The following is a 72,089-nucleotide window of genomic DNA, read 5'->3' as shown; positions in this document are numbered from 1 at the left end:
CTGGCCCAATGTCACTCTCTCATCCTGCTGCCTGTTGAACCAGATATAGAACTCTCAATTACCTGTCCAGCACCAAATCTGCTTACTTCCACCATGTTTCCTGTCATGATGATAATGGACTAAACCTCTGAACTGTAAGCTAGACCTGATTAAATGTTTTCCTTTATAAGAGTTGCAGTGGTCATTTCTTCACAGCAATAAAACCCTAATTAAGTTGGTACCAGGGTCTGGAATATTGCAGAGATAGACCAGACCCATGCCTTTGTTTGGAGAAATGTAGACTTTAGATTAGAAAATCAGCTTAATGTTTGAAGTGATTTTAATGGACCATACTAGTAGGGACATGGAAGACCATGGTGCTGAGGGTGATTGACCAGTGAGAGCCCAGCTCAAGAGGTTTCAGAGGGAGATGCTATTAGTATGTGGCCTAGAGACTGGGTCTGTAGTTTTTTGGTAAAGAATGTGGTTGCTTTCTGCCCTTGTTCAAAAAATCTGCCTGAGGCTAAAGTGAAGTTATGGAGTAAGAGCTTTGGCAGAGGAGATTTCCAGGCAGCCTGGTATTGACTGTGTTGCTTGGTTATTAGCAGCCATGCTTACACAGATCTGTAATGAAAAAGGGCAAGCTGAGCAAGGAGAATACAAAATGCACAGGAGGAAAGATGCATGGGAGAGTGTAAAGAGACTAAGTCCTGTGTTCAAGGAGATCAACAGATTAAAGGAAGCTCGATGCTAAATGGAATAAAGGGAGTTGTGACCTCAGGGCAAGATTCCATCCAGCTAAATTTCCAATTTGTAAGAAGGAATTAAAGAATATCTTAGGGTCAGGAGTGGTGTATATCTTTAATGCCAGCACTTCAGAAGCAGAGGCAGGTAGATCTCTTGAGTTTGATCCACAGAGCAAGTTCTAAGACTTCCAAATTTAGGTAGTGAAGGAAACCATTAAAAACAGAAAGTTAATGAAAATATATTTGAATGAGGGGGGTCATGTTCCAGCCCCAGCAAGCAGCAGAATTTGACAGCCTTGGACACATAGTTCTGGCTTTAGAGTGAAGGATACAAGAAAGGGGTTATTGAATCTCCCTCCACAACTAAGTGATGTGAGAGTAATTTCTTATTAATAAAGAAACTGCCTAGACCCATTTGATAGGCCAACCCTTAGGTAGGCGGAGAAAACAGAACAGAATGCTGGGAGAAAGAAGCTGGATCAGGGAGTCACCAAGGTCATTGGTTAAGTAATAAAGAAGCTGCTTGGCCTCATAGGTTAAAACATAGGTAGGCAGAGAAAACAGAACAGAATGCTGGGAGAAAGAAGCTGGATCAGGGAGTCGCCATGGTTCTCCCACTCCAGACAGATGCAGGTTAAGATCTTTCCTGGTAAGCACACCTCATGGTGCTACATAGATTATTAGAAATGGGTTAAGAGGCTGAAACTAATGGGTCAGGCAGTGTTTAAAAGAATACAGTTTCCGTGTAATTATTTAGGGGCATAAGCTAGCCATGTGGGTGGCCAGGGTGCCAGGGACACAGCCCCGCCGCTCCTAATACAACAACTAAGGACAGCCTCTGAGGCCAGGTATATGGTCCTGCATAGAGGTCTAGAGAAGACATTGCATAGAGCTGTGAAGGTAAAGCTTGGATTGTGTTAGAGAACCCAAGATGTTGGAGAGGCCAGAGTCGTGGGATAACTGCTGAGGAAATCTGCTAACAGGGAGTAGAAACAGCTCAAAAGAAAGCAATATGTTGCAGTCAACAAAGCTGAAAGGAGTTGGAAATCTGAAGAGTGCTTTGACATCAGACATGGAGTTTGTCCAGCTGGTTTTCCATCTTGCTTTGGTCTAATTTCCTCACTATGCTCTGCTTCCTCCTTTTCTGAATGGTATTGTATATTCATTGTCAATGTGTATTGGAAGTATGTGATCTACTTTTTCATTTTGATTTTACCAGTGGTTATAGTTAAGAAATTGCATGAGCTTCAGAAGAAACTTTGAACTTTGGACTTTTAAGTAGAGTTGAGATTGTGATAGACTATAGGGACTTTTGAAATTGGACTAAATGTCTTTCTGATTATGACTTGGGTATAAGCCTTTGCATGTCAGGGAGTAGAGTGTGGTGGTTTGAATAGGAATGGCCCTCAAAGTCTCATATATTTGAATGCTTGGTCATTAAGGAGTGACACTATTAAGAGGTGTGGCTTTGTTGGAGTACATGTGGCCTTTTTGGAGGAAGTGTGTCACTAGGGGTAAGTTTCGAGGCTTTCAGAAGCTCAAGCCAGGCCCAATGTAACTCTCTCTTTCCATTGCCTGCTGATTCAGATGTAGAATCTCAACTACCTCTCCAGCACCATGTCTGCCTGCATGCCACCAATATGCTTCCCATTATGAAGATAATAGACTAACCTTCTGAACTGTAAACTATTTCCAACTAAATGTTTTTATTTATAAGAGTTGCCATGGTCATGGTCTTTCTTCACAGAAATATAACCCTAACTAAGACAGTCACAATTCTCAAGGTTTCTAGTCAGCCTGGTGACCGTGGATCCTCTGCAGCACTAAGTGGTGATATCCCTTGGGTCAGGGTCCTAACCAATAATGATAACCATATGATAACCCATATCCATAGGTTGGTCAGGGTGGACCAACCCCTGCTGCAAGTCAGGAAGCACACCTATTCCTTTCCCTTGGGAACAAAGTGCTCAGAGTGGCCAGTCATGAGAACAGCTGTCAGAGAATAAGATGGCCAGACTTTGGATGGGCTAACGGAGAGAGAACAATGTGTTCTGTGTGCTAGAGAGTGACAGGAGGTAGGCTTTTCCACAGTAGGATAAGAGCAGACATCCCCACCTCCACTAGTCCAATTTCTCAAGTCAAAGTCTCACACTTTCTGGGAAAAGTAAATAGTTAAATTCCACTATGTTAACACTATTGCTAGCTCAAATCTTATAAAAGCCAAGAGCTGGCTCTTGTACATATTTTATTTTCTCATGAGAAATGAGAACCTTTTAGATTTAACTTTGTAATGCAAAACTTCGTTGACAGTGTACAATTAAGAAGTATGTAGTTGAATGAATTTTCAAATGAATGTACCTATATAAAATAAATCTTTTTTTTTTCCTTTCCTGAAGACAGGTTTCGGCATCAGTCACCAGAGAAGGTGGGACTACAAGTGTGTGTGTGTGTATGTGTGTGTGTGTGTGTGTGCGTGCATGTGCACATGTTTATGTGTGTGCGTGTATATGTGAGTGTGTGTGCATGCATGTACATGTGGTCATGTGAGCGTTTGTGTGTGTGTGTGTGTGCGTGTGTGTGTGAATGATGGGAATGAGTTGAGGGGGGCAAGGATAAAGTTATGGTGGTGGGATCTCTGAAAACACCAGAGCCAACAGAGGGTTGATCTGTGTGAGGCAAGAAAGAAATCCAATTCTATAAGACTCAACAGCTAGCTTCTAGATTCTGACCCAAGGCAGTTTATTGTAGCCATGTTAAAGCACAACACAACTTTGAGGGGAAAAGTTTTCTGATGATAACAAACTCAATCCTGTATGTATAACAAAGCTTAATATGTGTACATTGAAACTCTTTACAAAGTATGGAAGTACGACCCTTCCATAACAATGGGTTCTATTGACTGAGAAACTATGCTCAAGATAAAGATCTAGGGAGGAAAAGTCTGGGACAAACGTAATAGTCTGAAGATCTCCTGAGTAAATTAGGAGCATGGAGACCATAGGAGAGGACTGAAGAAGAGGGGAGAGGCAGGGATGGGAGCAGAGAAAAATGTAGAGCTCAATAAAATCAATAAAAAAATAATAAAATCAATTTAAAAACATAATAGTCTGGGAATTCAGGTATAGCTGGCCTACATATAGCATAGATCATCAGGCAATTAACTACCTCCATTCCCAGCCTTCTGGGTGGAAAAAAAGATATCCATCATGTCTGTGTCTTAACAACTCTTCACGTTTAACATTCCCATCTTCCCTGTGCTTATCTATGAGCCCAAGAACCTCCTGCCCTCTACAACAGGTAGACAGAAACCTGACTACAAAGAAAGATACTCAGGTCCACCAGCAGATGGGACATCTTTGTCGTGGATGAGAGCATGCAGCCGTACTGCTAAAGGCATTTTATAGATTATTATACATAACAAGTTCAATAATGGCCATGTTGTTGCTTACTCATGGTTCCTTGGACATCAAGTAGTCGCCAACTTAACTAACTCATTCCACACATGCATGTCAAGCCCATGATGTCTAAAACCTTTGCTTGTTCTGATGTGGGAGTGTCATATATCAATCTGTTGATTTCATTGGTTAAGCAATAAAGAAACTGCTTGGCCCTGATAGGTTAAAACATAGGTGGGTGGAGTAAACAGAACAGAATGCTGGGAGGAAGAGGAAGTGAGCTCAGACTTGACAGCTCTGTTTGTGTGTTGTTATTTCAGGCATAAGCTAGCAGGTGGCCGGGGTGCTGGGGACACAGCCCCGCCACTCCAATTACTACATTGTTCCTTGAGTCCTTTATTCCCTTAGTATGCCAAGTAACGCTGGCTTGTAACAAGTGTCTGTTAGTTTGCAGCACTGGGGGTTAAGTCCAGGGCCTTAGGCATGGTAGGTAGTGCTGAGCTACATTCTCAGCCATTGACAAGCCTTTAGATAAAGAGATATAATATGATCATGCTCTCACAAACCTCTGCTCATTACTAACGTAATACTTCTGGCTTTTTTTTTGAACATTCTACAAATGGAATCACACAAATGTATATATTGTTGCCCTGAGTGTCTCTCAGTCACCAACACATGTACAAGAGCCATTCAAACAGTTCCATGTGGTTGGGATTTGCTCGTTTTCACTATTGTTCCACCAGCAACAGACATCTATCGCTTTCAAATTTTGACAGGGAAAAATATTGCTATATCTACTCTTTTGGTGACCATGTGGGTGTCATTTTGCACCTATTCAGATTTATAAGAAATAGTTTTGAAAACTCTGGAACTTAAAAGAATTCCTCTTTTGAGTGTATAATATCCTCATGTAGTCTGTGCTTGTACAATATATCCTTTGCGTGTCTTAAGTACACATGTGCAAAATTCTATCTAACATAGATTCCTAGTAATAGAACTATCAATACATATTTATCGATAATGCAATGTTTTAATCATTAACTCAATTCTTTGAGACTTCTTAAGCACTTCATTTCTTTCTGAATCAATTTTATTGTCATGTACACATTGTCAAAAAATCATAATTTATCGTTGGTTAGAAACTTACCACAGTTGATGGTGCTGGAGATGACAGGGGAGGTTGTTTTATGATTCATTCCATTGCTATGAATATTTGCAATTTTTAAGCTGCTAGAGGTGAAACCCATGACTTGCACATATTTTATTCATGTATTTTCATCTAATTCACTTTTATCTTTAAAAATTCATAAGTGACAGCACCGTCACTAACATACGTGAACACATTTAATCGCTGGGGTACTTCCCACACCTGTGTCTAAAGGGAGATGTGCTTCAGCTTTATCTTTGAAGATGCTTCAAATGCTTCTTTAGAATATAGTGCCTGTGGAGAAAAATACTTCTGCTCATTGCTCAAACATGTAGCATTTTAAAAGCTTAAGAAGCCTCAGATTCTCTCACTTTCTTAAAATCTTTAAATTCCCTTCTTTAAACTCGGCCTGTTTCCAGCTGAGTGATACCCGCACTAACACTAATTTCATGTACTGTTTCCTGCCTCGCTCCCAATGCTCTACACCACTAGAATGCATGGCTCTCCCATCAGATGCTAGCCAAATGTCGGCACGTGATTTGCACTCAATAAATAGACGAGTTAGGTATTGTATTTTACCAGTTACTACTTCCCTCACTAGCTTTGGTGAGCTCAAAGAGATGAGAGACAAAGCCTTGTAAATTGTTTATCTACCTGTTGATCCTCTATCCCAGGAAATGAAGTTTTCTCATCTCTTTTCGAAGAAATGTGGGGGGTTTCTTTCTTTCTTCTTTGTTTGAGACAGTCTCATTATAAAGCCCAAGCTGACTTGAATTCATGGTCTTCCTGCCTTGTTTTTCCAAAGAAACCACAATAGCCAGCTCTGGAAAAAAAAAAGCCTTGTGAAGTAGTCTTTGTCCCCATGCACGGTCTGCTGTTCCTGCAGCTTACCTGAGGCAGGACTGTCCTGAGTAGAAGGAAGAGGTTGAAGCCAGGAGGCACAGAGAAAGTCATGGCTTGCTGCCACTCAGCCTCTTTCTTTGTAGAATATTCTCACTGAAACTCGGGCGCTGTGGTTAACTTGAGAGAAGGATGGTATGCCTGGCTAGTGAGGCGCACCACACTGGAGCTAGAGAACACAGATTACTCCCTGTGGCCCTCCTTAGCTAAGGCATCTTCTGAGCTAGCTCACACCCTCATTAAAGATCCTGCAAATTCCGCACTCCTGTCTCTCTCCACTCTTGACAGCATGAGAGGAATTCTAGAAGTCGCTTATTATTTTTGTAGTTTCCCTTTTTCCCTGGTATTGTGGTTTGCAAGTTAAACCTCCCCCACAGGCTCGTGTGTTTGTATACTTAGTCTCCAGTTGGTGGAGCTGTGTGAGAAGGTTATGATGGAACCTTTAAGGGGGGGGGCTAGCTCGAGGGCAGACCATGATGTTTTTATGGCTAGCTTCCCTCCTTGCTCTCTCTCAGATTTCTGACCACCAATTCAATGATGAACTGGCCTCACGTTCAGGCTGCCACTTCTTCCCTGCCATTGTGCCTTATCTGGAAGAAACCCTTTCTTCTCTAGGTTGCTTTGGTCTGGTACTGGGTAGCAGCAACATGTAACGAAGACACGTAGTAAGAAAAATATGAATATATGAAATAATTAAAGCAGTTATATTAGTAAGCATAAAGAATTGCAATTTGTAGGAGTATGGAAATACCTAAGTTAAACTTGGGATTGGTATTTAATGTCAATTCATCATGTAAGTTGATTCTCTGTGCAAGTTAAAGTTTTCAGAATGCATCTCAATAGAACTCATTAACTGCCAATACAGGTGGATTTCTAAACGTCACTTAGAAAAGATGGCCTACACACATTGGTTGGTTCAACGAATTTTTATAATCTGTCCCTTGCCTAATAGACTCTTGCCTTCCTACATGGTATAGATGAGCGGATTCTTCCGTTTCATACCCAGAACTAGCTGAGGAAGAATTTCACCCTTGACTCTCTCTGCAGCCCTGCGTTCACTCCCTACCCTACTGCAGTGAGTCCACTTCTCATGTTTTACTGTGAGACTCTGACCAAGTCTCTCCATCCTGCAGGACCACTAGGGTGCACATCAGTAATCCTTAGTGCAGAGGAGCCAATAACCAACTCACCCTGCAGCTCGGAATGGCACAACAGCTGCTGGAGAGGTCCTCCTTCCCCTCACTGCCAAAATCAATTTGCTGTCTGGATCAATGGTCTCAGTTCCTCAGGGCTCACACACCAGATCCGTGTCGTGCAATCCACCTCCCCACCAAGATGTTTCATAGGGAAAGTGTCAAGGGGCTGCTGACGTGTTTACAGGTTCCGTCTGTGTTCAATAGGGACTTAGTGCTTCGGGACTAATACTCTGCCATCTCTCCCCCACCATCTCTGCTTTTAGATGGCAGAGAATTGCCACAAACACAGCACCCAGTTGGTCTGCTTCTACTGCGCCTCTTGGGTGGAGAGGAAGGAGCCTTCCAGACCAAGACCAACTGGTGTGAGTCTCCTTTCTGACACGGGATGATTCCTTTGTAGTTTGGTCTCTCTGTCATCCAGTCTGGTCAGTGAACAGACAGCCACACAAGGAAAAATCCAAAAGTCCTAACATGGCATGTAAATGGGTATGTTGTATACTGTCGTGCATATGTGTTTAGATAATTTAGAGAAGCATACTGTCCTGGAAAGACTGGGCCAGGAGGTACCTGGGAGAGATGCCTCCTAATTCTGTTTCCTGTTGTGTTACACACTTATGCCATTCACATGCTTGTCAGTGAACGACAAAATTCAGAGACCGAGCATGCGAAGAACAGGCTAGAGCCGCCCTTCCTAGACGCAGGAACAGCTCGGGGTGGCTGTTTCATCAAAGGAAGCCTGGCTTCAGCAGAAAACTGCCTCTGCTGATGAATGAGCTGTATGAGCATGCCAGAAACAAAACAACAATCTGGGGATGATTTCTATAAAACTTGTTATTTCATCCAAATGTGATTAACAAAGCCAGGGATTTCTGCCCTTGCTCCTGTGAAATCCCGCGGAGCCACGGGCTGAGCTAATCAGGGCTAGTGCTTTGTTCGCCTTTGCAGGGCATTGTCGGTTGAGTTTCTTCCTTTCTGGATGTCAGTGTTCGAGAGAATCATAAATAAGCCTCTTGTTTTTCCAATCAGAAGATTTTTTTCTTTTTTTGAGATTCAGAATACATTGTCTGCCCTGGCAGACATTCATCTGGGGGTGCAGAGTTCTCAGGAGAGCTTCCAAAACTTTTGTGATGGAGGACAGATTAGATGGCTACTGGCCTTCGAGCTGCCGGGTGACAGACCGGGTGCAGTAAACACAAGCTTGTCTTTAAAGCTTGGGAACCGATGGAGAAGTGTGGCTGGACATGCATGGGGCATCAGAATGAGCCTGGTTCAGTGCTGTTCCTATGGCTTTATGTTCTGCTGGAGGCCACACCTAGTCACTAGGGATTGCCTATACCTCAAACTCCCAGCAAACAACCTCACAACACAAAGTCACTGCTCAACAATTGATGACCATTACTACTAGCTGCTTAACTCTGAAATGGAGACAATAATTATACATCACATGGTAATGAAGCCGATGCACCCAACTGGAAGAAGTGGTGAGAATTTATCTCACTTCAGTTAGTGCTAATTCAAAGTGTTAGTACCCTGACCAGTTCTCTTCGTAATTCACCCTGCCTTGTTCACGAACACTTAGATGGAAGACTTTTAAATATCACTTTATGGGCCGGTGAGTCGGTGTAGTGGGTAAAGGTCCTGGCCACACAGCCAGACAATCTGAATTTGACCCCAGGAACCACGTGGTGGAAGAACTCACTCTTGCAACTTGTCCTCTGGCCTAGACACATGTTGTGATGTATGCAAATACACACACACACACACACACACACACACACACACACACACGAGCGGCAGTGTTTTTATAAAATAATTAAAAAATAAAAGCACATATTGCATCTGAGACAGCTGGTGTACAGGAAGCTTTCTGAACACATGAGGATCCGGTGACAGTACTGTGAGTCAGAAGGTGGCAAACCACTCAGTGTTTGGGGACAGCGTATAATTTCTATTTTAGACTCCCTAGACACTCAGAACTCGGTTTCTTCACCAGCCAGGGTTTCAGATGCAAGGACCAGGCAAAGTAACGACTGTCCTCACCGACTCTATTAAGCGACGAAGCCAGTATGAAAGAAAGATGGATTGGGAAGGGACAGTGGAGCCATGAGAGGGGGAAGAGAGTCTTGGTGTGCATGGAAACGAACAAAGAACATTGTGCATATATGGAAACGTCATAATGAAAACCAGTATTGTGTACAACTAAAATGTTACCAAAATGGTGAATCATTTAGATATCAAAATACGTGCTTTTGACTACTACATTATGAATTGCTTCCCAGCTCAGAGGGAAAGGCGGGGCTGTTCTAGAAATTTCCAACTCACAATAAAAAAGAAGAAGCAGTCCAGTGCAGCATCTCAGGATGTGGGTGGTTTGAGCCCCTGAGCTGGAATCCCATGAGAGGAGTGCGACAAAACCCCAGGAATCAATCTCTCCGCACGATACAGATGGAAGCAGCAACTGCTCACAACCTCACAGGGAGATCAAGTGTCTTTCTAGCAGGTTCCTGCTGACAGTGCTGCCCAGGCTACCGGGAGCAGTGGCAACCGTTGCTTACTTTGATGGGAGGGAAAACATCCATGGTTTTGTTGTTTCGTCTTTAAATCTCTGGTTTGAGACGCATATATTTTGTAAATTTGGTCCTAACAGGCCTGAGTGTGCATCTTTTTATCTTTTTTTTTTAAGCTTTCTACTTCAAAGGGATTTCTAAAGATTAGAAGAGATATTTCTCAATCAAGACTATAAATTTTAAATTATTTATCTTTGGGAATAATGTATCTAAATCCACTAAGTTTTTTTTAATGGGCTCTAGAAGGAGTTTCATAAACAACTAAAATTGTAAGGTTTAAAGTATACTCTTGCCCAGGGAAATGGATTCTGGTCATGGATCTCAACTCAGTAACTAAGAGAAAAATTAAATATTGTCAAATTACCCTGGAAAATGACAGTTGTGTACCAAGTCCACTAAAACCATTTCTTCTCCCACTGGGATATCCTATCTTTTCTAGTGAATGCCCAATAAAGTCACTGGTTTATATTGGAGGACCTTAGTATAAAAAATAAACATGATATAAAGCCAGTACTTAAAAAAAAAAACACCAGTATTTCAGCTATTCCAACGATGGCCTCCTAATGGGCTCTCCTTCCTTTCTTAGCCATGCATGATGGGGGCAGAGCAAGGTCCTGTGCAACAGTTGATCTTGGTTCCCTTGGGTGCCAAGGCCCTTATTTTCCTGTCACATGTTTCCTCCACTTGGATTCGCTATGGCGTAGCATTGAGGAACCCAGGCTGCTCCTTACTCAAGGCTCCTCCATGTCTGTCAGAGGAAAGAGAATTTAGAGCACTTCAGCTCCATGTAGATGTGAAGACATTGGAGACAGGCTTCAGAGTGGGAAGATTTGGAGAGGAGAGGACATTATTGCCTCTGCTGGGGTTTAAAGACATAAATAAACAAGTGATGCTAAGAAGCCAGCCAAGAATCAGCCGTCCTTAAGGATGAAGCTGGGCGGGTGCCCTCCAGACACTTTCTATCTTACGATTCTAGGACTCCACCCTGCCATGAGTAATGTAGCAAAGTGAGAGGCCCACAGCACTCCACAGATTCTCAGAATGCCTTTGTAAGGGGAAACTTCATGACTGCCGACTCATAGAAGAGGAAAGGAAACCCAGAGAGACGATTTCACAAGAAGCGATTGCCGACGGGTAGGCATCTCCAGAGTACCAGCTTCCATATCAGTCTCCCATATACGACATCACTGAGAGAGGAGGGCACTTACTGTGTGGAAACACTCAGGTCTCCCCCTTGGACAGGAGGAGGGCAGCCACTTAGTGACTCCTGACTGGTGGGCAGGTGTGATCGGAGGGAAAGGCTGACCAGGGTGCTGATGGTTGGTGTCACCTACCTATGACAATCTAGTTAGCCCATCTTTCCATAGAGCAGCATCTGGTCCATGATAAAAGCAATTCTCCAAGTGGATTTAACAGAAACATTGTTTTTGTTAAAAAGCCTTTGGTTTAACTGCTTTTTAAGAATACATACAATTATAAAAGAGAAAATTTGAGATAAATATCATGTGTACTAAAATCATACATTTATTATATATTCTTTCTAAAATATATTTTTAAAGATTTTTGTGGGTTCTCTCTCTTTCTTTCTCTCTATCTCTTTGTGTGTGTGTGTGTGTGTGTGTGTGTGTGTGAGAGAGAGAGAGAGAGAGAGACAGAGAGAGAGAGAGAAAGAGTGCTTGCAGAGGTCAGAAGAGCGTGTCTGATCTCTCTGAGTTGAGTTACAGGCATATGTGAGGCCCCTCATGTGGGTGCTAGGAACTAAAGTCTTCTGCAAGAGCAGCAAGTGCTCTCATTTGCTAAGCCATCTCTCCGGCCCATATATAATTATATGCTTACAAAACTCACATGTGTGTGAACCATAGTAACGATGATGACAGTGATATAGCTTGTATCCTCGACACTGCTCAGGATTTAATGTCACTGAAAGCAGTCCCAGGGAGACAGTTGGTATCCCTCCTGACCCAATGCTGTACCTTTAAGGAGTCAGATGTTTTCTTCTCTTTTCTTTAAAAATACCTAAAGCACGGAACAACACTTAACACCTAGATTATCTTAGGTATAGCCTCAGGGCCAGTGCAAACATTAAACCCCGAGGAGAAATAGTAAAGACTAACTCTAGGGATCACCTCTAGCTTGTACTAATCTGAAATCCGATAATGAGGGTCACATCAGGCCCATGGTGGGATGGGCAGCACCATCACAGGACTAGTGAGAGCCACTTCTGGTCTACGGATTCACAGTGAGGACCTCCTGGGGCAGCTCTGTGTCATCAGTATGCTGGCTATTAAACATGATGCGGACACAAATGTTTTGCTGAGATTTTTGAAAGTATAATTTTTTATTGTTTTTATTGAGCTATATATTTTTCTCCACTTTCCTTCCTCCCTCTCCCCTCCCCTTTTACCCTCTCCCATGGTTCCCATGCTCCCAATTTACTCAGAAGATCTTGTATTTTTCTACTTCCCATGTACATTAGATCCATGTATGTCTCTCTTAGTTCCTCTTTGTTGTCTAGATTCTCGGGGATTATGAATTGTAGGCTCTTTTTTTTTGCTTTATGTCTAAAAGCCACTTATGGATGCGTGCATATGGCATTTGTCTTTCTGGGTCCAGTTTACCTCACTCAACATGATATTTTCTAGATCCATCCATATGCTCTCAAATTTCAAGGTGTTATTTTTTTCTCCATTGTGTAAATGTACCATATTTTTCTTATCCATTCTTCAGTTGAGGGGCATTTAGGTTGTTTCCAGGTTCTAGCTATGGCAAACAATGTTGCTATGAACATAGCTGTGCACATGTCCTTGTGGTACAATTGAGCATCCTTTGGGTATATACCCAAAAGTGGTATTGATGGATCTTGAGGGAGGTTGTTTCCTAATTTTCTGAGAAATTGCCATACTGAAATCCAAAGCAGCTGTACCAGTTTTCACTCCCACGAGCAATACAGGAGTGTTCGCTTTACCCCACATCCTCTCCAGCATAAGTTGTCATCAGTGTTTTTGATCTTGGCCATTCTTAACAGGTATAAATTAGAATCTCAGTTTTGTTTTGATTTGCATTTCTCTGATGGCTAAGGATGTTGAGCATTGCCTTAAGTGTCTTTCAGCCATTTAGATTCCTCTGTTGAGAATTTTCTGTTTAGGTGTGTATCCCACTTTTTAAAATTGGATTGTTTGTTCTTTCGATGACCAATTTCTTGAGTTCTTTGTATATTTTGGAGATCAGCCCTCTGTCCGATATGGGGTTAGTGAAGAGATTTTCTCATTATGTAGGCTGCTGTTTTGTCTTGTTGACAGTGTCCTTTGTTTTACAGGAGCTTCTCAGTTTCAAGAGGTCCCATTTATTAATTGTTTCTCTCAGTGTCTGTGCTACTGTGGTTATATTTAGGAAGTGGTCTCCTGTGCCAATGCATTCAAGTGTACTTCCCACTTTCTCTTCTATGAGGTTCAGAATGGTTGGTTTTATGTTGAGGTCTTTGATTCATTTGGACTTGAGTGTTGTGCATGGTGATAGATATGGATCTATTTTCATTCTTCTACATGTTGATATCCAGTTATGCCAGCACCATTTGTTGAATATAAAAAACATAATTTTTAAAAGGTCAACAGGTCTGAAAATAAGTTTCTTTTAACTGAAGTTTTTAATGGAATTTTGTTTAAAATGTGGTCTAGTATTGAACAATAATCGATAAAAGTTGTGAAACCCACATGGAGAATCCAAGTTTCCATTTTCATGATTACTCTTCATTTCATTGTTATGATTTTCACTTTTCCAAAAACTTTACATTTCTCTGCTATCACCAATTAACTTCTCATTAATTCTCCCCCTGAAACACAGAGATATTTTATGATTTAAAAGTCCTTCAAGGGCACTGAATTTAAAAATGTACTTTCTATCAGAAACACTAGCAAAAGATCTTATTAAAAGGATTGACTCTTATATGTTGGCATACTTTTTGTCTTTTCATTGTATCCCATTCTCAACTCACCTGTAAGACAGAAAATGAGATATAGGCAGATATTTCTGTCCCACTAGCTAGTTCCCAAATAACCACACAGAGACTTATCATTCATTATGAAAGCTCGGCCAATAGCTTAGGCTTGGTTCTAACTTGTTGGAGCCTGCTCCAGCAGAAATCAGCTGGGGGTTCCCTGGGAGAGGGTGCTGAAGCTGAGGAAAAGTTAGATTAAGAGAAACGAAGACAGAAACACAGGATAGACCAGGAGGACTGAAGGTCAATACCAAATAGCCCCCAAGTTTATTTCTCGGGCAGTATATATACTACAGGCAAAAGGCAGAACAAAGGGCAGTCCAGTCCGCTGACCACCTCCCTGCACTGTCCTTGGGAGGAAGCTCAAACAGGTGCATTATCTTCTTCAGCTAGGCAGCTTTTAATCTGTAACGAGAAGTGCCTCTGGCCTGCATACACCAGCCAAAATCTTAATGCAAAATGTGCTCTTTTAACTGGGCAAAAATGCTCTTTCCCGTGGGCTTAATCAGAACTCTCTCACAGCCCTCCAGGTTACTGGAAAGAGCAGAGCAGACAAGCTTGAACTCAAATGACTTCTTTAAGTCAGAAATGACTCCAGATGGAAACCGAGTCACACGTGGCCTCCCTCACTAACCAGCTCTTATAACGTAAATTAACCCATTTCTATTTACTTATGTGTACCAGGCTCATTTACCTCATTTATGTAATGTCCATGCTGCTTGTTCTGCATCCTGTTGTCTCCTTGCAATCCCACCTTTCTTCTTCCCAGTGTTCTCTCTGCCCCCCAAATCCTGCCAGGCTATTGGCCATTTAGCTTCTTTTTATTAAACCAATCAAAATGACACATAGTCACAGTGTACAAAAAGATTATCCCACAACAATGAGACACTTCCTATTCACTATTCCCCCGTGTAAGAATAGCTACATCATCACTTAGGAACCGGGTCTGAATGTTTGAGGTAGATGTCCAATAGACATGCTGATAGACAATGCTGGCCTGCTCGTTTCTTCAGGCTGTTTTCCTTGCGCTTGTGTTTTAGGGTGAGCTTCCCAACACTTGCTCGTAGCTTGCTGCTACCACAGCCCTGGCAGAGTGACACCGAGGGCTTGGGGATGGCGCGTTTGTGCTAGGACAGCACTGGGCTGAGGTGGTGCTCTGAGTGAAGGAATCACGACTTGAGCGGCATTAAGAGAAAAGACGCAGGCTCTCTACCATGAGCCAAGGCAAAAGATCCCCAAGTCTTCCCAGCTCCTGTAAACTGTGGAGCTGCCTCTCAGGGCCTCAGAGACGGACTGTAGCTGAGGTTTGGCTGTGCGACAGAGTGACACCTCTTCACAAATGCTGAATGACTAGGGTCTTTATAGTGAGCCTTTACACTTTTTCTAAGAACTTTTTTGATAGAAGATAAAGAAAATCTTGTTACATGGTAGTTATTTCTCTACTTTTTGTTTTCTGAAAGAATAATGACATAATATGACATAAGCATCAAGACTGTGTTCAAATTTCAGCTACTTTTGTAATCCTTTGCACAGAATGTGTTTTCTGGATGGTTATAACATCATATAAAAGGAGTTTAAGGGCTCGGTGGGATGATTCAGTGATTCATAATACTTGCTGTTGTAGAGGACCAGTGTTCTATTTCCAACACCCATATGGCAGCTCAGAACCAACTATACTTTTGGTTCCATGGATCCAATACCCTTCTCTGACCTCTGTACTCACTGGGCACACATGTAATTAATGCACATATATACACGCAAACAAACACTCATATAAATAAAATAAATAAATCTACAAAATTGAAATGCTTTAAATATGCACACACATACAACAAAACATTTTCACATCACAGCTTAAATGCACCATTTGACAAATGAACTTCTAAATAAATTTCTTTATGGTTATTCCTTATCTGAAACATATTTCATATTGACAATTGAAAGTTTCTCTGCTTTAATTTACTTTCCATTTAATTTTATATTTGCTCAGGTAGAGTAGAATCCTTTCACATTCAATTGTTCTCTGTATTCTCATAGACCAGTGATCATCTGCATCCATTTGCCCCACAAGGATATGGTCTAGCTCTATTTATATCAGTCCAGTGTATTTATCATTAAAAAAAAAACTATTATTCAGCTCTATACTGAATTTCTTGAACTTACATCTTCATTATCTCAACATTTATGTAAAAGGGGTGATTACATAATTTTGATATTAAAATGTAGGTATTTGTGCTTTAAAATTTCAAGTTCTTGCATAACTTGTATCTGTTTGTCTATTTGCATCAGGTAGTACAGGGCTATAAACATGGGATGAAGAATAAATGGACATTTTGGGCCTCCCTGGGATGCTCTAAAATCTGGGTTAATTTTTCAGCAAACATGTTAAGATGGATGTCAAAAGCAGTAAAATAGAAAGCCAATGATGGGCACATAAAATCCCCTAAAGCCCCGGATTCTTTACTCTTGTATACATTTTGAATGGCTCTATGATGCCCTAGCTAACTCCCAACACTGTGCGCTGTTAAAGGAAAAAGCGAAGGGCTACAGGAACCAGTGGACTTCTTCCACTGGGTGTGACTTCACGTGAGAGCTGGGCGTTCTCGGGCCTCTCAAAGGACAGAATCCGATGAAACAGTCCCAGAAAGCAGGGTGGGTGTCTGGTGAGATGGCCCCATGATTAACAGCACTGACTGCTCTTCCAATTCCCGCAGCCACATGGTGGCTCACAACCGCCTGTGGCTCTTATTCCCGAGGATCAAATGCCTTTCCTGACCCCTGCCTGCACCAGGAACAAACATGGTGCCCAGATGCACATACAGGCATAACATCCACAACAGAGCAAAGTGTTTTTAAAGGCAGTGGGAAACTAATGGAAAGAGTCAACCCAGCAACTGTAGGAACACAGCACAAAAGGACTTCAGAGAGCAGTAGGAATGACTCCGGGTTCCCAGTGGCTGCAGGAGACAGACAAGTGGACGGCTCTCCTGTACCGCAGTCCTGAGTTACCCTTGCCCCATGCAGCTCTCGGTAGTGTACTTGGCATTTACACAGGAAACAGTCAGCTTCTAAGACAAAATTTAAAAATTCAGGGAAAGGACAAAGGATAGCTGCCATGTGAACAAAAGTCCACCCTGAGGAATAAATTTGCCTGAATACAAGATTCATAAACTGAAAACTATGGAAAAATGCAATGTTCAAAAATGACTCAAAGGAGCAGGAAGACACCCATGTTCACATATTGGAAGACTCACCACTGTGAGGTGTGGTCCCTGGGTGGGCGGGTCTGGGCTGTGTAAAAAAGATCGCACAACAGGAGCCAGGCCGCAGTGTGTTCAGGATCTCTGCTTCATTTCCTGCCTTGGCCTCCCCCAGATGACAGATTATAACCTACAGCCGAAATAAACCCCTTACCCTCCCCCCAAAAGAAGATGACAATACTACTGAATCATAATCCCATCAAATTCCCAGCAGTCATTTTGCAGAGAGAAGAAATAACAGAGAAAAGACAAAAAGGTAAGACTCATAACTGTTGATTTCAAATCTTAAACAAAAGCACCAGTAATCAAACAGCATGGCACTAAATGTGTGTAAGGCTGAAAGTCCTGATTAGTCACCTGACCAAGAACTCAGGAAAACAGACTGTTCAAGCACAACACTCTGACTACTGGAAGTCTACCTTAAAAGAATTAAGGTGGCTTACTACCTCACAAAACTCACAAAGAACTGGACTGTTGCTTACTAGTAAGCATCTTCTGTTGTGTGCATGGCTCTGAGTTCAGTCCCTAGTGTCATCAAAAAGTTAAATTCACATCAACCAAAACCTAAATGTTAAGGTAGAAACCACAAACTTTGAAAATTCTTAAAAGAAGACATACGGGTAAATCTTCATTGCATTAGATTTTATAATAAATTTTTAGATACAACTCAAAAGAATAAAAGAAAAAAGCTTGGGAAAAACTAGGTAAATCAGATTTCAGTAAAATTTAAAACATTCATATATCTAACAGTACCATGAAGAAAATGAAAACACAACATGAAGAAAATATTTGAAAATAAAGGCAATCTGGTCCCAAATATGTAAATATATTCTCCCCACAAGACAGTGTTTCCCTGTGTACTAGAACTCACTCTGTAAAGCAGGCTGGCCTCAAACTCAGTGATCCACCTGCTTCTGCCTCCTAAGTGGTGGAATTAAAGGCGTGCACCACCAACTACTGGCATGAAAAGATATCTTACAAACCAACAATAACAAGCAACCAACTGAAAATCCAGCAAAGGACTTGAATAGCTGTTTCTGCAGAAGATATACACAGAATCCCCATTAGCATGTGAAAGGGTATAGTATAATGATTAATTAGAGATGCAGATCATAATATCACCCATTCACATCCCCTAAACAGCTTCCATGCTTTTAAAACAGACTACAATAAGTGAGGTCTGTATTAGAATTGGACACGTTAGGAGCCCGGGGAACTGCTGGTGGCGTGTGGAATGGTAAGCTGCTATGGAAACGAGGCTGTGGGTCCAGAACAGCCAAACAGATCTCCACTTGCTCAGGAGTTCCTGTCCTAAGAATCCACACCAAAGCGCTGATGCAGAGGCTATGGAGGGTGCTGCTTCCTGGCTTGATTCCCATGGCTTGCTCAACCTGCTTCCCCCTCCCCCCGCTCCCCAGCTAGTCTCTGTAATTTATTTCTTTTTTATTGATTCTATTGAGCTCTACATTTTTCTCTGCTCCCTTCCCTGACTCTTCCCTCCCCTTCAACCCTCTCCCATGGTCCTCATGCTCCCAATTTATTCAGGAGATCTTGTCTTTGTCTACTTCCCATGTAGATTAGATCCACGTATGTCTCTCTTAGGGTCCTCACTGTTGTCTAGGTTCTCTGGGATTGTGATTTGTAGGCTGGTTTTCTTTTCAGCCTGCTTTCTTATAAAACCCAGTACCACCAGCCCAGGGATGGCACCACCCATGGCCTGAGTCTTCATGCATCAATCACTAACTAAGAGAATACCTTACAGCTAATCTTACAGAGGCATTTTTCTCAATTGAGGTTCCCTCTTTTCAGACGACTCTAGCTTGTATCAAGTTGGTACAAGTCCAGCCAGCACAGGGGGAGAGAGAACAAGTCAGGCTTGATCTCCTCAGGAAGCCAGGGCTTTGAGCGAGCAAATACATAAGCCTCAGGGTTGGGGCTGGAGAAGGAACAAGGTAATGAGGGAAGGAACAAGGAAGAGAAGAAGAGCACCTGAAAGCCTCAGATTAAAGCTTCACCAAGACTTGTGCCGGGTGGTGGTGACACACGGTTTTGATCTCAGCACTCGGGAGGTAATTTGGTCTACAAGAGCTAGATCCAGGACAGGGTCCCAAAACTACAAAGAAATCCTGTCTCAAAACAAAACAAAAAAGCTTCACCAAGACTTGTGGACTGAGGCATAACATAGGATTATTACCTGCAACATGCTAGTTACCCTAAATATTCCCCACGTCACAGTGCAACGAGTAGGCACATCTTGCTCAGCACCTGGGCGAAGCCCCCAGGGCAGGAGGAAGGCTGCTGCTCTGGGGAGTCCTATACCATAGGGTTCCGTTCCATCAGATGTTTTAATCTCATGGAGACTCTGCTGTGGTCAAGGTAAGGAAGTGCACAAGGGAATAGGAGAGAGGAAAACGAGCTTGCTAGTGAGCAGCAATGTTTCCCACAACACCGACCATAGTCGGATGAATCAGGAGCCAGTCATGGGCTACCTAGATCTTCTGCTTTGAGTTTTACATAGCTGCAATTGAAACATCACATGGTTGATGTTCTCACCTGGATGTGGCCACCGAGAATCTGTGGCAGAGCACAACTTCATTCTAAATTTTTAAAATTAAAATTATGAATATTATCCTTAGCAGTTTAAAACACAAGGCACTTACTCGGTTAAGCACACACCGAGAACATATCTGACACAAGCGGTTAAGGCTTTAACAATTCTCTGGCCGTCTTTCTCTTCTCCAAATGATTTCAAACACTTGGAACAAAAGCTTGAAAATCTATGATTTCTAGCCATCCATACCGTTGAGAAGCTTAGATTTCATCCTCACTACCACGGAGAGAAGGTTCATTTGTCACTTTAATCTTGCGTTTCTGGTTATTCTGAGGCTTCAAGCAGTTAATGGTTACTCAATAAATACATGTGTGTCATGGGGGACAAGAAGATGGCCCAGTCTGTAAAAGTACTCCTCACTAAACTTGATGACCCAAGTTCGATTCATAGAACCCACAAAAAGATCAACTAAGAGAATGTCTTACACAAAGTTACACAAAGCTGTCCTCCAGTCTCCACGCCCCAACACCCAACGTCCACATACATGATAATAAATATTTTTAAAACAAAAACGAGCAGGGCATGGTGGCACACGCCTTTAATACCAGCACTCAGGAGGCAGAGGCAGGCAGATCTCTTTGAGTTTGAGGCCAGCCTGGTCTATACAGTGAATTCCTGGACAGTCAAGGGTATGTGGAGAGACCCTGTCTAAAAGCAAACAGACAGAGAAACAAATAAACAAACAAACAGCCATGGGCTCCCTCTTGTGGCATGGGTCTCAAGCTGAACCAGTCACTGGTTTGCCACGCCCACAAGCTCTGTGCCTCCTTTACCCTAGCACACCTTGTTGTAGAATATTATGTATGTTACAGTTGTGTAGTTTGGCGATCTTATGGGGCTTCTAACAGTGGCAGCAGGGGCTGTCTCTGACTCTTTTGCCTGCCTTTGGGACCCTTTTCCTCCTACTGGGGTGCCTCATCCAGCCTTAATATGAGGGCAGGTACCTAGTCTTATTATAATGTAATATGCCATGTTTGGTTGATAGCTCAAGGGGGCCTGCCTTTTCTGAAAGGAAAGGAGAGGGGAGGTGGGAGGGCACTGAGAAGAGAGGAGGGAGAGGAAACTGAGGTTGGGATGTAATATATGAGAAAAGAATAAATAAAAAAGAAAAATCAAACAAACCAATTAACTAATAAAACACACATACAACAAAACAAGAAAAATGTCATTCCTGGAGTCATCAATGCCACCATGGTTATATATATATATGTCAGCAGAAAGGACGCCCCTGAAATCTGAGTAAATTGTGACTCTCATTGTTTGGTTACCATCCTGTCAGGTCCAATGGCTAACTGTGGTGCCTATTCTCATGCCAAAGCATGTGCTGGCCTTCCGGCTCTCTCAGCATAGCAAGGACCTGTTACAGAGTCCCTAGCTGACATCCTGGCTTCTCTCAACTCCCCTACCTCAAACTCCTCCCGCTCATGGGCTTCCCTTCCCTCAGCTCCTCATTCTTATAGAACCCTGCCATTTCGGCCATGCGCCATGCGTTCTTAGCTCTCAGCGTTTGGTTCTTGGTTATCTTTGCTCCCCTGGTCCTCTCTTTTCTTCTGCTCCTGCTCAACCTCCACCCCCCCCAGGCTGGGTTCAGTCGGCTGGCCATGGTCAGTCTACTACTCTCTCTCTCTCTGCTCTGGACTCCTCCAGATGCTCTGGCTGTATTCTCCCTCATATCTACAGTAAAAACCTCCTCAACCATATCTTGGAGAGGTCAAGTCTTTATTTAGTTACAGTCACCACGTGCTTGGTCACCTGAACAAAATAAAAACTTCATAGAGGGAAAAATACATGTGACAATTGCCTTAAATAGCGTGTTTGCCTATTATTTGAGCTCATGTGGCATTTGCGTTTTATTTTTGTATTATGATGACCTATGTCCTTTCCCTGTTTCATTTTTTTAAAACCTATTTACCCACGAATAATCACTGTCCTTTCTCTGTCCTGTACCCACTTCCCTCTGGTGGTTTATCTTCTCTTTGCCGGGGTGCAGCGGGGTAAGAAGGTGGACAGTGGCTTTCTGTGCTGGTGCTCAGCTCCGTCACTCTCTACCTAGGATGACCCGCAGCGGGTCTTTGCCAACTTAGGGCCTCGCGAGTCCTGCACGCTGGTGGCGCCCGCTGGCTGCCCGCGTGCCTCGGAGCGCGCGCCCGAGCCCGTCCCCGCCGCAGGGAGCGGTTTGGATCGGCTGTGCCCGGCGCGGGCAGGCGCGGGAGGACGCGGCCGGGACCCAGGCGCGGGCGGACGGGCGGCGAGGAGTGCCCGGCTCTGGCTTCGGGCCCTCAGGGCCACCGGGCCCTGCCCGCTTGGCCGGAAAGTTCTGCGGGCGCCATCGGGAGCGGCGCGAGCGCCGGGAAGGTAAGCAGAGCGAGAGGCGTGTGCAGGAGCGGCCGCCGGGCAACTTTGCGGGGCTGCGGGGAACGGGAACGCGCAGAGGGCGAGAACCCCCCCCCCCCGTGCGCGTCCCCTCTGAGCACGCCCTGGGGCCGGGTGCGCGCCCCGCGGCTCGCACCTCCCGCCGGGGTCCGCGGCAGAGCCAGCGGTCCGCCCCTCAAGCGCAGCAGCTCTCTAAATCTGTCCCGGGGCCCTCGACACCTGTCTCCTCAAGGGAAAAGATTTCGAGGGGTTCTGGCTGGCGTCGGTTTCATCGTGGGCGAGTTGTGGCCAGCCGCTCTTGACTTTCCCCGGACTAAGGGCCTGACTGTGCAGTTAGGGTCAGGGACAGCTGGACTCTGACAGCTCTCTGTATTTGGGGGTCCACTAGGCAGAGAAAAAACAAAATCTGTAAGTCCCGGATGACCTCTCCAAGGTCGGTTACAGCGGTTAAGCTTTGAGAGTCGTTATTTTAGGAAAAGATCAAAAGCGCAATATCAAAATGCAGAACACAGATTGAGGGGGAAAGTTTTAGTACGTAATATTTGGGAAAAGTTTTTTTTTTAAATTTGTTAGTAGTGAAAAGATAAAATTTAATAAATTACTGACAGTAGATTTAGGATCCCACGTTTGAAGGAAAATCGAATCAAAACAAAACTCCCTATCTCCCTGTGCACTAAGTTCTTTTGAGCTGCATGCCTGCAAAGTGCAATTAAACTTTATGACCGCCTTGAAAAAAAATGGTGCCTATTGCTGTTAAGTTTAGTGGCTATTTTGTTTCCTTGCTCGTTTTTAATTCTAAAATCTATTGTATGAAAATATCTATTCGGTGCACATCTAGTAACTTGGTGTTGTCCTTTGTGGAAGTAAAACCAAGCAAAAAAGAATCAGAGATATTGGATCTCAGTTTCTCCATTTGCAAAATAAAGGGATTAGTTGATACCAGTTCCCAAATAATCTGAGGTTCTTCTGTCCAAAAAAAAAAAAAATCTGCGTTTGGTCTTCAAATTGACATCTACAAAAGGAATGATTTGCTGTCAAAACTTCATAGTTAAATGAGAGGCTATTGATAGTTAATCTTATTAATCCAGTTAGTCTCTCAAAATAGCTGAATCATTGTGTAGCCTGTGCTTGAGAATTGTTTCAGTCTGTACTATTAAATACAAAAAAGACCCAAGAGTCTGAGATCCCAGAGTGCAAACGGCAAGATCCACAGAGAATACAGCTACAGCATCCATGCCTGTTCTTTCTGAAAGTCGACAGTGCAGACCAGGAGAATTAGGAAGCGTTAGCCAGGAAGCCTAACAAATAAGGAATAAAGTAGGAAATTTCAAAGCTGCTTTGGAAAATGTCTTTGATGGGTATGCAAGCCTGCTAACTGCAGTTGAGCTGGCTTTTTGTAACTAGACTGGTCAGCTAGGGTGACGAGTGATATCGAGTTTGAATTTACCTCTAGAATAGGGGAGCATATTGAATCACTATTACATTTTTAAAGGAACGGGACTTTCCCCCTTTTATCTAAGTATAGAAAATATGTTAAAGTAAAAGTTATTATCGATATTACCTAAAATAAATGATCAAAAGTTGATGGGTTACATCCCCTGCAGTATGTAGACTCCTCCTCCAGCGTAGAGATTCCAGGATTAATTCACATGGACCTACAATGACTGCTGAGTTGTCACTTTCTGTCCTTTAGCAGAAATAACCCCTGGGGACTGTCACCCTGAAAGTGACCAGGATAGGACTACCAAGGAATGGGGGTGTGATGAGCAACACCCTGAGCGTATAGAAGAGTCTCTGGATCTGTGTACTGATACTCTGAATTCAAACAGAAGAGTTGATTTTTTTCTAAGTTGACTGGAATAAGAAAGGGCAGGCAAAGGCTCACCTCTGTGTATGCTGGTTGGTGATGGCATTGCCTGAGATCTTGAGACTTGCAGCTGTATCTTGAGATTCTGACCTAACAAATAGATGAGCTCATCGCCAGAGGGGGTCACTGTTGGCATTATTGGGAGGTGGGTGGGGAATGGTAGGAGATGGGCGCAGTGGGAGGAAGTGTCACTGGTGTGACCTTCGTGGCTGCATCTTGTCCTGGTGTCTTCCTTTGCATCCTTGTTGCCAGGATACGGACTGCTTTGCCATGCCACGCCCACTGTCACGCCTAACACTTCTGAAAACACGAGCCCAAATACACTGTTTCTCTTTTCAAGTTGTTCTCTTAGGTTATTTCTTTATTTTTTTGTCACACCTACATAGAAGGAACTCAAAGAATTCTGAAGTTTGAGATACTTGTAGTTTTGAACATCTAGACAAGGGACCCGGATTGCAGGAACACTTAGATGGTGGAGCTGCTGCTGCTTCGGGAGGCTGCTGTTGGTGAGATCTGATGCCCACACAGAGCGGGACAGACAACCCGTGGTTGGTGGTTTGTCTTTCTCCAAAGGTGCTTGTCTCACATGGAAGAAAATGCAGGCTAAATAATGAGTTCGGTTTTGCTTTTGACTTTACATCTTGGTTGTGGAAATCTTGATATTTGTTGAATCTGGGTAATGACTATGTGGGGGACTAGGTTTGATACATCCTGTTTTCTCTGTCTTTCCCTCCAGCGCTGGGAACTGAACCCAGGGCCTTTCACATTCTAGGCAAGCTCTTTACCATGTCAGCCCCTATTTTATCTGTATAAATTGTTCATCCAGGAGCAGGAGATTTAACTGGCTCCATTAATGAAGTCCCTGCCATGTAAGGATGAGGGCTTGAGTTCAGGTCCCCAGCCTATGAAAGGGCCATCTGTAGCCCTGCTATGGGCGCTAGTGGGGACTGGCAGGTCCCTGAGCTTCCTGACCAGTCAGTCTGGCCATTAGAGCTCCAGGTCCAGTGTCAGGTCATGTTTTAAAAACTAAGATGGAGAACAATGGAGGAACACAATTGATGAGGGACTCTAATCTCTATGTATGCACACTCGGACAAACATGCATACATACATTGATCATATAACACAATATTTAAAAATTATTTAACAAAAAATGGATTTGAAAAAAGAGACATTTACTATAAAAGGAGACTGTGCTTTCATTTCCTGGGCACCCAGACCCAAATACTCACACAAAAACTATATTAATTACAATACTGTTTGTCCAACAGTTCAGGTGTATTTCTAGCTAGCTTTTACATCTTAAATTAACCTATTTCATTATTTCATATTTTACCATAAGGCTTGTGGTTTTTTACCTCACATCTTGTTTTCTTGGGCAGCTACATGGCATCTGTGTGACTCTACCTTTTTTCTCCCTGCATTCAGTTTAGTTTTCCCACCTAGCTATATTCTGCCCTGCCATAGGCCAAAGCAGCTTCTTTATTAACCAATGGTAATAAAACACATTCATAGCATACAGAGGGGAATCCCACATCAATTTACTAACTCAGCATTTCAATTCAAATCATATAGGGATTTAAAGATATATTTCAGTTTTTTGAGTATAGATTAACTTTCCTTATATATAGGGAATCTGAGGTCAGGAAAGGCATCTGAGTGATCATTGGCTTTTTTAGTTCTGATTGTTGTGCTAATGCATTTTGATTATCTTTAAAAATTATTTTTATGTTTCATAGAGTTTATGAGTATTTGTCTGCATGTATATATGTATGAACACCACATGCATGCTTGTTGCCCATGGAGGTCAGAAAAGGATACGGATCCTCTGGAACTGAAGTTGTGAACCACCATGTGAGTGTTGGAAACTGAACCTTGGGTCCTCTGCAAGAGCAACAAGTGCTCTTAACTGCTAAGCCATCTCTTCACACCCTGAGGTTTTTTTTTCCAATGTAAAATCACCTTACTATTTTCTACATAGTATAAAGAATGCAAAGTTCTGCTATTGTATCATAAAAAGTGAAAGAAAGATTCCTGTCATGGAGGAGTCTGCACCGTTACCATGGAGTAAAAGTTATCCTATGCGTCTTACAGTGCATTCATACAAATTATACTCATAGAAGACAGAAAACACTTTTAATTTTTAAAAAATAGTGTTTTTAAACAAACACGAGGCCACTAGTCTGAGTCCTGTTGTTCTGTGTTGGTTCTGTAACAAACTCAGCCAAATGGAAACCCGATTTACAAGGATGATATTAGTAATGAATGGCCAGGTTTCAATCAGCGACAAGAAACTGAGCTTCAACCACCCATAGGCAGCCAACTCAAACCTTCGTACAAATGGCAGACACCTCCCTGTAGTCAGGATGGGGGGTTAGTGCTTTGTGCTCCTGTTTGGCTTTTTAAAGGTCTGTGACTGGTGCTGTGTGGCGGTCCTCCAAGTCCTTTTGGTTTTCAGTGCTGCCTGATTGACCAAGTCTCTCTGCCCCACCTCTCTCAATTTGTCTAAAATTTTTCTTCTTGTAAGATAATAATAGACATGTTTCATGGTGCTTTGAATGAAAATGGCCCCCACGTTGGGCGCCATTTGTAGTAATAAGGAGCGGCGGGGCTGCATCCCCGGCACCCAGCCGCCCCCACGGCTAGCTTTACCCGAAATAATTACACAGACACTGTATTCTTTTAAACACTGCTTGGCTCATTTCTACCTAGCATCTTCTAGGCCAACTCTCCCACCTGGACTAGCCCATTTCTTATCATCTGTATAGCACCAGTCTTACCGGGAAGATTCTAGCCTAAGTCCATCCTGGGTCGGAGCTTCATAGCGTGCGTCTTCCCTGGAGCAGGTAGCATGGCGTCTCTCCTGCGTCTGCTCCGGAGAGGAGAGCTGTCGAGTCTGACCTCACTTCCTCTTCCTCCCAGCGTTCTGTTCTGTTTACTCCACCCACCTAAGGGTGGGCCTATCAAATGGGCCTAGCAGTTTCTTTATTGCTTAGCCAATAAAATCAACAGATTGATATATGACACTCCCACATCACTTCCCCTTTTTCTGTTTAAACAAAAAAAGGAAGGCTTTAACCTTAACATAGCAAAATTACATATAACAAAACAGTTTTCAAGTAAAAATTACAATAATCTTTATCATAACTAAGGAAAACTATAACTATAACTAACTATTCTTAACTCCATCAAAGATTCCAGAAAGATACAATACTACATAAGCAAACAAGAAAAAAGCAACTTTCAAAACTCTAGAAATGACAGAGACATCTCGCTGCCTGGACAGTCACCCAAAGTTCCTCTGTACCGTTGGGGCATCCATCTTCAGCCTTCAGGCCCATGGTATCCAGAAGACATTTCCATAAAGCAGGAAAATTCAAAGTCAGTTCAGTCACTATCTGTTGTGTCCTGCAGAATGTCTCGCAGACTCTTTCATGAATCAGGAACCCCGAAAGATCATCTCACCTTAGGCAAGGTCAGTAGTCCTCTCTCTGCGGGTTCTCTGTGTCCAGTTTATGCATCAGTCCAGGCAAGAGCAGTTTCTTGTCCAAATGGCTATCAAACTCCATAAGGTGCCTCTTCGATGCCCATCTTCCTCTTGAAGTACATTGGTGCTGCCAGGAGCAGAGTGTCTCATTGTCATGAAAAGTCCTAAGTTATTAAAATATTTTAAATGCCATACATTTTAAAAATGAACTACACAATCACAATACCTTAATCAAGATCAGAAATACATATACATATAACAAAATTGACCTTAAATCTCTATCAATAAAGCAAAATCTATACTAATGCAAATTATTCATATCTATATCATATCCCCCTTTAAATGTAAAAGAACATTTATAAACAATATTTTGGGAACATGGGCGCAGTTTTTTCTCTCCAAACTGCTTCCTGCTGAATGGGGGCATCGTTAATTAGGTCTTTCATGGTATAACCTGTTTGCTAGTTTCATCTCAGTTGGCAGTTGAGCAAAGCAATTTTCTGAAGATGTTCACAGCAAACCTTCAGGAGGACGTGGTCCATCATACCAAATCGGAATAGAAGAAATGAACAGGGTCTCATCCTCTGTGAAAACAAAAGAAGACTCTCTCCAAAGCATCATATCCTTAGACCCAAATTCTGAAATCATACCCTCATGATATCCGTTCTGGTTCCACTTGGCAGCCCATATAATGAAATGTCTCTCTGTACTTAGCTCCTTCACAGTCAAAAATTTTAAAGAAAACACAATATACATAATCCAGACTCTCTGTGAATTTTCCATTTTTTACGTGGCTTATTTTACTTTATTTCTTTTAATCTCTTAACTATCTGTACTCTGTCTCTTTAAAGACTTTACCTCTTTTTTTTAAATCATCAACTTTATTCTCTATATTCTTTTTCTTCTCTCTCTCTCTCAAGCCTACGTACATTCATCCAACAGTGTGACTCATTTAGTGGTCTGAATCTGTCCTATTGTGAATCTGCAATTTTTTACTATCCAGTAGCACTTTTGATTTGCGTCTTTAAATCACTAGGCGCTTAAGAATCTAAGCTGTGGCATTCCTAGGTTAACTTTTTGCTTTTTGAGCTGTAGACCAGGCTGTCTTTGAACTCTCAGAGATCCGCCTGTATCTGCCTTCTAGGCACTGGGATTAAAGGCGTGTGCTACCACACCTTGAAGTCACAGAGGTTTACTTTAAGAATTTTATTAGGAGGTGTGGCCTTGTTGGAGGAAGTGTGTCACTGGGGGTCGGCTTTGAGATTTCAGAAGCCCAAATCAGGCCCAGTGTCGCTCTCTCTGCTGTCTGCCAATCCAGATGTAGAACTCCCAGCTACCTCTCCAGCACCATGTCTGCCTGCGTGCTGCTGTGCTGAAAATGGACTAAACCTTTGAACTTGTAAGCCAGCCCCAATTACATGCTTTCCTTTATAAGTGATGGCTTGCTCATGGTGTCTCTTCACAGCAATAGAACACTAAGACAGAAGTTGGTACCAGGGAGTGGGGTTGATAAGTCAGACCATGCTTTTGGTTTGAAGGAATATGGGATATTTTGGAAGAATTTGAACTAGAAAAGCAATTGGACATTTTTAGATGGAAAGGAATGGGTCATTCTAGTAGGAACATAGAAGACAACAGTGTTGAGGGTATTTGAACTGTGAAGGCCTGGATCAAGAGGTTTCAGAGAAGAATATAAGTAAGACCATTCTTGTGAGATTTTGGTGAAGAATGTGGCTGCTTTTTGCCCCTGTCTGAAAAGTCTGTCTGAGGCTAAATTAAAAGAGTTTTGGATTAATTACGTTTGCAGAGGAAATTTCAAACAATCTATTGTTGACTGTATTGTGTGGTTATTAGTGGCTGGTCTTATATAGAGAAATCTATAATGAAAAGGAGCAAGATGAGCAAGTAAAAATACAAAATGTACACTTGGAAGACAATAGGAACACAAGGAAATAAAAGCAGATAGTAGAAAAGCCTGATGCTAAGTGGAATAAAGGAAGCAGTTGCCTCAGAGCAAGATCCCACCCAGCTAAATTTCCAACTTGTAAAAAAGAATTAAAGAGAAGCTTAGAACCAAGTGTGGTGGGGCCCACCTTTAATCCCAGAACTCAGGAAGGCATAGGCTGGCAGACCTCTGAGTTCCAGGTCAGCTTGGTCTGAAGAGCAAGTTCCAGGATAGCCAAGCTTTGGAGGTGAAGGAAACCATCAAACCATAAAGTTGGTGAAAATGTATTTGAATGAAGGGGCTGTGTTCTATCCCTAGTGGTGTGGGAGGTCCTTTTGTCTATGTGTTGCTTTTGTTGGTTAATGAATAAAGAACTGTGTTGGTCTATAGCATGGGAGAAGGAAAGGGGAGTCAAGAGAAACGATGGAGCCACTGCCAGAGTCAGACATGGTGAAACGTTGCCGGTAAGCCACTGCCATGTGGCAATACAAAGATTAATAGAAATGGGTTAAATTAATATGTAAGAGTTAGCCAATAAGAAGCTAGAGCTAATGGGCCAAGCTTTGATTTAATTAATACATTTTCTGTGTGATTATTTGGGGTCTAAGCTAGGCTGACAGCCAGGAACCAACAAGCAGCAGCCTTCTTCCAACACCCTAGCAAACAGCAGAGCTTCAGCCACATGGTTTTGGCTTTGGAGTTAAAGATCTAAGAAATTGGTTATGGAATCTCCCTCCATGACTGAGGATAGCCTCTGAGGCCAGACGTATGTCAGGGGTGTCCCTGCATGGAGGCCTAGAGAAGCCATGTGTGAAACTGTGAAGATGAAGCCCAGATTGCCTGGGAGACCCCAAGATGTTGGAGATGCCAGAGTCATGGGATACCTGCTGAAGAAAGCTGCTAATAGGAAGTGAACCAACCTGAGAGAGACAAGTGTGTTGCAATCAAAAAGCTGGAAGGAGTTGGAGATCTGAAAAGTCCTTTGACATCAGACATGGAGATACAGAGTTTGGAGTTTGCCCATCTGGTTTTTGGTTTTGCTTTGATCCTCATTATGCTCTTTCCTCCCTTTTGGAATGGTAATGTATATCCTTTGCCATTATATGTTAGAAGTATGTGATCTGCTTTTTAATTTTGATTTTATAGGAAGTAATAGTAAAGAGATTTCCTTGAGTCTCAGAAACTTTGAACTATGGACTTTAAACATTGTTGAGACTTTGATAAACCAGGGAGACCTTCAAAGTTGGACTAAATGCATTTTTGCATTATAATATGTCTACAAGCCTAGGAGTACAGGGAGTGGAATGTGGTGGTTTAAATGAAAATGGCCCGCAAAGGGAGTGGCACTATTAGGAGGTGTGGTTTTGTTGGAGTAGGGTGTGGCACTGTTGGAGGAAGCCAGGCCCAATGTCACTTTTTCTTCCTGCTGCCTGCCAATCCAGATGTAGAACTCTCAGCTACTTCTCCAACACCATGTTTGCCTGCATATCACTATGCTTCCCACCATGATAATGTTGTGCCCAAATTGAGACCCCCAGAGAAACCACCACCGGAATCCAGTCAAGTCCAGAATGCAAAAAAAAAGGTTTATTCAGTTCACATGCACATAATCCAGCTAGCTTGGACTATATAGCAAATGAAAAGGGGTGAGGGATAAAAAGAGAAAAGAAGAGGGGAGAAAGGGGAGAGAAGATGGAAGCAGAAAAGAGAGATTAATGTTTCAATGTCCTGAGTGGTAACAGGTCCTTCTCAATTAAATAAGAAATGCATCTCCAGATCAGATTGTGTATGTGTGGCTCCCTGCTATTAAAAAGTAAGCTTTCTTGTCTGTTATGTGGTTGTGAAGTCTTAAGTCAATGTCACAGTTCCCCCATTGGAATTGATTTGCTTTTTCTGCATAGAGTCCTGATGTTTCCTTTCTATTCTTGAGGTTTAGTAATTCAACTGACCAACGTCATGGTTAATTTCTGTATCAATTTCTCACAGAACTTGCTGTGTTCTCTTTATTGCCATATTTATTGTTCTTAATCTTGGGGTGATCTTTCCATTATTAATATATTTCCCTATATTTTGTAATTCTTTACTTTGAACATCAATAATACTTACATTATCCTAACTTTGCTTTCCATATCAGTTATGCTGTTTAATTTTTTCTTGTTCTTTTCTACATTCACTATGATTGTCTCAATGATTTAAAGATGTAACTCATTCAGAAATGAAAATGAAGTAGGTCTGGAGAGATGGCTCCATGGTTAAGGAAGCTTATTGCCGAGTGAGTTCAGTCCCAGGTATCAGGCGAGGCTTGGAAGGAAAGAACTGACTGCTCAAATGTTTTCTCTGGCCTCACACACCTACTGTAGCACATGCATTAAGCCCCAAATAAAGTGTAATAAAAGACATAGCAATAGGTAATGAATGAGGACGTTAGGATTCTGACATGACCAAGGGCCAGGGTCCTACATTGGGGTAACATCTGCTGGTGTCCAACCTTGATGGGTTCATACGTTCCAAGGTAGGGGCATGTGGATTAGTTCAGTAGAAAAAAACAGAGATACAAAATAAATATACAGAGACACAGAGTCTCTGTCGGGAGGGCAACCCAGTGAATACTGAACCTGCCCATGCTTATTTCTCACCCTCTGACTTAGTCAAGGTTGACGGATCCACTGCTGGGGGCTCTGTTTGAAACTAAGGAAAATAATTACCTCTCCCTCTTTCCCACGGTGTTTTTATGACTGTGAAGATTCTGGCATAGAGTTCTTTGGGACAGATGTTAGTTGTCACTACTTACTAGAGTCTCCTCTACTCAGGAGAGGATGATGTTGAAGCTCAAGGTCTAATACCTGTAATGCTATGTTTGTTATATTGATTGTGTTATAATTGTCCTGAAAGCCCTAGTACATGAACAACGACACTTTTCTTCTGTTACAAAAGGAAACTGGGCTTCTACAGAAATAAAATACTTTAAGATTTTTATCTTATAGAATCTAAGCTTTGTTTTCTGTCTTTTGTGCTCATTTCAAAGTTGAAATGCCATCTTAGCAATTAATGGCAGCATACACTAGTGCTCTGTCTTTGACCTGTTCTTGGTCAGATAGGCAAGGAGGAGTTAGTATAAAAATTCTGATTTCTCTGTCAAAGCCATTCCTGCCAAAGGGATTTTTGGGAAATAAGAAAGCTAAGCATAGAAGGATGTAAATGTAGCCATTCTTGTCTGGATTTATTGACTTGATAGGGCCGCGTGCAGCAGTAAGCTATGAGGAGGTAAACTGGATGGGTCTGGCCTTCGGCAGTATGGTTTTTCAGCATTGTCTCTGGACAGGATGTGTAAAAATATCACTTAACTAGCGTTTCAGCACCAGTGGAGTCTCACAGAATCTGGATTTCTGGCTGCTTTGGATAAACCAGATGATCTGCCAACCCTAAGTTCCTTCACTGGGGTCAGCTGGAGCTAAGGAGGGTGCCCTTTCAGATATGGTGCGTGCCAGCCAAGAGCTGTCTCTTTACATACCCAGATTCACTCATATGCATTGGCTGCATAGTTGCTGAAGGAACCGTATTATATCCCCTAATGAACATATATATCTATCAGCATTTCTTTCTTCAGTCAAGTTTATTGAAAATAATTTTTTCATACAATTCATTCTGATCTTGGTTTCCCCTACCCCAGCTCCTCTCAGCTCCTCCCCACTTTCCCACCCACCCAAAGCCACACCCTTTCTTCCTTTCTCATTAGAATATGAACAGGCATCTAAAATAATAATAAGAAACTAAGATAAAGTAAAATAAAGACAAACCAGAATAAAACAAAACAAACAAACAAGCAGAGGAAAAAAAAGAGCCAAACCAAAAACACATAAAAACACTGAGACACACACAGTCACACACAGAAAACCCATAGCGATAAAATCAGAAGCCATAATATATAAGCAAAAGATCTGTCAGAACAACAACAACTCTCAAAAGCAAAGCATCATGAGACAAACAGAACAACTCCAAAAATACCTCTGAGTTTGTGCTGGCCATCTACCGCTGGGCATGGGGTCCCTTAGGTGTGGGTTGTGTACCAGTGAGACTGTGCTGGGGAGAACTAACCAGTCCTCAATTCAAGAGTCAGCTGAGGCCCAGAGAAAAGGCATGACAGTGAGGACTAGTTCCCGTCCTTTTGTGCTCCTGTCCTTTTATATCTAGACGTCTTGTGTCCTGCCTCCTTTGATTACAACCTCTGACTCAAAATAAAGGATGTAATTTTCATATAAATGTATGCAGACAGCCAATACCAGGCATTGATTTCTGTATAAACAAAAAAGTCTAATAAAAGAAATAGTTGACTACCAAGTACTAATATTCATCTGAAATTTTGTGAAGGAAATGGGGAGAAGCCTCGCAATGTGAGGACCAATTTTAGGTGCCCAGCACTCACACAAAAAGCTGGGCTCCATTATGTGTCTCTGTTATCCTGGTGCTGAGGATCTGGACAAGGGTGGATCCCTGAAGTCTGATGACCAGCCAGTCCAGATGAACTAATGAGCTATAGGGTCAGTGAGAGACCCTGTCTCAAAAAATAAGGTGGGCCAGTGTGGGTGTGCATGCCTTTAGTTCCCAGTGCTCTGGAGGAAGAAGCAGGAAAATCTCTGAGTTTGAGGCCACCCTGGTTTATAGAGTGAGTTCTGGGCCATCCAGAACAACATAGTGAGGCTCTATCACAAAGAAACAGAAGAAAACAAAATAAAGGGGCTGGAAAATGGCTTAGTGGTTAAGAATTCTTGTTCTTGCAGAGACCCCAGACTGGATTCCTAACTCATAGTACCCATAACTTCAGTTCAGGGGGTCTGACATCTTCTTGACTCCTTGAGCACCAGGAACACATGAGCAAAACACTCATACACATAAAATAAACTAAAGGAAGATGTTGTGCCACTGCAGAAGACTCCCAATGTCAGCCTCTGGCCCCCACGTGCATACACACACACACACACTCACACACGCACGCACACACACGCACACACACACACACACGCATGTGCACTCTTCACATACATACCACACACGCACACATACACCAAAAGAAAGAGGAAAAACAATTCATTCGCTGAGCCATTATAAGTTAATAACATAAATTTAAATTAATAGAAGATTTCTATTTTATTTATTATGGCTGTTATTTAATTATCTAAGAAAACTACCTTTTCCAAGTTGGATGAGGTTCAGTAACAGTCACACTTCTCTGGCCCAGAGTCTAACTCACTTTGATAACTCTACTTTGAAAGTTAATTTCAGAAAATGTGATAGTAGAAGGACTGTGATTCTGGAAAATTGGGGAAAAGTCACAGGAATAAGATTCACATATTTCCCCTATGCATCCCTGCTCAATTGTTGGCTACTAATGAATTGGAGGGGGGGCGGAGTCATTGAGTTCGTTTGTGTGAGGAACTTACCAGGCTCCAATGATCATTCCAAACAAATGACCCGGAGACCACAACACCAAACCGAAAGTGAGGACTCGTGCCCTGGTCTTTTTGTTGGAAGAAAGGGACTTGGGAGGGGGATAAGAGAATGTGGGGGAGTAATCAAAATGCACGATATATACATGGATGAAGGTATCATAGAAGAAACAATTAATTCAAAGGGGTTTTTGTTTTTGTTTGGTTGGTTGGCTTTGGTTTTTTTGACACAAGCTTTCTCTGTAGCTTTGGAGCCTGTCCTGGAACTAGCTCTTATAGACCAGGCTAGCCTCAAACTCACAGAGCTCTGCCTGCCTCTGCCTCCAGAGTGCTGGGATTAAAGGCGTGCACCACCACTGCTGGCTCTAAAAAGTTTGTTTTTAAACATAAAAAAAACACCATGGAACTGGGTCATAAATTAAACATGGTTAAAGCTACAGTTTATCATAGCAAGCATTTTGAGTAGACTTTAATATCCGTCGTTAAGATGTGTAGTATTATTCACATGGCAAGGGAGGTGGGCATGCTGCTAACATGCTTTCATAGACCAGCTTGATAAAAGGACGAATAGTTCTGGTTATTGTTTAATAAATACTGTTACAAAATAGCAGTGAACTTTTCAGTTTTGTGTAACTTGTCTCTAAACTCGAGTCTCTGAGCAAAGGAGAGTCTTTATGATAGGCATAAGAATTTGAGTGTTTCTCTTAGGCGTGGCTCACCTGGTGACTGTGGCCTGGGGGACAGAGCCACACAAAGTTTGGCTCTGCAAACCTTACCTGCTGGTGCTGTTTAGACATTGCTGTCCTCCGACAGCACGTCCTGTCTTAGGCAGCAGCTACTTAAAAATCCCTATGTAACTACTGACTCTAGAAGAATAAGTATTACTTGTACACAAGTCTTGATTATGTAAATGCCCTTGTAATTTAGAAACTAGGTCTACACAGTGTCAACATTTGAATTTCAGTAAAATGCCAGCTCTGTGAGGGAAGGAATTTGAATTATTGCATATATTGATTTGCTGGTTATTTGAGAGTTAAGGCTATGATGCATGTTTTGAACATATGCATCGCTCAAATACAACTGACATATTAAGGAAGAACTTGAGCATATGCAACCCTCCTGCTTTCTTCTGGATGATTTATTACACAAGAAAGTGTTGGTGAATGCATTAGGCTGTGGCTAGGTGCCCTCAGCTATGGAGGCATACACAAAACACCGACACACACGTCTCACATATGAACCACCTACCCTGACTTCCTCACGCATTGCCCTCTGATGTCAGGTTTTGCTCTTCTTTCGTGTGTATGACCTTTCCTATATGAAAATGGGTTCATTCAGCATTCCAAACATGTTTAAACAGCTCGGTTGGAAAGCACCAAATAGAATTTGCTAATGGAAAGTCTTCATATTGAAGAGTAGCTGGAGATAATGAAGCATCTTGAAGAGCCCAGGTGTATGTGGCATCACGGGGGGAGGGATGCAGGGAGAATGGCTGAATCAGAGTTGACAAGAGAAAAGCCTGTGGCTGGAATAGAATGCAGGTCAGAGAGGAGACTCAGGGAAACACAAGTGGAGAGAGTGTGGCGCACAGGGGTGAAGAGAAAGCGCTGGCCACTTCCGAACACCTTCAAAGGAGGTCGGTGCATTCTGCGGGGCTCTCTGAGTTTTAGCCATGGCTGCTTTGAGGTTGCCAAGTGCTGTTGGACTAAACCCAAAAAGCTCCCAGGTGCAGTCTAGATGTCAGTTGAGGAAAGCTTCACATTAGGTTAAAAATGAGTTTCTGATCAGACAGGTGCCTAATCTAGATGTGTGCTTCCCTGGTCTACATTTTAAATGAAAAAGATGCTTCCAGGCCTCATGGGAGATGGAAGATGCATTCCTTCCATGCATTCTCCTACTGCAACCCGCCCCATGCGTGCTACTTTCTGCCCCTCCACCTATTTGGTTTTTACCTCTTTTCTATTTGAGGTTAGGGTACAGAGTGGTCTCTCTACTGGGAAGTCTGCAGTCTTTTTAATAGCCAAAGCCACATTTGTGTATCTTAGTCATTTTACATATATAAAGTGGTGCTACTATTTTTATTAAATTCCTATCCTCTAACAAAGGTAACCACTGGTGAAGGTTTGAGGTGTTACATCCCTTTCCGTTTTCCTCCCTATGGTTCAGGTTGCAATTTTGCATGGTTCAATGATTTTTGTAGGATCACATATGTTGTGTTGTAGCAGAATTGACTCTAGTTGGCTAAAAGTAGACTAGCAGTGGCCTGCCATTAGATAAGGGTACTTGTAGCATTTTCTATACTAAAGGAGCCCAATTGTGACCAAGGCCAAGAATGACTCCACTAATCCAGGCATGTAATGTACGTGTTCAGCTAGAAAAAGAAAAGATTATAGCCAACTAGTTTATCTTCTCAAATCCATCAAAAAGGGGATTCATTTGGTCTGTAGAGGTTACTGGGGACAAGGAAAGAGAGAGAGAGAGAGAGAGAGAGAGAGAGAGAGAGAGAGAGAGAGAGAGAGAGAGAGAGAGAGAGAATACAAATACATTTTGTAATGGTCAGCTTTTCTCCCTTCTCTGGCAAAATAACTATGTGTTATAAGCAAAAAAAGGCAAGGGTTCTCATTTGCAGAATGTAGAAGCCAAACACAAAGAGACAACAGCTGTTCAGTTACGTGGCATGGTGAGGAAGGAGAACTTGTTGTTGTTGTTGTTTTAGTTAATTATTGGATTGAATAATTGAACTGTTGAGTTCACCCTCTCATCCTTTGCGGCTCAAAATCTGTGGTTTCATAACCAGACATTTAAAGTGTTCAAATCTAATCCTGAAGGGTGCAAACAGGGTTTGTCCTAGCGAGTCCAAGTACTCAGATTCAGACCATCCATGGAGTGTTGTGTCAAGGCAAGGGAACGGACACTGGCAGCCACTTGCATAGGCTTGACTCTGGGCTCTATGGGTTGCATATCCTGAGGTAACCTGTTCAAACTCCTCACCTCACAAGAAAACTACTTCAAAAAACTTTTAGAGATTAATTAATATCCTATTTTAATATCCTCAAGTTCTGAGCACACAGTAAGTGCTTAATAAATAAGACATCCTGGTCAATAGCATATAATGGCAAAGAAGGAGGCCCCTGGATCCTGCATTAACTTCTCATTGGTCATCTGTTTTTACAGTAATCTCTATTGGTTAGGGTCGTACACATTGAAGAATTAGAGTTGCTTGTTGTGTGTTCTTATAGACCAGATTTTGACTGCTGGTCTCTGGGTGTGTGTTGAACATCAAATAGTTTTGCCTTATCTATGAGGCTGAGTTTACAAAGGACCGACTGAACTGACAGTCATCCAAGAATTCAAGTCTTGAATGGTATGTGCATATCACAAGATTGGTATACATACACCATGATTCTTCCAGAAGTGCTTTGACAGTGCAGAGGCTTCCTGGTTCTGTGAAGAGTGCTCTGGGAGGCAACTTCTACTACCTCTTGGTGCCTCATTTTCCAGATGCTTCAGAGAAATGATCTTACTCTCCTGACTTAAAAGTAGTGGGGATCGAGTATCCTGTGCCATAAATACTAGTATTACGTTAATGAAAGCCCTAATGTATAGTGACAGTTCTTAACTCTGTGTGGTTAGCTTTCTGTTGATATGTGTGTGTGTTTGTATGTGCCAATATATACCTTATATACACACACACTCCACACATAGTGCTAGATAGTTTTAAGTCATCTAAGAGGAGGGAAACTAAATTAAGAAAATACCTCCATAAGATCTATCTGTGAGACCTTTTCTTAATTAGCGATTAATGAGAAAGGACCCAGCACATTGTGTATGGGGCCATCCCTGGGCTGGTGGTCCTGGGTTCTATAAGAAAGCAGGTTGAGCAAAGCAGGAAGCAGCACTCCTCCATGATCTCTGAATCATGCTTCCAAGTTTCTGCTGTGCTTTAATTCCTGTCCTGACTTCCTTTGATGATGAACTGTGATGTGGAAGTATAAGCCAAATAAACCCCCTTTCTTCTCTAACTAACTATACACATATATATATACATACACACACACACACATACACACACACACACACACACTGTTTTTTAACACACACTTATTATTTTAGTTGCTGTAGGTCAGGAGTCCAGGACCCTCAGCCCACGGCCTCACCGACCTGCAGTCCATAGGGCGAATGCATTTCTTTTCTCATTTGAAATGCGGTCTTACAAACTCTCAGACAACTGGAGGTTTGTGTCTCCCTGTGACTATAGGACTAAGGTCTTAACAACCTTACACGCTGTCTTGTTGATTCAGGTCTTTTATCTCATAGAGACTCTTCAGGTAGATCGCAACCTGGATGCTTGCCTTTCTCTGGTTCCACAGGAGCATAGCTCTGACCCTCACCCCTCCTTTAGTCTTCTAATTGAGTGCCACGTAACAGTCACAAGAGGGACTGTTTGACCATCGTTTCCCATAGAACAGCTAATTAAGCAGCCATCTATCTCATCCCACTCACCACTTCTCATCTTCCAAAAGTGGGAATTATATAGAGGGATTTATATAGAGGAGCTACATAGAGCACACACAGGGATGGGGTGCAGATACTGAGGATTTATATAGAGGAGCTTCATAGAGCACACACAGGGATGGGGTGCAGATACTGAGGATTTATATAGAGGAGCTTCATAGAGCACACACAGGGATGGGGAGGGTGAATACTGAGGATTTATATAGAGGAGCATCATAGAGCACGCACAGGGATGGGGAGGGTGAATACTGAGGATTTATATAGAGGAGCTACATAGAGCACGCACAGGGATGGGGAGGGTGAATACTGAGGATTTATATAGAGGAGCATCATAGAGCACGCACAGGGATGGGGAGGGTGAATACTGAGGATTTATATAGAGGAGCTTCATAGAGCACACACAGGGATGGGGAGGGTGAATACTGAGGATTTATATAGAGGAGCTTCATAGAGCACGCACAGGGATGGGGAGGGTGAATACTGAGGATTTATATAGAGGAGCTTCATAGAGCACGCACAGGGATGGGGAGGGTGAATACTGAGGATTTATATAGAGGAGCTTCATAGAGCACGCACAGGGATGGGGAGGGTGAATACTGAGGATTTATATAGAGGAACTTCATAGAGCACGCACAGGGATGGGGAGGGTGAATACTGAGGATTTATATAGAGGAGCTTCATAGAGCACGCACAGGGATGGGGAGGGTGAATACTGAGGATTTATATAGAGGAACTTCATAGAGCACGCACAGGGATGAGGAGGGTGAATACTGAGGATTTATATAGAGGAACTTCATAGAGCACACACAGGGATGGGGAGGGTGAATACTGAGGATTTATATAGAGGAGCTTCATAGAGCACGCACAGGGATGGGGTGCAGATACTGAGGATTTATATAGAGGAGCTTCATAGAGCACACACAGGGATGGGGGTGCAGATACTGAGGATTTATATAGAGGAGCTACATAGAGCACGCACAGGGATGGGGAGGGTGAATACTGAGGATTTATATAGAGGAGCTACATAGAGCACGCACAGGGATGGGGAGGGTGAATACTGAGGATTTATATAGAGGAGCATCATAGAGCACGCACAGGGATGGGGAGGGTGAATACTGAGGATTTATATAGAGGAGCTACATAGAGCACGCACAGGGATGGGGAGGGTGAATACTGAGGATTTATATAGAGGAGCTTCATAGAGCACACACACGGATGGGGAGGTCAGATGAATCTTTGAGGTGTGTGATAAAATGTGAAGACAGTCATGGCTCAGATAATCAGGGATGAATGCCCTCTGTGATGTAGGGATCGGAGAAAGTGTGATGTTTTCAGGGATATTACACACTGCTTAGTGAGGAAGATAAAAGGTGCAGCCCAGCCTGCAGAGCGACAGGACAGGGTCTCCTCCATGCACGGTGCAGCCTGCAGAGCGACAGGACAGGGTCTCCTCCATGCACTAAGGGAGAGCCGTCGCTGGTGTGAGCCCTCTCAAACCCTGGAGGGCACAGAGATGTCTGATTTCAGTATATTCATGCATTTGATGAAGTATCATCAGAATATAGAATGAAAAAATTAAGTAGTATTATAATTACTTGGACAAGTGAAACTCTCCTAATGTAAAAGGAAAAATTATGCTTCCCTTGGTAGATTAGAAGGGCCTATAGCCTCTGTGTTGGCCATTCCTGTAAGCAGAAACTAGACGGTGACACCAATGCCTTGGCTAGCAACTGATTGCCTGTGGCGCATAAATATTGTAGCCAACATCTTTCACATTTTGTCAGCTCTCTCTTCATGATCTTGGAGGATTCTTGCATACTTATATGCTAATGCATTATACATGTGCACTGTTTGCCAGCATCTTGCCAAGTTTCTCTACCCCCTCTTCTTACTAAAGAGACTCCCTACCAACATTGTTCAATAGAAATAGAATGCAAGCAACATCTTTTTACAAAGATTTTACTATTTTTACCTTTACGTGCTTTGCCTGCATATGTCCATGCACCGTGAGTGTGTATTCTGCGCAGAGGTCAGAAGAGTATGTCACATCCCCTCGAACTTTAGGGATAGATGGTAGTGAACCATCATGTGGCTGCTGGCAACTGAACATAGATTCTCTGGAAGAGCAGCCAGTGAGCTTAACACTGAGCCTTGTCTACACCCCACCCCTTCCAACACACACATGATCTTTAACTTTTCCAGTGGCAACATTTATTTACAACAGGCGGAAAAGAGGTGAGAGGTCCTTGGACTTCCCACAGGACAGGGAACCCGGTCTGCTCTTCAGGCTGATGAGAGAAGGGGAGTTTATTAGGGGAGGGGGAGGGATATTGGAGGCGGTGGCAGGGAAGAGACAGAAATCTTTAATAAATTAATTAATTAATTAATTAAAAGAAAATAATAAAACACACTTTGAACACTAAAAAAAAAAGAACAGGTGGAAATAGCTTTAATGGTAGATTTTGTTTGACTCACTATCTCCAAAGCACTCTCATTTCAAACTGTAATCAGTAAGAATTACGAGCAACACATTCTCATTTCTCTACTGTCTTGAACCATCGTGAACAATGCGTTCTCCCTAGATGTGCTGCGTTTGTGTGGCTAACAGCTGACCATTCCCAGCACAGTTCCCGTAGTCCCGACTCTGGTCAAGAACGTTTAGAGAATCCAGTTCCAACCACCCATATGGAGACTCGTGACTGTCTGAAACTCCAATTCAGGGGATCCGAGGCCCTCTTCTGACCTCCATAGGTATCAGGCATGCACATAGTGCACAAATATACATGCAGGCAATAAATCATACACATAAGATGAAAAATAAAAAATTTAAGAGACCTTAAAATAGCTACAACCTAGCAAGTGCCTGTGGATTTACTTACTATGAAATATCCACAAGTCTTAGGCTCTTTTAGGATGATCAGCGTGAGGAACAAAAACACCTCCTTTGCTAAGCAAAGAAGGAAAATGGAAACACTTGTGCTGGCTTTCTTTTACTGTGACAGGTATAAGAGTGAGCAAATTACAAAGAGGGGAGGTTCATTCACAACTTTGGAGAGTTCAGTCTGAGGTTGGCTTATCCTTTTTATTTATTTATTTTTTGGTGGCTGGATATGGTGGCTCATACCTTTAATCCCAGCACTCAAGAGGCAGTGGCAGAAAGAGCTACATGAACTAGAGGCCAGGCTAGTCTACATAGTCAGGTCAGGTTCAGGCCAGCCAGAACTATAAAATGAGACCCTATCTTTAAAAATGATTTATTTTATTTATGTCTGTACTCATGTATCTCTGTGACTATATGATTGAACGTGTGTGTGTGTGTGTGTGTGAAAGGGGTACCAGTGAAGGCTGAAAAAGCTTGATCTGGAGTTATGGGCATTTGCATGCTACCCAATGCCTTAGCTAGGGTTCTTATTGCTGTGAAGAGATATCATGACCACAGAAACTCTTAGAAAGAAAACATTTAATTGGAATGGTTTACTTAAAATTTCAAAGCTTCAGCCCATTATCATCATGATAGGGAGCATGCCAGCATGGAGACAGACGTGGTGCTGGCTACATTGTGACTTTCAGGCAACAGGAAGTTGGCTGAGACACTGGACAGTATCCTGAGCATAAGAAACCTCAAAACCCACAGTGACACACATCCTCCAACAAAGCCACATCTCCTTATAGTGCCACTCCCTATGAGATTATGGGGGGGGCAATTACATTCAAACTACCACATCCAATATAGGCTCCAGGGTGCACACCTTGGACCTGTAGTGATTTAGGTGGGATGGCCCCCCATGGGATTTTATGTCTGAACACTTGATCTCTATTGATGAAACTGTTTGGGAAGGATTAGGAAGTGTGGCCTTGGAGGAGGAGGTGTGTCACTCAGGGTAGGCTTTAAGGTTTCAAAAGCCCTCCAAGCTATCTCTCTGATGTAAGCTTTCAGCTGCTGTCCAGCACCATACCAGCCAGCTTGCTGCCCTTCTTACCACCATGATAGGCATGGGCTCCAACCCTCTGGAACCATGAACCCCAAAGTAAACATTGCCTTGGCCACGGTGTGCTATCATAGCAATAGAAAGGTAGCTGATATAGTCTTCATGACTGAGTAACAAGCACTCTTGCCTGTTGAATCATCTCTTCAGCCCCAGGGCTTTTGTTATGGGGTCTGTGGTGAAGCAGCATGGTAGGAGGGATGTGATGAAGCAAAGCTGCTCACCTCTTCGTAGCCAGACAGAAAAAAAAAAAAAAACGGCTAGTGCTGGATGCCAACACCCCTTTCAAGGGCATGCCCCCATAGCTGGAAACTTCTCAGTTGTCCCACCTCTTGAAGTTTCAGCCACCACCCTGGTAGCACCAAGCTGGGGGACTTGGTCTTTGTGTGGACATCTCAGAACCAAATCTTAGCAGCAAAGAAGGAGAATGTGGGCCTTGACATTCCCTTTAAAATGCAGATTAAAATCCAAAGCTTGTTCTCTGCAGAATGTTCTGGTTCCCTTCTTCCCCTCTTGGATTAACCATAGTTCTTCACCTTAATGGCCTATCAAAATCCCCAAGAAGATCTTGAAAACATCCCTCAGCTGGAGCACGTAGCAGGCCTGTTAACAGTCTTTGAAGTTGGCACAAGCACAGACCTAATGAGATCCTGGGTCAGCTCTGCAAGTCAGCACTACGTTTTGACCAGTGCTTGGAACCATCTCATCCCATATTACTCTGAGTCACTTGTTTCAGATTACAGGGACTCGTAACGTGTTGCCCAACCCCTTGACTTACCCGCTAGAAAACAAGGTTAAAAATCACACAATACTTTCAGGCACAGTGAGACCAGGGCCCTAGTGAATAGAAACACGGACTGGCTAGCCCAGTCAACAGCTGGTGAACTAGAGCCAGCACACCTCCCACAGAGACACAGCTGGGGACCCAGAGTGTAGCACCCAGGAGGCAGCAGGGCAGGGCAGTAAGTCCTTCTGGAATGACCAAACAGAGAAGCAAGCTGATAAGTCTAAATAAATGAGGGTAATTCAGATGTCAATCATCTAACATTAGGGTGCCTAAGAATCGCCCTGGAGCTTGCTAGAATCAGAAGGACAGAGTTGGCAGTTTGGCCGTCAAGGTGACTCTGTTGTGAGTGCTTTGGAAGACTTACTGCCCTGCCATACTGCCTCATGGTTTCTAAGTCTTTGCATTAACCACTGCTCACTGTGAGAACAAGCATCCTTGACCGAGGCTGAGAGCCTTAATCCACAGATGTAAACATAATATTTAGAAGGCAGCTTGATAATATGTCCGCTTAGTAAAACAACAGTAGTAGGTTTTCTCCTAGACTTGTGTGTTTGCAGAAGCTGGGAAGCTAGAAGAGGGCAGGGCTTGGTGTGGGGGACAACGTGAAGGTGGATGAGAGGAATACAAATGGCGGAAAGGTGAGAGAGGGTGTGGGGTTGGTCAGCCAAAACTAACACATGAAAAAGAAATACAGAAACCTAGTACTTCGTAGGCTAATTAAGATATGTAATTTAAGAAAAACCAGGGCTCAGTGGATTTAGTTTGAATCCCCAAAGCTCATAAAAGCCAGATGCATCTGTGTGTATCTGTAAACACAGCGCTCCTACAGTGGAGTGGGAGGCAGAGACAGAATTCCCAGGAGCTTACAGGCCAGCCAGCCTTGTGTATGCTACAGAGAACAACAATGGGACTCTGTTTCAAACAAGGAAGGGGAGGAACAAGCCCTGAGGTCATCTTCTGACTTCCGCATCTGTGCAGTGGTGCATACACATATACACACATGGTTTGAACAGAAGTACCCAGCATGGGTGGATAATGCCATTTCTGTAGCTATATGTTGTGAAAGGAATATCCTACAGATAGACATGACAAATCTTTCTGAGACCCCAGAAGCCTCCAAAGCAATGCAGACTATTACCATTGCTGTTAGTTATGCCCCAGACCTGGACAACAAGACCCTATTGCTGAAGATGCCATACACTTTGGTTATAGAACACAGAAAAATTAAGTTGAAACTGAGCAGGAAGCTTCCTCCCTGCTGGCTCGCTCTCACGGTGCTGGAAGGGACCATGGAAGGTACAGGCTGCTGGGGTAGAAGAGTCATCACTTGTCTTATCCAGCTGTCAACACTGCAAGGCACAATACCGACCTGCCAAGCAAAATGTGCACACTGGTGCAATAGTGGCATTGCAGTTATGGGAGTAACCAACTGCTTTCTGATTAGAGTTGAGGTCTGCTTAACAGGAAGGAATTCGTGCCTTGTACTAGAAACCTGGTCAAAAGCCCATGGATGGGGAGGTCATAAATATACCTGGGATGGGGGAGGGCTACTACTGCTTGTTTACTTACTATTTACTTTTTTAGATCAAGTCCCACTGTGTAGCCTAGGCTGGCCTCTAATTCATCATCCTGCCTGTTGGGATTTCTGGAGTTGCCACCTTACCGAAGTTTCTGGTGCCACTTAAAGTTAACAGAAAGAATAGGTGGTGCTCCCCTGCTTATTGGTGACTCAGCGTCCTAGGTTCCCATCAAGAACAGAGGGCAGAGTGAGAGCTGTGGCTTCTAAGTCTTGGTGAGGTGTGGCAGCAGTAGACTGGTGTGGTAAGGAATGCAAGTAACGTTTGAGCAGTTTGACCTTGAACAACTTACATATCTTCTCTGAATTTCAAAATTCTCATCAGTAAAATTGAGATAAAATTACCTGTCTCCCAGGGTTGTTCTGAGAGATTGTTTTTAAAAATCTGCCTGGCACCTAGGTACTTAGTAAATGTACCATCTTGAGGATAAGTAGAAAAAAAAGACAGCTAAAGAAACTGAGAACTTGACATATGGAACACATACTGAAGTTGGGATCTGATTTTAATTAATGAGTAGAATATTGGAATTTTGAACTTGTGGGTTGCTTGGCAATGCACACTAACTCAGTAGCACTGGTACCAGGCTAGTTGTTATCTTAATCATACCAGGAACGAAATGTTCTTAAGGAGCTCGAGATTGGGCACAGCCAAGGATTCCCTGTGAATTTGGGGTTGGTCCAGATGTTTGGGGTGGGGAGAGATTCCCCAACTCATCAGTATGTTTGTGCTGAAGCGTCTCTGAGGTTGGGCTCTACCCTGTGTCTGTGCCCGTAGGGCAAACAGAAGGTATTTCAACATTCCACATTAGGACTGGAATATCCCAGCATATTCAACCAACACGCACTGAATGCCATGCACACGGTAACATCTGTCTCTGGCCTGGATTCCAGGGGTCAGGCACACAGTAACATCTGTCTTTGGCCCTGCTGCCCTTTAGAATTTCAGATCTCAGGGGAAGAATCAGTCAACATTAAATAACACAGCAAATGGTTTCGTGACTGACTGTGTCTCCAGAAGCAGACTTATGAATTGAGCAGTATAAGCAGATATAGCAGGTCTCAAACATCCATTGAGAGGTGCTTTAGTTTCCTGGCAGACCTGTTCCCTACACTCTAACACATTGGAGCATCCATGCTACAGGATGTGACTAACTTCCCTTTCACCTTCAGCCAGGGACTTCACCAGGCTGTGCCCAGCTCCCCAGGGACTTCGCCAGGCTGTGCCCAGCTCCCCAGGGACTTCACGAGCCTGTGCCCAGCTCCCCAGGGACTTTACGAGCCTGTGCCCAGCTCCCCAGAGATTTCACCAGGTTGTTTCCAGCTTTCCAGGTACTTCACCAAGCTGTGCCCAGCTCACCAAAGATTTTGCCAGGCTGTGCCAAGCTCCCCAGGGACTTCACCAAGCAGTGTTAAGCTCCCCAAGGACTTCAGCAGGCTGTGTCCAGCTCCCCATGCCTGCATGGTGGTTTAGATTCTGTGTCCCTCAGGCAGTGAGATAATAAATGTGAATGATCTAAGCAGCTATGTGCAGGTCTGGGCTAATCTTCATCAGTGTGCCACCAAAATTATCCTGCCTGCCACTGAGGATGCTCTTATCCTCTTATGCATCTTATTCCTTTATAATTCACAGAACTGGATAAACCTGGAAGTACTTGGTTAGTTTGCTAGACTTTGTCTCCACTATTTGTAGCTTAGTGAGCAAAACAAGTTCCTTGTACTTGGGCGTCTCCGCAGTTATTCACACACAACATGGCAAGGCCTGGGGGTCTGTGAGTCAGGCAGCTGGCGGATGAATCATGTTCGGCCATCAGAGCGATAGCGACACATGGCAGAGGCCCTTTCCTGCCCATCACCTGCTCCTGTCAGTCCTTCCTCTTCTAATAAAGTACATCTGTTGTGGTGACTGGATAAAAACACACCAGGGTGGGTGTGGAGTAATTCAATCAGGGCAAGTCAAAATGCTTCAGCAGTCCTGTGTCCAGGACGGAGAGAAGTCCTGGTAGGAACTCTAACGCGACAGAAGTAGGCCGGAAGCACAGCTCCTCCTAGAACCATGCTGGATCAACTTCTGGAACTCAGAGACCCGGACATATCCTCCAAGGCAAGCATCTTAAGGGGGAGACTCCCCTGTGCTCCCTTCTGACTCACTATAAGCGTTTTACATGGCCTTTTTTTTACCAGGATCATCTTAACGTTTTGCTGAGGATTATAAATTTTTAAGGAAGTTCAAACCACAGTTCAGAGACCTTCTAGCAATTCTTTTCATATTGGTTTTCGTGGCTGGGTTGAGAATCCCGGTTTTAAAAGTAGAACAGAAGGAGTGACATTTGCAGGCTGGTATTTGCAGTTCTCACTCATCCTTGCATTTTAAAAGCTGTCCCTTGTTGTGACAGCCAGAGTAGTAGAGAATTGCGTGTGTTGCTTTTCCAAGAGCAGAAGCTGAGCATGCTCAGAATGCCGGTCGGCTTGCCCATCGTGGGTCTCACAGATCGACTAGGTCTGTGAGATGCTTGAAATGCCTTTTGAAACGAGAGAAAATCCCAATGGCACTCTAAGGTGTGTATCTACTAAGCCCTTTGTCCATTCTTGCCCACCTCCTTCCTCTTTCTCTCCTTCCTTCTTTCTGATTCGCCTGGCGGGGCTCTCATTACTTGAGGAAAGGTTCAGGTTGAGGCGCGCTAACAACAGTGGCACCTTCAATTCAGCTTCTGGTTCCGTGAGTGCTGACCTGTGCCTTCCCACTCAGTAAGACATGTTCGGTTCTGTGTGTGGAGTTGATCTTTCCTCCAAGACACAGCTGTGATACGTGGGACTTTAACAGGTGTCCCAGAAGACAGTACATACAGCATCCACGTTCAAGGGTCTTGCATGTTAGTGTTCTTTATGACTCAACCTAGAGGACCCTTGCAAATGGAGCCATCAGCAGTGAGGAAGTGGTGGGATGAAAGATCCCATGCCCAGTTCTCTCCAGACCCAGGGCCCATGTTAGCATTTTTACAAAGTGGCTGAAAGAGTGGAGAATACATGAGTAGAGGTGCACAGTCAATAATATCATTGACCATCTGGTAAATGTTTAAGTAATGGGAATTAATAAGTATGTATATGGATTTGATGTTAACCTGAACCACTGATCCAGAAAATTATGCTGTCCTATACTATTATCTGAATCTTACTAAACAGTTCACAAACTATTATGCATTCTTAAAGATCTGTCGTTTCCTATGTTTCCTGGTTTGTTTGGGGCCTTATTTTTATTTTTTATTTATTTATTTTTTTTTTTGGTTTTTCAAGACAGGGTTTCTCTGTAGCTTTGGAGCCTGTCTTCAAACTCACAGAGATCCACACGCCTTTGCCTCCCGAATTCTGGGATTAAAGACGTGCATTATGTCACCACCGCCTGGCTATTTGGGGCCCTTATAAGGTCAGGTTTAAACCATCCTCCATGGAAGACCGTGTGACTGGATCCAGCACAGGGACCCTGTGCTGAAATCCTGCTCTGCTGTGACCGTTGCGTACCCTGGATGTAACCCTGGCTCCTCTGAGACCCAATTTTTTCATCTATAAAGTGTAAATACTGTAGCATTCAGACGGTATCCCTCAAGAGAGGAGGAGCTTGGAAGGTCTACGGGTTCATCATAATTACATGGAGAGCTTGTTCAAAATACACATCCCTGGGAACTGCCCTCAGTGATCCTTATTCAGTATCTGAAATGCATTATATTTAATATGGGGGAAATCTGTGATGCTCCATTTCAGTCACTGTGTCATGTGATTCTGAGTTACTCTGGACCACTGCTATAGAGACGAGCTGACTATAAAGCATTTAGTCACCTAGCATCCTAGTTTGCTGCCTGTTGCTATGACTGAAACTTTACTTGGGGAGGAAAGGGTTCACTGCACCTCACAGTTAGTGTCCATCATCGAGGGAACTCAGGGCTGGAGCTCAAGGCAGGAACTGAGAGCCAAGAGCTGAAGGAGACCATGGAGGAGCGTGGTACTGACTTGTTCCCCATGGCTTACTGACTTAGCTTTCTCATATAACTCCCGACCACCTGCCCAAGGCTGGCACCATCCACGGTGGCCCGGGCCCTTCCACATCAATCACTAACCAAGAAAATGCCCCCACAAATTTGCCTTCCATCATCTGATGGAGGCAATTACTCAATTAAGGTTCGTTCTCAGGGGCAGGTCACATCTTGCTTCTTTGGTGGTCTGGGCTGGACTGTGGGGAATGGGCTTCCTCCTTCCTAAAATTCTCTTGTTCTCATCACCTTACCTCTACTTCCTGTCTGGTTGACCTGCCTATACTTCCTGCCTGGACAGTCAGCGTCTATTAAAACATGATTGACAGAATACAGACAATTCTCCCGCACCAGACTCTAGTTTGCAAAAACTAAACCTGCACACCCTGATGAAGAAGAAGTAGCTAGCTGGGGCTGGAGAGATGGCTCAATGATTAAGAGTACTGTCTGCCCTTCCAGCGGATATGGGTTCAATTCCCAGCACCACATAGCTGCTCACAACTGTCTGCAACTCCATTTACATGGGATCCAACACCCTCATGCAGATATAGATACAGGCAAAACACCAATGCACATAAAAGAAAAATACATTAACAAAAAAAAAGAAGTAGCTAGCCAATTGTAGTAAATATGCTTTTATTAGAAATTTAATTAATATCTGTGCCTAAAACATCCTGATTTCCTAACAATAGGAAGTCAATTTGCATAAGTAAGGCTGTTGATTCATTAAGTAAAGCACCATTCATTCTATTTGCTCAATTAGATCATCTTCTGTCCCTTTTCTCTTACACAGGAAATAGCGAAATCTTTGAGGACTTGGTCTAAATCAGGAGCCCAGATGAGCTTAAGGAAACTGGTACTGAATCCGTAGATTTTCGGCTCTGTGCCCACGAAACCCCTCGTCATGCCAGCTTCAGCATGCCCTGCTCTGTGAGGAGTAAGCAGCATTCAGTGATGGAAAAGCAAAGGACTCCACTGCTGGCTTCAGTGTCATCTAAAGTAAACTGACAAGGGAAGCAGAGGGTACAGCCATGGAAAAGAATTCAAGTTTGTGGAAGAGCCTGGTGGCTGAGCACCCAGTCTGCACGGCCTGGAAGCAAGAGGCCGAAGGCGCCATTTACCACCTCGCCAGTATCTTGTTTGTAGTAGGTTTTATGGGCGGCAGTGGGTTCTTCGGGCTCCTTTACGTCTTCAGTCTGCTGGGGCTGGGTTTCCTGTGTTCCGCGGTCTGGGCATGGGTAGACGTCTGCGCTGCTGACATATTTTCCTGGAATTTTGTGCTGTTTGTGATCTGCTTCATGCAGTTTGTTCACATTGCATATCAAGTTCACAGCATAACGTTTGCCCGAGAATTCCAGGTGCTGTACAGCTCGCTTTTCAAGCCCCTCGGAATCCCTTTGCCCGTCTTCAGAACGATTGCTCTCAGCTCTGAAGTGGTTTCTCTGGAAAAGGAACACTGTTACGCCATGCAAGGGAAGACGTCCATTGATAGGCTCTCCATGCTTGTCTCCGGAAGGTTTGTACCCTCCATGCTCCGTCCTTCCCTATAGCAGTTGTCTGTGTTTCTTTGCTCTGTATTTTTCCATCTTGAGGCAGGATAGTCCTGGGCGGCATTCAGCACTCTGAGACTTGGAGAAATCTTTGAGACATGAATTATAGGTGTGGGTATTTAGAGGACATTGTTTACATGGCTCAGGAGATAATCTAGTCTTTCATCTTAGAAATAAAGCTCACAAGTCATGAAACCGATACATGAGTTTAGTTCTGTGGATGCAGGAGCTGCATTGTAGCTAGTCACCGAATGTCAAGAAGGACGAAGCAGCTTGAACGGATAGACCCTTCACTGGGAGACAAGCATTTTTGTGTAGACTTTTCTGGCATTCTTCTACATAACTGGGAACTTTTGATTTTATATTATCAAATTTATTTAGTAGTTTCTAACATCCACCCCCTTGTGTGAAGTGGGAGCGATGATTTCAAGAGTATGAATGTATAAACGCTAACCTTGGAAAAGTCTGAGGGGGCAAACAATAATATGTTTTTCATGTAAACGAAAAGATTAAACCTTTGACTCACAGGGGTGCTTATAGCAGATCTCCACTATGCTCTTAAACCCCCTTCCACATAATCAGAAAATCTGAGTACACGCAAGTCTTGTGCCAAAGCACAATATCCAGGGGGACAGAATGCATCCGTGTGCGCCCTGATGATTCTTTTGGTGAGTTTCCCCTACAACTATTCCAGATGCTAAACGAGGAACATCAATGCCCAGATCTTCTAGGGTACCAAGGTAGTATCTGCGTTCAATATTTGGTTCTTCCAAATTCACCAGGGAAGAAGTCACCAGAGGCTTAAAGGACATTCCCCCACGCTACACAGCTAAGTGTGTACATACTTTCTTCTGCCCTTACAAGAGGTGTTCTTGTGTCTTGCTAGGATCAGAGTGACGGTTGATGGCGAATTTCTGCACCACATCTTCCCCTTTCAGTTCCTGGATTCTCCGGAGTGGGATTCTCTAAGACCCACAGAGGAAGGCATTTTTCAGGTGAGGGCTGAAGAGACTCCATGGTAAACACCTCAATCTTCTGAGCAGACAAATCTTAGTTTTAAAGCAAGCATGCATACACATAGAACAACATATAACACAGCTTTGACTTATATTTACCTTTGGGATACAGTTTGCCTCATGCGGCCTTCCCAATTCTGAGTCCTACTGACTGATGTCGCAGTCACAAAGAGAATGGGGGTAATTGTGGCAGGAAGGAGTCTGATGGCTACTGTCTAGATGTCCTGTGTTGAACCTCACATCTGGGGATTAACATGTGATAACTGAGATCTGACTTTCAACACTGTCGGTGGGTATGATAGTTTAGAATATGCCAAGAGGAGAAACTGCACTTACTACAAAATAAGTGGCTTTTGAAAATTTAAAAAATGCTGATGGGCTTCAGTTATTTCTAAACTTGCTGTCTCTTCTGGCACCATGAATTGGTAGGCTTAGATAATCATTTCAGTTGGTTCCATTTATGATGCTATACTGTTTTCTATAAACATGTTCATGCAAGTTCAAATTCATGTAAATATGCAAAAGTAGTATTAGTATTCCATATTGTGCTAGAGAAAGGGTGTTAGTGTTAAAAGTCCGCAATCTTCATAGGTATCTTTCTCTGATGTTAGCCAGCTCTATGCTTTCATTTTCATATCAAATAGCTCTGCAAAATGCAAGACACAATCAAGAGGAGCACTGTGCAAGCATTGTGATTAGATAAGAAGTAAATCATGGAGTAAATAATTTTTAATAATTTTTTGTAATATTTTTTAACCTAAGAGGATAGTAAGTAATTCAAATAAAATTTGGGGCAGAACTTTGTTGAAGAAGCTAGAGAGACAGTTCAGTGGTTAAGAGCACTGGCTGCTTTTGCAGAGACATGGGTTTAGTTCCCAGCACCCATATAGCAGCTCATACCATCTGTAACTCCAGTTTCAGGGGTTCTGACACCCTGTACTGGCCCCTTTTGGGCACAGCACACATGTGCTATACACACATACATGGAGGCCAAACACTCATACACATAAAAATAAATCTTTAATAACTGTGTTTGAATCCCTCACTTTCTGGTTTATGTGTCTTCATGATTTTAGGTAACCCTCACAGCAGACACTGATTGTCGGTATGTGTCTTGGAGGAGAAAGAAACTATACCTGCTCTTCGCTCAGCACCGCTACATCTCCCGCCTGTTTTCCGTGTTGATTGGCAGCGACATTGCAGATAAACTCTATGCCTTGAATGACAGGGTATACACTGGAAGAAAACATCACTATGATATCCGGTTACCCAACTACTATCAAATGTCAAGTCCAGACTTTTCCAGATCACCCCTAAGGGAACAGTTTTGCAATTCCAGACAACACTGTAGCAAATGACATCAAAACCTGAAGCTGTGTGATTACTATAAAAAAGACTTCATCATTCCCCAGCCCAGTTAGCACACTGATATTTTTATAACTTAAATTCAAAGTCTAGATGTCATTGACAGCTGTTTGATTCAATGTCACTTCTGCACTGCAAATAAAATTTACAAATTTTCTTGTATTCCTTGTTGTTATAATGAGATAGGGAAGATGAATAATGATGGGCAGTTTGCCCTTTTTTTTTCCACCTCAGAACTGAGAATATGCGATTTCACATTCTCCAATATTTTCTCAAGCATGCCGTCTTGTACTGTTGGCCCAGGAGAAGCACTTAGCAAATGTCCTCAGCATGAGAGCAGTTTGCCACTGTCCACAGACCCACTTAGAGAATCTGCTTTTTTTTTTTTTTTTGCAAGAATCTCTGTAAGTTCCACTGTCGGTGTGGGAAGCAGTTACTTCTTTTCCATGTGAAGTTCTCTGACGTGACTAAAAAGCAGAATAAATGTAAGAAACGACAACGAGCCGATTTGAAAACTGCTTTCTTGCTCCAAACAAGTCCTGAGCTTATGCTCTACAGTGACCATTACAGGAGACGACTCACAGAAAGCAAAACTGCATGGCAGCACCTGAATGGAAAGAACAGCCACAAACAGTAAGAATGCACGTCTTTCGAGGTCCCTGAACTCAGCTGTAGAGGCAGCTGTTTGACCAGGGGTGGGGGTGGGGGTGGGGAATTCCACAGTGAATTCCCAGCCATGGAAGAAGAGATCCTTAGGTGCAGACCTGATCCCTGTCTTTAGAAAGCAGACTTTCTGAAGCTCATATGCAGTGGCCCTCCATAGAAAGAGCCCTTACAGATTTGACAAATGGACCTTCTGCCCTGTTTGTGGCTCTGGGTTATAAGCTGGCCCTGATGATAGCTTTATCTAGTGATAGCGGAGATTCATCCCTCACAGAGCTTACATCCTGGGGGCAGGAGAGAAGATAAACCAGAAAGGCTTCTGAATACAGAGTGATGGGGCCAAGGGGAAAGAGAAAGCAAAGCAGGCAGATGGGGGAGGATGGCAGTGTGATTAGGGTGATGGGAAAATGTCTCCGCCACAAGAGACCATGCTTACCAAAGACCTGGAAGAGAGAACCTTTTATGCAGATGCTGGGGAAGGGCCCTCTGAGCAGGGGGGAGCACATGCAGGGTCCTGGGCAGAGCACAGCCGGACAGCTCAAGGACAATGGGAAAGCCAGCGTGGCTGGAGCAGAGTGAGCACAAAGACAAAGGTAACTAACTGTACGAAGCTTGGGTGAGGCCAGTCATAGGAACTTGGACGTGTGTTCAGCAGCCACTGTGGGATTTGAAATAGAATAGTGATGTGTTCTGCCCTGTGATCACTTGGCCTGCTGAGGACAGGGGTGCGGACGGGGGAGAAGGAGGATGTTGTAGTGGAGGGGGGAAGATTGGGAGTAAGAGTCAGATGCCACTGAACCCTGAACGTGAGTCAGAACTCAACGGTCTGGCTTAGAGATACAGCTCTGGTATATTTAGCAGTCAATGGTCTCTGAACTCGTGAGGAGATGCCAAGTAGGAATGGATCAGGACAAAAGTGGCCCCACGACCTTACTGGGGAGGATTTCCTTAATAATCAGGGGTAGGGAGGAGTCAGTGCAGGACATGGAGGAGCAGCCATTGAGGCAGCAAGGACGCAAGGGGGTCTGAAGTTCCAGAAACTGCATGAAGACACTGGTCACAGACCCGTTTCTAGAGTCTGCTTTTTTGTGACAATCGCTGACAAACACAAGACCCACTGTTGGTGTGGGAAGCAGCAGTTGCTTCTTTTACATGTGAAGTTCTCTGACGTAGCGTAAAAAGTAGCGTAAGTGGAAGAAATGACATGTCCATTTGAAGACTAGTGTCTTGCTACAAACAAGTCCTGAGCTTCTGCTTTACAATGACCATTACAAGAGGCGACTCCCAGAAAACAAAATCACAACCCTGCACGCCTTACCTGGTGTTAAAGTTATCAGTCGGTATTGACATCTGAAAGACACAAGGATCCAAATCTCCCTCAGAGTGACTGCGAGGAAAGAACAATGAAGGGTCGTAATGAGGCTGAGAGATTGAATCTTGAGAGGTCTGGAATAAAGCATTGAACTGAGCCGGGAGGAAGTACACTGGTGAGCTTCACCAGGAACCTTTCGGTAGCGTGGTAACAAAGAAGAGCTTGGTGAAAACAGACCAAAGAGGAATGGGGGGCAAGGCATGGACGAGCAGAGCCAGGTTTGCTTTCTGAGCCCTTCTGATTTGAAGAGCGATTGAAAGAGATGCTCAGTCCCTGAACGAGCAGTGGGATTAAAAAGGAAATGGCGACTGCTGGTGAAGATATGGAAAAGGCACCCACATATGCAAATGGCATGGTTTCCAAGTAGGGGTGCGCTGCCTGAGTGCTGCCCTCGAGTGGGTAAGAGAAGGTGGGGTTCAGAGTCCTTAAACAGGACCACGGCCATCACACAGACGGGAGGCAGAGTTGACGGAGCACAGCTGCAGGCAAGAGGGGTAGATGGTATAAGCATGACGTGGCACTTTCTCAGACACCTCCATGGTAAAGCCCGGAAGGGGCTGAGGAGAAGCGCGCACAGTGCATCTACTGTCGATGGTCTGTGTCACCAGTGTGAGTGAGCTATGAATAAGGCAAGTACAGCGTGAACTTGGAACAGCATGGGACGTTTTCCCCTCTGACCACATGTGGCCACAGCAGTTCTTAAGCAAAGAGACACCGTCAGACACCGCAGCAGCCGTCTTCTGGGGTGGTCACACCTTCACCGTGGCTCTGGGAGAAAGTCGGCTCTCTGTGTCTTTAAGACTTGGTTGCAGTTAAGCAACAAATTAACTCCTACATTACATTAATCCCAGGTAGTAATGTAATCCCTTAGGTCACACCAGGTAATAATTTAGCAGGACTTAATTATCAGCTAGCTTAATACCTAGGAAAGTCACCAAGAACAAAGTCACAATGGGATGGGAGCAGATCCCACAGCAGGAAGAGGACCAACGTATAGGTGAGCTTTCAGAAAAACAGTTTAGGATAGGACACAAAAGGGTGGGGTTAGGGGGAGAGAGGGAGCATGCGGGGACCCTCACCGTCTCCACTGTCACAGAGGTTGGTACTGTACTAACATGGGCGCTGTCATCTAGCACGTTCTTTCATTTACAGGTCGTCTAACCTGATAAAAAGCAAAAGCAAAAGACCCTACGGTGAGCCCCTTGTAATCACACTATGTGTCTAATGGGAAGTGTCTAGAAAACTCTATTTTACTATCTCAAAATATCCTGATCAGCCCAGATGGAAAGCAGAAATGGCTATCCCTAAAACTAGAGAACACCCCTGAACTGCCATCCCGTGGTGCGCAGAGAATTTAATTTCTATTAAAACTGTGTTGATTTTCACCTCGGCCTAATCGTCCCCAGTCTCTCCTTGCTGTGCGTGCAGCAGGGTGAGAGGCCCCGTATGCTCCCGTGCTAGAGACGCTTTGCGGTTCTGAACAGAAGACTGCCTAGTCGCAGATAAGTGGAGCCCTTCTTCAGAAAGCAATAGGAATTTCAAATCAACAGAGCATTAAACAAGTTCAGGGGCTTACAAGCTAGAGACCCTTTGTAATCTCCCATGTCACAAGCTCAGGAAGCCGGTGCTTGTCAAGGGTTGACCCTGACTTTAAAGAATTGGTGTGACTGCCTTAAGATTTTTCTGCCCTTAGTTTTGTGGCCAAGAGGGACTCTTAAGAGCAGTGAGAGGGAAAAAAAGAGATGGTGACACAAAATGAGCCCCCAGACACCCACACTGCACTCACAGTGAAATTCCGGAGGCTACAGATTCATCTCACAGGCCTTTACTTCACTCCCATGTGCCCTGGACTCCATAGCCTTGGGAGCTTGCTCCCAAGATTACTCTACTATGAAGAACAGCAAATGGGTCTCTGAGCACTTGTGCACTGGAGAAATATTCTCACGTCTCCAATGAAGGCTCCCTGAGCTTCCAGGGAGCGGTACCTGGCACATGACAGCAGTTCTGCCAACTGTCTGTCTCACAACACAGGGAAATTCATGTGCTGTCCTCAGGACGAGTGCAAGGTGTATTAGGCTTACATAGCACATACTCAGAAGGGCAGAACCTATTGGACCAAGTACTCAAAACCATCCCCCCATCTGTCCCTTCTTCCTTTTTCATCTCTGTTGAACCTTTTCTTGACAGATATGGTGGCTCATGCCTGTACTCCCAGCACTTGAGAGGCTGAGGAAAGAGAAGCACAAGCTTCTGGTCAGCTACATAGGGGATTTCAAGCCAGCCTGGCTATGGAGAGAGATCTTCCTACAGAACAACAACAACAACAACAACAACACACACACACACACACATATGGGGTAGGGAGAAGGCAGGGCAACACTACTTGAGGATATAGTTAAATGTTTGCCTAGCAAAATCCTAAATTCAATCTCTAGTCAAAACAACAAAACAACGTAAAACCCTCCTGGCTTAGCTAAGAAAAGCCCTAAGACAAACAAAACACTACAAAAGATGAAAGATGTGAGAAGTTTGGCTTGACCAAGGACATAAACCTTCATGTGGCACTAGGCAATGTTTTCTAATGGGTTCCATGTTCCCACAGATTGTGAATTGTTTACAATATGAAACTTCAGCTGGGAATAATGGTGCATGCCTTTGTTCCCAGCATTTAGGAAGCAGAGACAGAGGCAGGCAGATCTCCATGAGTTTGAGGCCAGCCTGATTTACGTAGCAAGTTGCAGACGAGCCAGGGCTATACAGTGAGACCCTGTTTAAAAAAATAACAACAAAAATTTCTCTAGAAATTAAGTCCAAAATTAACGCTATTTTTATAAAAGATAGTTTTAGTATATTTTGAGTCCAATTGATTTTATTTTTTCATCCTACTAAAATGTAATACGTGTGTAAGCACAAAAAAATATAGATGTAATGTGATAGACTAAAAGCATACTGTTATGAAAAAATACAGTAATCATACTTTTTATCATCCTACCCTACCACCACCATTTTAATGACAGAATGTATATCTGATCCGAGCATCATCTGAAGTTTTATTATCATGCTAACATTGATCACCTTAAAAACCTACTATCTATATTGAAGACTGACAGAGAAGGTCAACAAAAGTACATGTAATTCCATTTGCTTGCTCCTTGGAAGAATCCCATTTTATGTGTAGAGGTCAGAGAGTCTGGCTCACAGTAAATGGTAGCAATTGAGCCCAATTCTTCCAGTCCTTGCATTCTCCATAATCCTGTTTCCTTGACTTTGAGAACATTAAAATGTCCCCAATCTGAATTGAAGAAGAAATCAACGCCGAAATGCTAATTACACATCTTCCGAATTTATCAGTGATTGCTTAGGAGCGTTAGCCAAGCAGGCGCCTTTCTCTTGGATCAGCTGCGGCAGCTAGCTCCAAGTCAAATCAGTCTGTAAGGAGAATCCTGAAGAACGCTGCGGGTTGGCCATCCGTTGGTAGAATAAAAGAGCACAGCCACGTTCTGTAAATCCGGGGTGGTCCGCTTTCACGGCAGATATTTCCACAGGTCATGTGAGGTATGTTTTCCCTCCCTCATCTCACCCATTTTCCTTGCGTGCCGCCCATCACTCCCTGTAAGGAAAAATTCATTCAGTGTTCGGTGTGGTTCTCAGTCCTTACTCTTCTCTGAAATAACACTTCATGCTCAATACAGCTTTGTGAGCTGGAGCTTTTGCAAATAGAAGCTGGCGAGGGCTCCAAGACATGGCGGGTATTTTTGGTGTGGCACAAGGGATTTCCAAGAAACAAGGTATTACAGAGATGGACGCTGGCTCCCTGGAGGCCAAAGCCCAGCCAGTGCATGATTTCACTTCTATTCTGAGAGGGGACCCTCCCTTAATGTCCTCCCTGAGACTCGAGGGAGCGGTACCTGGCACATGGCAACAGCTTTGCCAACTACCTATCTCACAGAAGAAAAGCAATTGTAACTGCTCTTGCATCAAATCCTCCCCCAATTGATTTCAACGATGCAGTACCACCGGCAGTTTCGGCATTAAGTAAAAACAGAGGGCCCATGAAAATGCCATTTACCCCCCTTGCTGAAACTGTTGGTAGTTTGAACAATACTTATTCCGGATATAGAGACCCGAAGAAGCAGTTCTTGCATTCGAAGATGTCTCTGGTTGAAAACCTGAATACTGGTTTCCTTAGAGATATTTTGTGTTGGAAATACTGAAAAATAAGCGTAGGCCTATTAAAATTTTTGAAGAGTATTTGAGCAACACCAGAACGTGAGCAGTTCAGCACTTCCCTTGGGGTGGGGCTGAGAGAGGCGGACAAGACAAACGAAAAAGATACAGGATTTGAGTGGAAGGTCCCTACCAACTGTTAGCTGGTGGTTTCTGGCCATTGTGTACAGTGGCCTTTGATTTGCCACTAAGGAACTCAGCGTACTGGCGCGCTCCCCGCCTAATGACATCCCTATTAATGTTTTCAAACAGAAACAGGCAATGAAGAATTATGCAAATTCTTCTGTTTTAAATGATAATTAAACAGTGTAATTGCTTGCTGTATTTTTTCCTAAAATGGCTAATTTGGGGGGAGCTCCTCTGCCTTCCCATTAAACTAGGTCCTATGCTATTATATTTATAACTAAAATTTTATGGCAAAACCTTGTCCCTAATTTAGTGTCTGGTACAGAGCAAATATGCTCCCTAAATTCTTATTTTAAGAAGTAAACTGAGAAGACACTAATCCAGCATGCACCATCGGCAAGCGCCTGTCTCCTAACCTGCCACTGACCTCTTCCACAGCTCACACCCTTTCCCTAGCTAGGGCAGAAAACATTTTACCCTGCTACTTAAAAGAAGTTCCCAGCTGGGTGTAGTGGCGCACATCTTTGATTCCAGCTCTTAGGAGGCAGAGGCAGAATCTCTGAGTTCGAAGGCTGCCTGGTTTACAGAATGAGTTCCAGGACAGCCAGAGCTTCACAGAGAAGCCCTGTATTGGAAAACCAAAAAAAGAAAAAAAAAGAAAAGAAAAGAAAAGAAGGAAGGAAGGAAGGAAGGAAGGAAGAAAAGAAGTTTACATTTTCTTCAAGAACTGTTTGTAATGAATCCATTTTCATTTCTCCCTTGATCAAGGTGTTCAGGACTGTTTATCAGTCCCTAGTTCCTCTTGGATCTGGTTTCTGGTCCTCTTAACTTGAGCCTCAGAGTTTGGCCCTATGGCCCTGCCCTTGGCTCTGACATGCAGAGATCTGCATTCTTCCTTCACTGCAGACTGACCTTAAGCATTTCCTACCACAAGACCACTCTGGGGGAATAAATGAGTGGGTTCTGAAGGAATCTCGTGTTAGACACCTTCATCGCTTCATCTCTCCTTCCTCCTTGCATGCCTTTATCATATTGTTCCTGCGCTGCCATTCATCACCTCGATGGGGGAATGGAGGAGAGGGAGAGTAGAGAATAGGTGGGTGGGCCGAGGAGCGGGATGCCGTGGTCAATGGGCATGTATTATAATTTGAATAAAATGATCCATCGTGGAAGGATACTAAGTGCCAATAGTTATTTATTCCTTGTATTAGAAAATATTGTGACTGTATTATAAACAAATTGAATGGAAGAACCTAAAATGGCAATTCCACTATCATAAGCCATTGCTATTGACATGTTGGGTTTCTTCCCTATCTTTCTCATTCATAATAAAACACAATTTCTAAAAACTACGTGTTATTTCTTCAATGGAAAATATATATTATTTCTTCTATTGCAAGTACACTCAGTTTTTCGGTCACCTGACATTTTTCCAATTGTATATGAACCACACGCTAGTTATACTAGGTATGAAGGTTAAATTAGACAAACCCTGGCCTCCAGTACTTTACATGTTAGAAGAAGGAACAAGACTGGAACCTAACTTTGTAAAAAGTAGCAAGCGATTGAGGCCAAGAGAGACATACAAACTGTTCTGGAGCAACAAAACACCCGCAACGCCACTTTATAAAAGTTAAGAGAACATTTTAGGATGTAGGTATAGGCAAACACTTTCTCAAAAGGACTCCAGATATTTAAGAAATAATTCCAAGAACTGACCAATGTGACGTCGTGGATTAAAATGCTTCTGCTCAGTAGAGTGGAGAGACAGGGTATGGAATTGGGGATGGAAGCATCTTTGCCATCTATACACATCTGATGGGATTCATATTCATATTCATAAGGAACTTAAAAAATTAAACATCAGAAAATATTAATAATGGGAAAATGACCAGTCCTGAAAGGAAAATACAAACAACCAATAAGCATTTGGAAATGTTCACTACCCTTAGCCACAAGGGAGAGGCACATGAAGTCAATGATTTCATCTCAGCCCGGTCTAATGGTAATAATCAAGAAAACAATGACAACAGAGACACACTGCTGGTGGCAGTGTGAATTGTGCACCCAGTGGAGGTCAGTGTGGGGGTTCTACCCTATGACCCAGATATTCCACTCCTGGATCAGAGTGAGCACATCACAGAAACATTTACACAGCCATGTTTACTGCTGCACTGTTCACAACAGCCTAGATGCCAATCAATGCATGAATGGATAAAGAAAATGTTATATATATATATATATATATATATGTATATATATATATATATATAGTTTTATTCTACCACAAATAAGAATGAAATTTTGTCTCTTGCGGGGAAAATGGGTAGAAATGGAGATCACCATATTAAGTGGAGTAAGCCAAACCCAGAAAAACAAAGATTACATAGTCTCACAAAGACAGAATATAAATATATATATGTATATATGCAAAAGTAGGAAGGGGCTATTGAGGGTGTTTTAGTTACTGTTGTATTGCTGAGTGGAGATACCATGACCAAGGTGCCGTAGAAGAAAGCATTTGAGGGCTGCTTTACACTTTGCCTAGTATCATCGTGGCAGCGAGCATGGCAGCAGGTAAGCAGACATGGTACTGCAGCAGTAACTGACAGCTCACATCTGATCTACCCGCAGGAGGCAGGGGTGGGGAGGGAGGGAGGAGGAGAGGGCCTGGCATGGGCTTTTGAACCTCAAAGTCCACCCCCAGTGACACACCTCCTAATCCTTCCTAAAGAGTCCACCAACTGGGAACAAAACATTCAAATATGGCTATGGAGCCAGTCTCATTCAAACAGCTACAAAGGGGAAGAAGGAGTATGAAGTGAAGGGGAACTATGACACTTGTTTTCTTATTCATAATCTACGTTCAAACACACATATGTATACATATATGATGTGAAAGCAGAAGTGGGAAAGGGGACCACCAAGGGGGAAGAGAGGTGAAGATGAATAATGAGAACATGACTATTAGAAAGGTTCAAATGTGTGTATATGTAATGGAAATGTCATAATGAAATCCATTTTTGCATATTAACTAAAAATTCTAAGATGTTAAAATATTTTAAGAAAACAAGTAGGAGACATATGCCAACATGCTAAATCATTCGTAGCCTAAGCACTGATGCCAAGTGATTAATAGCCATCTTTTCTACTGAGTTTTCCCATTCCCTATCCCATTTCCTAGCCATTCAAAGTGTTATTTCATTAAACCAAGTCATTTAAAAACATCAAAACATCTGTGGGATTTCCTGGCATATTTAAATGCTCTGGTGCTTTCAGATGCCAATTTCTTAACTCATAATGTATTCATACACTTCTTGTGAGAGGAACTAGTGTAGCTGATATAAAGAATAGCTTTAAAACGTCACAGTAGCAGTCGAAGTGCCTAAGAATAGCTTTGTTTTGGGTTAGAAGCTTTCCTTACATTGCTTTCCCACACTCTAACCAGATTCAATTGCTCTCACATCTCCCATGCAAAGTGCAAACAGTTTTATTCTGCTGTGGAAGTGCCTAAGGGTCTCCATAGTTTTCAAACAAAACGTCATTGTGCAGTTCTACATTGGGACAAATATGTTTGATCTGAGATTTAAGAAGGTTTCATTTGTGTTTATAATGCAAAATGATAAAACTGCTGGTATGTGACTCATAAATATTTTATTGGGCTTTTATGTATGCATTAAGCGTGAGAGGTGTCTTATTTTCATGAACTTATTACAGCAATTTAAGGAGTAATAATAGTAAAAATTTGCATTTAAATAATTCATTTCCCTTGGGAAGTCCAGTGCTCTGGTTCATCAGTCCCTTCCACCATTTGCCCATCCTTCCGATGTGTTGCCTTGGGATTTGTTCCTAACCTCATGTTAATTACTTGACTAACTATTATCAGGCTTCACATTTGCCTCCAACATCATATTTTGTGATCATTAATTCATGAGACAGGATGATATATACAATCAAAGCCATATGTTTCCAAGTCCTGCCTTCACCACACACAGATTAAATCCTGAGTGTAGCTTCACTTACAATTAAATACTTACCAATCCATCAAATTAAGAAATGTTACTAAGAATCTCAAAGAAGTATTTTTCTATAATTGGTCATTTTCTTTATTTCTAACAACTGAACACCTCATGTTCCTTATGAATATATTGTTTACATGTTGAGAAAGAACAGTACCCTTAAAAGTCCCCTCTTTAAGGATTAAATGGTTGTTTAGTTTCTCTTTTCTGAAAGTATAGGTGCTTGGAGTCATAAGATGGCGAGTGTGTGTGTATGCGCGTGCACACGTACGCGCAATTCCCTAGGACCCAGAGGAAAAGAATGAAGGACAGAGATGTCAGCATTGGTTTGTCTGGACTTTTACACTCATCCTTTTGAGGAATAGTTATCTGCCTGGGCCTCAGAGTAACTTTGTTTTGAAGACCTAACCATCCCCTGTGCCTCTGACCCTTGGACTTCTCTTTGGGAGTTGAGTGCAATTCATAGCCACTTCTCTGATCTTCTTTTGTAAACTAAATCTCTAAAAAAGAAAGATCCTGTTTTGCCTGATTAGTTCTGAAATAATTTCCTAAAGGGTTAGTTAGGAAGTCCTACACAATGCTTCATCAGTTTTGTTACTGCTAATATTTAAAACCAAACTCACAGCTATCACTTCTGTTTTAGAAGGAAGATCTGTGAGTAAGCAATAGAGTCGATCATTCTTCTAATGACATCCCTCTTGAACATTCCCTAAAAACTGAAGCAAGAATGTTTCTAAACGTATCTTACAAGGTCTGTAACACCTAATACCAAAACTAGGTAAGAAAAAAAGCAGGGCTGGATAGATGGGCCATGTTGTGAGAACTTGCTACTCTTGTAGAGACCTGGGTTCTGTTTCCAGCTCACAAGCACCTACAGCTCCAGGTCCAGAGAATCTGGCCCTCTCCTCACCAATGTGAGCTTTTGAATACACACACATACAAATAAAAATAAATCTTAAAAAATAAATTATTTATAACTATCTTTAAACATAGACCCTAGTAAACAAAATTCAACTATACATTAAAATGATCATGTACCACAATCAAGTGAGATTTATCCTTGGAAGGTGACAAGAATGGCTTAACCTGAAAATTGGCTAATGTGATATCCCCCATTGAAAGAATGAATAGCTAAAAACAAAACAACACAAACAAATTCTAGACACAAACTAACAGAGTTAAGCATGGCTTTTTGGTAGCAGCATTTTCTCTGGTGGGCTCTGCTTGCTAGAAGTAAGCAGAGGAATGGTTCCTTTAAGAGAGGTCTTCCTGACTTAGCATTGACAGTGAAGGTTTCACAGCTTCTTTGGGGAGGGCTTCCTGGTTCATGCTAATTGCATGAACAACTCTGGCTTTTGCAGGAGGCTGAGCATTTTAATGGGGTCTATGAATAGCATGTTACAAATTGCTTAATGGTGACATAGACCCATGACCCTGAAGCTGGGACAGTATGCATAGCTCTCAAAGGCAATGAGCATGCCTCTGCCATGTTGGACTGGGCAGAGCCACAGGCGGGGCCACAGAGTTGGTTCTAACCATGCCCACTTAGCATTTAAAAGAAAAAAAGCACTCCTGGTCAAAAAATAACTACAGATATGAATGCAATAAAGACAAATTCATATGGAAAAGACCTCTAAATGGGCCATAGTGTTAGATAAATATATGTAGGCTTGAAAGATAGAGGAAAAGAGTATAGGCATATAAAAAAGTAAAGTCTTTAAAGAGACAGTACAGTCATAGATTACAGGAGTAAAGTAAAATAAGCATGTAAGGATGGAATATACACAGAGTCTAGATTATGTATATTATTGTTTTCTCTCAATTTTTTGTCTGTGAATGAGCTAAGTACAGAGAGAGATTTTATTGTACAGGCTGCTAAGCTAAGCAAACATACATATTTTAAAGGTATCATGACCTCAAAATTCGAGTCTACAGATATGCTGCTTTGGAAAAGAAGTTCTGTTTTTGTTTCGGCAGAAGATGAGAACCTGTGGATTCCTTCTAAGCTAATATGGTTTGATCAAACAAAACCCTGTTGCAGGGGACTGCTTGTTCATCCCAGCTGCCCAGAATTGAAATAATCACACAGAAATTTTATTAATTAAAACACTGCTTGGCCCATTAGCTTTAACTTCTTATTGTCTAACACATCTTAATTTAACCCATCTCCATTAATCTGTGTATCGCCACATGTCTGTGGCTTACCAGCAAGATTCTAACTGGTGTCTGTCTCAGGCAGAGGATCCATGGCTTCTCCTGACTCCACCCTTCTTTCTCCCAGCATTCACTTCTGTTTTCCCTGGCTACCCAAGTTCTGCCCTATCAACAGGCCAATGCAGTTTCTTTATTAACTAATGGTAATTACAGCACACAGAGGGATTCCCACATCAAAACCACCTAAAGCAATGGCCCATATGGTCCAAAATCCATGACAGCTTTGGGACTGCTGGCTGAGATAGACCTACCATACAGGATACCTCATGAAAGATCTGATTAACAGTACCCCCAATCAGCAGAAAGTAGTCTAAAAAACAACACCCAAATTCCCTAAACGATTGTTTACAATATTTGTTTATATTTAAATGGGTATATGATGTAAAGATGAATACTTCACATTTGTATGAATCTTGGCTTATTGATACAAATTTAAGGTCAATTTTGTTATATGTATATTTCTGCTCTTGATTAAGGTATTGTGTTTGTACAGCTCATTTAAAAATATAATGTATAGTTAAGAAATACAGATTAATAGATAATCATCTATAATAGTCAAGCTTATAGTCATATTAGTTAGGTTTTCTAGATGTATAGAGATTTATTTCAAATCTGTAAATATTCTTCAAACCTTTCAAAGACTTAGAGAATATGGCATTTAAATGTTTTAAAAACTTAGGACTTTTCATGACAACAATACACATCTGCTCCTGGTATCACCCATCTACTTCAAGAGGATGATGGGCATCAAAGAGGTTCCTTATGGAGTTTGTTAGCCATTTGGGCAAGAAACTGTTCTTGCCTGGACTGTTTGATGTTATGATGTATGAACTGTACATGTAGAACCCACAGAAAAATGACTGCTGACCTTGCCTAAAGAAAGTGAGATAATCCTTCAGGGTTCCCGTTTCATGAAAGAGTCTTCCAGACATTCTACAGAATAGAAGAAAGTAACTGCCAATAGAGGCGAACCAGTCTTTCAAATTTTCTGCTTCGTGGAAAAGTCTGCTGGATACTATGGGCCTGTAGGCTGAAGATGGATACTTCAATGTTACAGAAGAACTCTGAATGACTGTCCCAGGCAGCGAGATGTCTGTCACTTCTAGAGTTTTGGAAGTTGCTTACAATGTACTTCCTGTTTACTTAGGTAATATTATATCCTTCTGGAGTCTTTGGTAGAGTTGAAGAAAGATAGCGATAATTATAAAAGATAGATTAGATATAAAACTTTAGACTCACAAAGATAAGTTAGATGATAGAATATTTCCCTTAATTTGCCAAATGTAAATGAACTAAATATTTTAACTATTATTCTTGCTTGATAACTGTTTTGTTGTATGTAATCTTGCTATATTAAAGTTAAAACCTTTCTTTTTAATTAGACAGAAAAGGGGAGGTGATGTGGAATTCCCCTCTGTATTCTGTGAATATGTTTTATTACCATTAGTTAACAAAGAAGCTGCTTGGAGTCTATGGCAGTGCAGAACAGAGCAAGGTGGGAATTCCAAGTAGATATAGAGGAGAAAAAAAGATGGAGTCAAGAAGATGCCATGTAGCTGCCAAAGGATACAGACGCCCTGGAACCTTGCCAGTAAACCATGTGCCCTGTAGTAAAATACAAAATAATATAAATGGGCTAATTTAAGATTTATGAGTTAGTTAATAAGAAGCCTGAGCTAATAGGTCAAGCAGTTTTTTAATTAATACAGTTTCTGTGTGATTATCTTGGGTCTGGGAAGCCAAGAAATGAACAAGTAGCATCCTATTACAACAGACCACCTGGAAACTTAATACAGCAAATACACTTGCAATAACAAATTTAATAAAATGTTTTGCAATAAGTTTAATCAAGGAAGTGAAGCAGAATGAAACCCACACATTGACAGAACTGATGAAAGAACTGGAAGAAGGCATAAGAAATGGAAAGGTATTCCATGTTCACAAATCGGAAGTACCTTGTTTAGCCATCATTAGAGAAACTTCCTCCTGCAGCAGGTGGGAACAAATACAGACACCCACAGCCAAGACATTACATAGAGAATGAGAGATTTTTGGAACACTAAGGCCAAAATGAGAGGGCTCTATCAAATCCCCCACCAAAGAGCTCAGGGAACCCCTGAGAAGAGGAGGCAAAAAGAGTGTCAGAGCCACAGGGGATGGAGGACACCCCAGAGGGGATGGAAAACACACCAGAGGGGATGGAGGACAAACAATGCCTTCTGTAGCAACCTGAGCAAACCTCATGTGAACTCTGAGACTGAGTCAGCATGCATAGGACCTAAATGGGTTTTCCTAGGTTCTCTGTACTTATATCATGACTTTCAGTTTGGTGTTTTTATGAGATGCCTGAGTGTGTGAATGAGTGGGTGTTGGATTCTTGTGCCTTTTCTTGAGCTCTTTGACTTGTGTTTGCCTTGGCCAACTTAATGTGAAGATTTTTGTTTTATCCTACTATGTTTTATTGTGCTATATTTTTTAAATGAATGAATGAATGAAAAACCTATGCACTAGGATAAAGGTTAACAGCTGAACTGCCATTTATACTTGCTGGGAGAGGGAAAATCAGTTTTCACCCAATGGAGTGACACTGAGAACAACAACCACTTCAGGACAGGCCTTATTTCCAGGAGTAGTTGATGATCATATAATGGATTGCATTAGGGTGTGTGTGTGTGCGTGTGCGTGTGTGTGTGTGTGTGTGTGTGTGTGTGTGTGCTTTTATTTGGGTATAGTTTGGTGTTTGTTTTGGTGTTTGCTTTTTGGGTGATGTTTTATTTTCTCTTGGTTTTGGGGTTTGTTGTATTTTTTGTTTGTTTTTGAGAAAGAATTTAAAGTTGTGTGGGTAGGAATGGGGAAAAGTTCTGGAAAGACTTGGGGGAGGGGAAGAATATGACCAAAATATATTTAAAATTGTTTAAAATAATAAAAATATAAAAAGTCCATACTACCTGTTTTAGTTATGGTTTCTAGTGCTGATGAGACACCATGATCACAGAAACTTTTATAAAGGAAAACATCCAATTGAGTGATTTACAGTTTCAGAGGTTTAGTCTATTATCATTATGGTGGAACACAGTGACATGTAGGCAGACATAGTGCTGGAGAAGGAGCTGAGAGTTAATGCATCCTGATCTGTAGGCAACAGGAAGTGGTCTGTCTCACTGGGAGTAGCTTGAGCCTAGGAGACCTCAAAGTCCAACCCTACAGCAACGTATTTCCTCCAACAAGGCCATAACTTCTTCAACACTGCCATACCTCCTAATAGTAGTGCCACTCCCTATGAGATTATGAGAGCCAAGGACATTAAAGTTACCACACTACCCAAAGTATAGTATCAATTTAAATGAATTTATACCAAAATTCTAATAGCAGTTTGTATAGAAATAAACAAAAACATAGAAAATGTGTAGGGAACCACAAAAAAAATCCTCCAAATAGTCCTGAGAAAAAAAGCTAGAAGATCTTCCCTGAGGATTTCAAATTCTGTTATAAAGCAACAGTAGTCAAAACTATTAGACTGGTATAACACTGGACTAAAGACCACTGAACATAACAGAAGGCTCAGAGGTAAACTCATGTATATATAGCTGTCTCTTATTGGATAAGAGCATCAAAAATGGGAGGAGCTGGAGAGATGGCTCAGTGGTGAAGAGCACTGCCTACTCTTCCCAAGGATCCAGCTTCCAGCATCCACATAGTAGCCCACAACTGCCTGTAACTCCATCCAGTTCCAGGAGATTGAATGCCTTCTTCTGGCCTCCATGGGTACCAGACACATATATGGTGAATTGATATACATTCAGGCAAAAACACCCATACACATAAAAGAATGATAAATAATAAAGATGAAATAACTTTTTAGAAGATATGTACGATGGAAGACTGTGGTAGAGTGCACACGTCTATCGGGCTAGCACTGAGGAGTAGCAGCAGGAGGGGCAGAAGTTCAAAGTCACCCTCAGCTGCCTAATGACTCCAAGGCCAATGTGGGCTACGCAAGATCATGTTTTAAAAACAGAAAACAGGGGCTGGAGAGATGGCTCAGTGGTTAAGAGCACTGCCTGCTCTTCCAAAGGTCCTGAGTTCAATTCCCAGCAACCACATGGTGGCTCACAACCATCTGTAATGAGGTCTGGTGTCTTCTTCTGGCCTGCAGACATACACACAGACAGAATATTGTATATATAATAAATAAATAAATAAACAGAAAACAGAAAAGAGAAGTGGGAGTCAAAATTATTAGCACAGCTATGGTTCTACATCTAGAGCTCTTGTTTTGAATTTTATAGTTAGCATTCATGTATCTTCGATAAGTAATGAAAGACAGTAAGATGATAAATTATGATTTAAATCTGTAGGAGGGCTATACTGAGGGGATGAGGTTTGTTGTGTTTTGTTTCAACATTCTCTTTCTCAGAACACAGAGTGAAAACGGAGATTCCTGGAACTCAAATCATGTTATAATAATTCAGTGCTCTTCATAATGGATGCAATTCACACGATTGGAACACTGGGAGGACCCCTATCCGAGGTTCTCTTAGAGGATTTTTTTAGTCATTTTTAATTATAAAAGCAGCATATAATTTTTGTGGGAAATTTGGCAGAAACAAATGCAGAATGAGGCGTGGTGAAGAAACATGACGGACAAAGGAAACGGCACAGGGGAAGGAGAAAACAACCCATCAGGTCTGGCTCTGAGAAAGGGAAATGTCAGCGTGTGGGTGGTCAGACCTGGCGAAGATGCCTGATATTGCCCTGACACACTGTTGCCACCTGCCCTTTTTACTTCCTGTTTTACATCTTTCTGCAGGACCCAGTGTAGTTAAACGGAGGTGGGGTAGAACTTGTGTCCAAGAGTACAGGCTCTGGAATCTGGTTCACATCCTGGTTCAGCGTTTCAATAATCTGTGCAACCCTAAGAAGCTCACTAGGCCTGTTACTGCAATTTCCTACCTATGAAAAGATAAGAATAGAAAACCACTTATTACAGCGACTGGCCCGAAGTATGATCTGTATCGGGAGTCAGTATACTTTTTCTGTAGAGTCAAATAATAAATAACTAGGTCTTGTTACTACTGTTCAAAACTGAAGTACAAAAAAAGCCATGAAAATCAACATGACTGTCTTCCAATAAAATTTAATTTACTGAATTTTAATTTCATAGAATCTTCACAGATCATGAAATGATTTCAGATCTTTTTTCAACCTTCGAAAAACAACAACAAAATGTATTAGCTTATAGGCTGTAAAACAATCGTGGGCTAGGCCTCTGGGCCATGGTCTGCTAACCAAGGCCTTGGATATTCAGTAGGCATTACTATGATGCCTGGAATACCTTTCTGTATGTTTTCATACGTTTTCCTGCTTGTGTGGGTGTGCTCACTGATGTTGTGCATGCACACAAAAGGCCTGAGGTTGACCTCAGGAATCTCCCTTGAGGCTAACACCCATCAGCTTCTGAGTGGAAGGCACCTTTACCCACATGGTGCATAGATAGACCAAAGCAAACACACACACACACACACACACACACACACACACACACACACACACACACACAATACTGGGAACAAACCTAGAGCTCCCCCATATGACTTGTCTCACTAGATGGCTTGTTCCTGGGGAATCCTCATCTCTTGTCTTCTTATGGTAGAATTAGAAGGGGCATCCTCCAGGGACTTGCCTGGATTTTAGGAATCAGAATTTGATTTTATCACTTTCACAGCAAAGCACTTTAATG

General features: G+C 42.7%; 1 protein-coding gene across 1 annotated transcript; it reads left to right on the top strand.

Annotated features, from left to right (window-relative positions):
- The first annotated feature begins 21,930 nt into the window (after positions 1-21,930).
- Popdc3 (popeye domain cAMP effector 3) lies at positions 21,931-54,341 on the top strand. Its single transcript, XM_075944304.1, has 4 exons — positions 21,931-22,150; positions 50,591-51,313; positions 52,234-52,342; positions 53,440-54,341. The coding sequence occupies exons 2-4, from the start codon at positions 50,829-50,831 to the stop codon at positions 53,719-53,721; spliced, it is 876 nt and encodes a 291-aa protein (XP_075800419.1). The 5' UTR covers positions 21,931-22,150; positions 50,591-50,828; the 3' UTR covers positions 53,722-54,341.
- Positions 54,342-72,089: the final 17,748 nt, after the last annotated feature.

Source organism: Microtus pennsylvanicus, chromosome 1, assembly GCF_037038515.1.
Source record: "Microtus pennsylvanicus isolate mMicPen1 chromosome 1, mMicPen1.hap1, whole genome shotgun sequence".
Lineage (NCBI taxonomy): Eukaryota > Metazoa > Chordata > Mammalia > Rodentia > Cricetidae > Microtus > Microtus pennsylvanicus.
The sequence above is the reverse complement of the archived record's forward strand: the minus strand, read 5'-3'. Positions and strand labels throughout refer to the sequence as shown.

What these genes read in the sequence shown, in the direction of transcription:
- Popdc3 (XM_075944304.1), top strand. Translation starts at nt 50,829, where the DNA reads ATGGAAAAGAATTCAAGTTTGTGGAAGAGCCTGGTGGCTGAGCACCCA. An exon ending in TCCATGCTTGTCTCCGGAAG is followed by an intron (nt 51,314 to 52,233) that starts GTTTGTACCCTC and finishes GTGTCTTGCTAG; the next exon opens with GATCAGAGTGACGGTTGATG. An exon ending in CAGAGGAAGGCATTTTTCAG is followed by an intron (nt 52,343 to 53,439) that starts GTGAGGGCTGAA and finishes TCATGATTTTAG; the next exon opens with GTAACCCTCACAGCAGACAC.